The following is a 72,089-nucleotide window of genomic DNA, read 5'->3' as shown; positions in this document are numbered from 1 at the left end:
ATAGATTGCATTCTCCTTATAGTCTATGTACCCCTCCTCATGCCTCTTGTCTTGTAAACAAGAAGTATTCGTAAGGTTGGGCTCCCATTGATGGGGCTTTCTTAAAAAACTCACTAGGTGGTGTTAAGATGTTTTAAGAATACTTAAAAGTGGTGGTCTCATTAATTTACAAGTGAAATTCAACTTAAACTTTAAGCTTCAATTTTTTTTTTTGATGGAGGTCTAGACTTGCGAGCATGACAACCCAGCAAGGGCATGAAGCCCGCGAGTTGCCATCCCAGCGAGGGCCTTCACAAAGTGTTTTTTGCCAACCAATATGGGGGCACGAGCCAATAGGTTGAACCTCTTTGGCTAAGAGCCAAGGATTGAGGGGTATCCATTCCATCAAATTCATCCGGGGCACAATCCCAGCCTCATCCCTTATGATGTCGGAGCCTTGCATTTAGCAAGACTTGATCTCTGATGGACTCATTTGAAACCATTCAACTTCACCAATAGACCAAAAGCCCATTGACAAGCTTCAAAATTTAAAGAAATTAGTGAAATGAATTATAAATACATAAATAAAATATATAAATAATAAACGACCTGTTTTATCCTGGTACTAAGACGACCGAGGAGCCATCTAAGACGACCGAGGAGCCATCTAGAATAAAGACCTGTTTTATCCTATTGTCTGCCTATGAAGACGAATATGCTCATCCAGTAACGGGCAGCTTTTGAACTTGTTTGTCGTTAAAAACAAACAAACGATGGTCATATACATGGCGGTCGATTCTTCATCGGAAGATTCGGTTGTCCTAATCGTAAAAGAAGTTCCGGTCTAGCGTATTACCAAGAATCCGACCTTCATGGTGACAAAGAGCTTTGATTATGAAAAATATAATTATAAAAAATATTTAATTATGAATTTTTTTAAAACCTTTTATATTTAAATAAGTATTTTTGAATAGGAATTGTAATTCTTAAAAACATCAATAGACAATAAAAAAATATAATAATTTATTATAACCTTTAAATAATTTTATTTTTATAGCAAGTTTCTAAATTCATATAAAAAATATTTAAGACAATTTTGTTAACAATGTTTTAAAAATTAAATTGCCTTAAGTTTTCTAAATTCATATTAGAAACTATTATATAAATCCACATCAAAAATATTTTTTAAATTAGAAATCGTTATATTCTCTCTCTAAAAACATTTTATAATTTTATAAAAATATAAGTTGGTTTAATCTTTTTGGGTAAGTGGACATGGTTAAGTGTGTTCACCCAACATTCTGAATTCCTCACTGCACGGGAGTTGACCTTAAAGGTGTACAACAAAACATCTGAAGTGGAGGTAACTGGACATTGCTAGGTGTCTTCACCCAACATTCTAGATTCCTCACTGAACGGGAGTTGACCTTAAAGGTGTACGACAGATCTGAAGTGGAGGTAGAGAAAGGAATGGTTGTGGGGGGCGAAGAAAAGAGCGTGGTGGAGAGTTTCCGCAGCTTATTGGCCCTTCTAGAAATTTGATAGTCATTAAACAATGGCATTGCATTTTTGCTTGTTTTTAACATAAAGGAGGGGTAAAATTGTTGGATTGTCAATTTATTAATTGTTTATTTTAAGTTTTTCTGTAAATGAGTTTATATATTTATTTTTAAATGGAAATTTAAAAGCAGTTAATTTTATAAATAATTTATGGATAGTAGATAAAAATATGTAATGTATATAGATAAAAATATATAATTAAAAAATACATATTTTTATTTATTATTAATTGATTCATGTAACTCATGTGGATATAGGAAAATTGGATCTTATGATCTTATCTCTACCAAGTTGTCATCAATGAGTCAAACCCCAATCCAATTTACTTGTGTAAGCTATAGCATAAGAATTTTTTGATTTTATTGATAAATAATTATATATTTAGATCTTAGTTATTATAAATCATTAATTTTAATGTATAATTGTATTTGTTTAAAAGAGAGATTTTTTAAATTTAAATTCTATCAAAATATTTACATTTATTTAATTTATTTTATAATTTAGATATTGTATTGATATATGATTATTGATTGATTTTATAATTATTTTATAGGAGTTGATTTTTTTACAAAAATGTATTAGATTGTATATATTTGTTTCTTTTTATTTAAAAACTAAAAGAATAATAATATAAATGGTGCTATCTTGCTCAAAGTTGGACTCCTTTACCTACCCTTTATATAACTCTCTATATACACATTTCTACATTTACTGCTACTTTAGTTCTATATGTCCACACATCCTTATACATTCATCATGTCCATTTGATTAACACACCCAAGCACACTTTATGAAAACATGATTGTTACACACTCTAATTTGACTCATCATTTGTTCCAAGGTAGGTTTGTAATAAGGAGGATGCTTGTACATTTACATACTTATCTCTTTATAAATCAAATTAAAAAATTCAAATTTTTCGTTGACTATCTCTTCTAGCTTTTGTTCCTAGACCTGACCAAACCCATATTTGTGTAATTTAATGTTATGGGTTAATAGTTGAAGGAAGTTGTTATATTCAATTTAATAACAAAATATCATTAAACATTGAATTGTTATCTCTAGAAATTTTAAAGAGTTGAAGCACCGAAACAACAAAAAAAGTTGAGTTTTTAGGAAGGAATAACATATGTAGTCACATAAATCTGTCCATTTTAATTAAATGAATATTTGGTATTTATTTGATTAATAAACCCACTAGCCAACAGTTAATTAAATTAATATTTAATCAATTCCTCTTCAAATCATTCTCCTATTAATTAAATAAATTATTCAATTTATTTTAATTAATTCATTAAACCAAATTCACAATCAATTAAATGAATAAAACCTATTTATTTAATTTAATCCCCTTTCCTCTTTTAAATAAATAATAAAACATTTATTAAAATCATTAAATCTCCCCCACTTGTATTCTCCTAAAAATGCAAGTTGCACCTATTTGTTGAAATAAATAAATTTTATTTTAATAAAAATCCTATTTTCCCTCACCCACCAAATCCACTTGCAATCCTAAATCCCCTTCTAGACTCTTCTAACCCATTCCTAATTAGCCTAATCCATCCCCTAAATATTGTCACATTACTAAGCAACTTGGAGTCACTTCTCAAAGCCCTCAAAGTCTTTGAAAAGCATTTAAGGCTTTATGTCTTCAAATGGTTAACCTCTAAAGTCTTCCAAACCATTAAAGGCTCTTACATAACCATTTATGGTTAAATCCACTTGCACCCATGGTTAGGGACTTTGACCTCTAAGTCAACCCTCATGTAACCCATGTGTCTCCTCAAGCATTTATTGCTTTGACCATGGTTATCCTCACTAACTCTTGCACAAGAGTTTATCCATTGGATAAAAGCATTATTCCTTGAATAATGAATTTATTCACTCAACTCAACATTAACCCTACCTCCCAAGTTAACCCTTAGCTCATGTCAAACATTTAATGCTTCTTCCCTCTCCTCTCAACCCATCTCATGTTGACACTTGTCATCTTGAGATTGGGTTGAAAGCCCTCACATGGATCTTAAACCATTGAATCCTAACACTTGTTGAGATTACTCAATCTCAACCATCCATTGCTCCATTTTACCTATAAATAGAGCTCATTTCTTCATAATCCAGATCCTGAAAACTTGTATGCATTTAACTTATAGCCAATTTTAGAGAATAACATTTTAGCATAAATCACTCATTTATTGTCATTTTGGAGAAAAATAAATCTTAGTTCATTTCATAGCATGTCAGAATTAGTTTGTTTTACACTTGCATAGCATAGTTTAAAGCATTTCAATCTTAAATCTCCACAAGGCATCCATAGTGCAAAAAGCTGCTGAGAGCTACACTCATTTGGAAACTTGGAGAGGAGAGGAACAAGGGAGGAAGAGCTACAAGCATGGTGGAAGGCATTTGGAGATGCCTTGTTGTATTTTCTTTTATTGTCAAATGTTCTATTTTGTTTATAGTGTCTCTCTTGATATGCCTATTTACAATAATCTTTGGTTGATTATCACTAACTCCTTGTTTCGTGTGTGTTTCTCGTGTGTGTGTTGCCTCACCATAGGTTTTTCTAACATCCTTCTTTTGCAGAGCATCATTTGGTGAACTCGACGTGAATTGAACACAAAGATTTCTACACAAACTACTAACTTTTCTTGTTTAAATTTCCACACAGGTTGCGCTTTTGCGCTTTTGAACACGTTTTAGTGCTTGTGACAATTCATTACTTAGCGCTTTTGTTCACCAAAATAGCGGTATTGTCTGGAAAATAGTGCTATTTTCCATCATTTAGCGCTTTTTTATTTATAGTAGCGTTGTTGTTATTAGTTTAGCGCATTCGCGTGCTCTATTTGACAAAATTTTAATCTGTCTGACCGGGTATTTTTTGCGCTTTTGCTTCTAGTATAGCGTATTTGTCACTGTTTCAGTGCATCTGTTGGTTAAGTAGCGCTTTTGTGTTAAATAGCGCTTATGTGTTTACACAGAGTGACACTATTGTAACAGAGAGTCATAATTTTTTTTATTTGTAACCGAAAATAAAAAACTTAGGCTTGTAGAAGCCCACCCATACTTTTTATTATTATTTATTTTTGACTAACTGTTTGATTGTTTATGCAGGATTGGAGGAGTTAGATTAGAAAGCATTGAATTATTTCTTTCACTTTGTTTTTCAAAGTTGGATTAAAATAAATTCATTATTTCTTTTGGCTTAAAAATTGAACCTCACATTTTCCTTTTGGGTCATAAAAAGAATCACATCTTTAGTTTTGGATTTGTAAAAATAATCCCACTTGCAAGTTAAAAAGAACCACAAAATTCACATCAAAAGTTTATTTGCAAGTTAGGAACAATCTTTGTTTTGGTGCTTAAAATCAGCAACACAACTTTCATTTCTTGCATCAACTTAAGGAAATTTACAATCAACATTTCATTTTGGGCAATCTAAAAAGAATAAGCCACTTTTCCTTCAAGCTCATAAATGATTTTACTTCAAGCAAAACGTGTTTTTAATTCAGTTGACCAGGATTTCAAATTCCTAGTTTACCAAACATTTTGCCTTTGAAGTTAAAAAGAACACCATGATTGTTGGAGCAACATCTCCAAATAGTTAGATCACATTGCAATGAAAATCAATTAAAAAGAACAAGTGCTTTTTTTGATTGGCACACTTGTGCAAAGTTTGTCGAGTGGTCCTACTTCTAACACATACTATCCTCTGCCTTGGCTTTCGTGGTCCTAGGTGCAAGAGAAAAGTGTTTGTAACTCTCAAAGTTCATATTTTTAAGAGAGGTCTGCCAAGAGACACATCACTCTTGGGAACAACCTCGTGCGGTGAATCGTTCGAGCCGCTATAGATATCAGGTGTGAGAGAAAGTTGTAGCCTTGGGTATAGTTGTTCCTAAAGTGTAACTTGCCAAAAGGACAAATGGGCCGCACCACAAGTTACATGGCTCTTAAGTGAGTCACTGTACAATGAACTTATGTCCAAAAACATCAAAAATTACTAAACACCTTTTTATGTAGAAGCTCACCCGTTCTATTGATTGAGGATATTTGTGAGCAGTTCAGTGCAAGAGCATAGATGGTTTTGCTCCCAAGATACTCACCATACATATTTCCTTGAGTAGAAACATATCTTTTTGAACAGCTACTTGTAGCTTGATAAAAGTGGTGACTCCCCCATCATAAGGATCATCTATTTGTTATGCTCACAGAAGACTTAGTATATCACATCCTTACCTGCCACGATGAGATTCATAAGGTATGTAGTACCAAAGCTGAAGAAATATCAATATGTGGGTTGAAATTATCGCAACTGGCCATTTGACCTTAGGGATAAAGTGTGTTTGAAGTGTCTTCGTTTTGTGTCAAGACCAGTGATAAACTAAGCCGACTTCAGGCTTTTTGGAAAAACATACTCAAAAACATTTGAAAATGGGGTCATAAAAGTCCAAAGATTGGGTTGATTTAGACCCGCACCTATTTGTGCCTTTTGAGGCAACATTCTTGTGTTTGTGTGCTTGCTTTGTTTTCTTGTCAAAGGAAATCAAAACCAATTCCAAAACAAGTATTCATCCAACACAAAGTTTTCAAAACACCAACATTTGGCAAAAATTAAAAACAAAGTGCAAAAATAAAGTATCAAACTAGATGACCATTTTTCACATTTTGAGAAGGAAGAATCTTCATCAACATATCAATTTGAAGAAAATACAATTGTGCTCAAAGGCTTTCATCAAAAGAAGGAAATTTTTCTATCTCAATAGATAAATATTTGTCTCACATAGAACCTTCTTATGTCACATGTGTCTATATCTTCAAGGAAAATGCAACGAGTTTGATCAAGAGTCTTTAAACCACAGAGCTTTTACTCAATATAGAGCTTTGAGTAATGATAAAAACAAGGGAGGCAAAATCAATCCTGCCTTATTTCCAGACATTTGCATCACATATAACTTAGCGAGGGAAGAATCACCAACCCCTGAAAGAGAAGAGGAAGAATTTGTCCCATTTGTAACACAAAGTTTTTATTGAAGTTAGCATTTCATCCATTCTCACATTCATACATCATCAACCCATTCCAAACTCTCAAAACATAAAGAGGTCTTGTCCTAAGTTCTTTTTCAATATTTCTTGAATCAAACACAACACATAACTTTTTAGAGTGTCTCTACATCTAGGATAAGCTCATCCTAAGAGGCATTTCTACGTAGGTTAAAACTAGTCTATGAATGCATCTTCTCATTACTAGGTAGTTGGGTCTGTAACACATCTCAGGCCTCTCTAAACCTTGTTATATCAAACATTGTCAACAAACACAACAAACAATTCCCATAAGGACTTTGGTAACATCTACCTTTACTGTTAGAGATCCATATGCAAAAAACTTCACCAAACATTTATCTCTCATTCCATCACCAACTCATAATCATTTTCACCAAACTTCAACAACAACTTTCAAACAAAATGGCTCAAACAAGATCAATGTCTAAACAACTAGAGATAGAAGAGGAAGAGGAGGAAAATCTCAATGAATTCCAAGAAGCCCTTGGAGGAAACACAAATGATGAAAATCCAAGTACTCCCACTCCTGCAGAAATAGAAAGGGCACAACACAACCCTCTTTTCAATCAAATTTTTGATGAAATCCTCAGGAACAACGTTGATGCTCACTTTTTAAGACTTGCCCAAGAGGGAACCTAACTACCCTTTGATTTTGATACTGCACAATTAAGGCAAGCATCAGAACACCAGAGTTGTAATGAGGAGGGAAGAGGTCGAGATCACATCAGATACAACCTTCATCAAGGAAATCCTCCACCACCACCTCCTCCAAATGACATTGACATGTTGAGGCAACAAGTCGAGAACTTGGCCCAATAACTCCACAGTGGTGTGAAAACTACCCAGTTTTCACTTAATGATATTTATTCCTATCCCTTTGATAGGAATCTACATATGCCACCTTTTCCAGGAGGATTTGAATCATCTAAGTTTGAAAAATATTGGGGAAAAGGAGACCCTCGAGATCATGTTAGATAATTTCATTCAGCTTGCCTAGAAGTGGCATATGAAGACACATATCTAATGCAACTCTTTCCTCAAATTTTGGGAGGGACAACCACATCATGGTTTTCCCGACTAGCAAGCAACATTAGGACATTTGAAGAACTGGTCCAGAAATTCATTGCACATTATTCACACAACATAGAACGCGATGTCACCATGGCCGATCTATGTAACACCAAGCAAAAACTAGGGGAGCTATTTTTCAGCTTTCCTGCAACGATGGCAAAAAATGTCTAGCAGACATTCTCTTTAGTTACCTAAACGAGAACTAGGGGAAATATTTATTTCCAACTTGAACGAAGAAAATTCCATCTAGACATGAAAGGCACATAGTATTTTAATGACATTATCACCCAGGGTTTAAAATGTGAACGAGCCCTCATAAAAAAGGGGCTTATTAAGATATACAATGAACCAAAATACCGCCCTCGCCCGTGCTTCAACAATGATAAACCTGACTTCTTGAATAAAAATAAAAACATCATCAATGACAGGGTTGTAGATGAAAGGATTATCAAAAGTGCACAACCTGTAGTCCGATTTGCAGGGCAAAACCCCCCACCTAAGAATAACACGGTTTCTCCCCCAAATCAAGGATGCAATGTACCACAAGAGGAATCGAGACAACGCTAGCAAAATTATAAACCAAAACGTACATACACTCCCTTAGGGGAACCTATTGAAACAGTGTTATGTCAATTGGTTTCTTCAAATCTAGTGACCTTACCAAAGACATCTCATTACGAACCTCAGGTCAAACCTTCATGATGGAGGGATAATGAACATTGCGAATTTCATCAAGGGAAAGGGTATAAAACAAGTAATTGTCATAGATTGAAAGATCTTGTTCAGGATCTTATTGATCGAGGAGAGATTGAAATTGAAGGACACGACCCAAAAACCACAAATAATGATCATCTTATGTTTAAGAATCCACTTCCATCACAAGATCAAAGGGGTCTTTCCACTTCAGGGCGAAACACAGATACAACCAATTATACACGAGCCACCTATAATTACATTGTGAATCACCTATATGATGCCAATGAACAAATTACAACTATTACCATCAAAGATCCAAGCTCTACCTGCAATGTTGTTACATGTCGTGGTAAGATCACCATTAAAGCAACTCCACAATGCACAACTTCCATCCCAAAGTAGTATAACCTTGTGGAACAGTTAGATAAGACATCCACACTTATATCCATCTTATAGATTTTGTGCCTATCCCCATCTCATAAAAAAATCTTGGATCAAGCTCTCCAAGAGGCGTCAGTCCTTGCCAATTTAAATACAAATCAATTTCAAGCTATGGTTGGTAGTCTGAGGTCATCACCATGTCTCACTTTATCTGAAAGTGACAAAACATCCTTCCAACAACCTCATAATGCCTCACTCCATATTGAAGGATTTATCAACCGACATAGAATCAAGCGAGTCTTGATCGACAATTGAGCAGGCCTAAATATCTGTACATTATAATTGGTCACAACATTGGGATATGTAGTTGAATTAGTGGATCTCCGCAAAAAGATAACCATAAAAGCCTATGATGATGCAGAGCGTTCATCCAAAGGAGCAGTTGTGTTACCAATCTATGTGGGCCCAATGGTGAAACACATCATATGTCAAGTTTTGGACCTTCCTCTACCGCATAATTTATTGTTAGGAAGAACTTTGATACATGCCATGCAAGCCGTTCCATCCACCTACCACCAGTGTATCAAGTTTCCTCATAATGGTGTAGAAATTACAATCCTTGGTGATGCAAATCCATTTGCATATTGTCACAATATCAACCATCAACTAGAGATTAGCGTTCCCAACAACAAAGAAGCTATCCCATCCACATCATATGTTATTCCCGCCTCTCTTTCCAGTTCAAACACCACTATACCCAAGCAAGAGAAGATAAAAATGAAAATGACAGAGGAAGGTCCCGGGGAGTATAATATAAGCCAACTCTTTTGTGTTGGGAAACTACCCACTTCTCCTAGAACTCATGGTAAACCTCAATGGTTACTTCAAACACCACTGGTCAAGCCAGCATGCACTTTGACGCCTTTTATCCTTGGAAAGAGTCAAGAAGAAGAGACCAGAGATGAGGACTTAACAAAATGGATCTATATAGATCCTATCACCACGGAAATCCCACAAGCTAAGCTTCCCATAGATCAATATGGAAAATGCCTTCTTATTATGCAAAGAATGGGCTATGATGGTCAGAGTGCGTTGGGACCTTGCAAGCAAGAACGAAATTAGCCACTGCAGTCAGAATTAAAGCCTAAAGACAACATTGGATTAGGATTTCAAAAGGAGATTCTTCCTAAGCTCCGATTCAAAGGGAAACCCAACAAACCTCTATATCAACCTAATACTCTAAAGAGGTCACCCTTGATTATATCAGCAACACCAAAAACCACACCAATTGCCCCAATACGGTTGAAAATCCCAGCAATCACATCCACAACACCAATCATCCCACCAATCAAACCAACAACCCCATCAGTAGCAACAACTGCATCAATAGCACCATTAGCAGTATCAGAACCCCCAATATTATCAACAACACCGACAATTCTATCATAAATAGTAGATTCAACAATGCCGATACTCCCAGTATCAGATTCACTGATCCCAATAATCCTTCTTGCAGCACCAATCATTCCATCTACCAAGGTACATCAGTCAATCACACCTACAGTATTTAACTCAAAGGATATCTGGGTATGGTATAGTAATCAGATACTGGAAAGCGACTCAGAGACTGACTCACATGAGTGGGAAATTGATTTAGTACATCTCAATACTTCAGATGAGGAAGACGCATCACCACCTCCACCTCACAAACAAATCCCTGTTTACGGTGAAGTACATATTAAAACCTCTTGGGTTCCTGAACTGGAAACATCTTCCACAAACCCTATGTCACATCCTATGCCTGATTCTGACAGGGAGAGTACCATCAACGACCTTCACCACAATGTCTTGACCCTCACTGACACATCTTATGAACTTAACCTGATCGATGAGGAAATCCCCATTATCCATCCTGAACTCATTGAATGGAACCAACCAAATCCCCCATGCGTTGACCAATTCCAAAATGATGAGGCGATCATTGAATTTTTGGAACTACGGGATAACATACCAAGTGGGGATCACAGAGTTGGATTCACCATTGAACTTAATAGCATAGCATACTTCGAGGCGGATGCCAAACCTTTCAGCTGCAAAAATATTACAATAAAACATGGATCTTCCGCTGAAAACCACACTGTGGCACTGTTTGATCCCACAAAAGTAAAAAGAAAGAGCGTATCCAATGGTGAAAACCTCTTTGAGGTGCTGAGGATGAATGGTTTTGACATTATCCCTTTTAGTACACAGCAGGAACGATCAACAATCCTTATTGAAGAAATAAAAGAATTCATTGTGGGGACTCCTAAAACTCCTCATCACATACATCTCGCATCTCTTTTAACTCTAGAGGAACAACCTAAGTTTGTAGAATTCTTCTAGAAGTGTCAGATCAACTTTGCATGGTCATATGCGGACATGTTTGGTCTTGAACCTGATTTAGTCATGCATCATCTCACCGTAGCAGAAGGAGCTAAGCCTGTCAAGCAGAAGCTTCGCAAGATGCACCCCCAGATTGCTGTACTAGTCAAAGCAGAACTTAAGAAACTCATGGATGTTGGTTTTATTAGACCAATTGCTTATGCAGATTGGATATCCAATATTGTACCGGTCGGCAAACCAAATGGGGGCATCTGTATCTGTGCTAACTTCAGAGATCTAAATAAGGCATATCCTAAAGATGACTTCACCCTATCAAACATTGACATGATCGTGGACCTAACAGTAGGACATGCCATGCTTTCTCTCATGGATGGCTTTTCTGGGTACAACTAGATAAAGATTGCACTAGAGGATCAACATAATACAACATTCACATGTCCATGGGGAACATACTATTGGAATGTAATGCCTTTTGGTCTAAAGAATGTAGGGGCGACCTATCAAAGAGCAATGACCACCATTTTTCATGATATGATGCACACCATAATGGAAGATTATGTTGATGACTTACTAGCAAAATCATTAACATGAGAAGGTCATCTGGAAATACTAGAGAAAATCATTGACAGACTGGAACAATACCATGTTCGACTCAACCCAAAGAAATGTGTCTTTGGAGTAACTTCAGGGAAGTTGCTAGGATACATTGTCTCAAGAAAAGGCATTGAGGTCGACCCAACAAAGGTCAAAGCAATCATGGACATGCCACCTCAAAAGAATATCAGTTAGCTAAGGACATTACAAGGGCGGCTAAAATCCATACAAAGATTCACTACACAATTGGCAAATAAGTGTCACCCCTTTACACACCTATTACACAAAAACATCGACTTTCAATGGGATGCCTGATGCCAGCAAACATTCCAGATGCTTAAAGACTATCTCATGAATACACTGTTACTGATCCCACCAGATCCAAGTAGACCTCTATTGCTATATATTTCAGCAACAAATACAACATTGGGCGTGCTACTGGCTCAACACAATACAGAAGGAAAAGAGTGTGATGTATACTACATTTCTCGCACACTAGTCGGCTATGAACTCAATTACACACCTATTGAGCGAGCTTGCCTAGCAATAATCTTGGTAGCCACTAAACTGAGGCACTACTTGTTAACACATAAAGTACAACTCAATGCAAAGATCGATCCACTAAAGTACTTACTCAACAAAGCAACATTGGCTGGCCACTTGGCCAAATGGGTGATGATTCTAAGTGAATTTGACATCGAGTATGTGGACCGTAAGGCTATCAAGGGTCAAGTTATTGCAGATCAGTTAGCTGATGCACCCCTCACAGACAATCATCCTCTTATTTTCAATTTTCTAGATGAAGAGATATTCATGATCACAACAGCACAACCATGGAAATTATACTTTGATGGTTCCTACACTAGACATGGCTTGGGGGCAGACATTCTATTTATCACACCTCAAGGCGACAGCATGCCAAAGTCTTACAGGCTAACCTTTCCATGTACAAATAACATAGCAGAATATGAGGCCTTGATCACAGGACTCAGACTAGCCATACAATAGAAATTGAAAGAGTTATAGATATATGGCAACTCCCAACTGGTCATCCGACAAGTCACCGATGAATATCAAACCAAGGATGACAAACTCACACCGTACAAGAAAATTGTGGACAGTTTAAAAGCATCATTTACTGCTATCACCTTTGAGTAGATACCCAGAGATTAGAATCGAGCTGCTGATGCTATGGCTACCATTGCATCTCTCCTAGATCTTCCACATAATTCAACACTCTATGAGTTCTTGGTGGAATAGCTTTGGATTCCCACTTATGATATCCCCGAATCCGAGATGATATGTCACCTTTTCGGTTCCGAATCCCCATGGTATGGTGAGTTCTACACTTATCTAGGCAATCGCATGCTTCCTCCTAATCAATCGAATAACCAATGCAAAACCTTCATTCACCAAACCGCTCGATATACCATCATTACTGAAACCCTATATCGACACAGTCTTGATGGTACTCTCCTTCGATGTCTGGAATAGGATGAGATAACAAATGCCTTGGAAGAGGTACATGAAGGAATTTGTGGGACTCACTCAAGTGGTCCTTCCTTAGAAAATAAGATCATGCATGCTGGATACTATTGGCCTTCTGTGGAAAAAGACTCCTATTATTTTGTCATAGTTTATGGAGACCTAATAAATGCACCACCACAGGAATTGCAACCAATCACAACACCATGGCCTTTTTGTCAATGGGGACTTGACCTTGTGTGTAAAATCCATCCATCTTCATCCAACGACCAGAAATTCATTATTACCGCCACTGAATACTTCACAAAGTGGATCAAAGCTATTCCACTTACCCAAGTCACCGACAAGCAGATCGGCTCATTCATGCTTAATTACATCATCTGCGGGTATGGTGTACCCATGTCCATCATCAAAGATAACAATCTTCCTTTCAAAAATTAGGATGTCCATGAGCTCTGTGAGAAGTTTCACATCCAACACTGCTTTTCCACTCCCTATTACCCACAAGGAAATGGTCAGGCCGAAGCATCGAACAAGAACACATTAATAAACCTAAAGAAGACAGTCAATTATGTCGGCCATGATTGGTACATTCAATTAAATCCAGCACTATGAGCGTATCGAAGTAGCATTTGAACCACTACAGGTGCAACTCCCTACTCACTGGTCTATGGAGCAGAAGCCATCCTTCCTATTGAGGTCGAGATACCATCTCTACGGGTTTCCTTGCATAATCTCATAAATGATGAATCATACAGAGTATCACGTCTCCAAGACTTAGAGCTACTTGATGAAAAATGACAAGCTGCATACAATCACTTCAAAGCCTATCAACAACACATGAGCAAAAGCTATAATCATCGAGTTAGACCTCGTACATTTAAAGTAGGTGATCTTGTTCTAAGAGAGAATCCTCGTAACTAACCCAACAAAGAACATTAGAGAAAGTTTGAATCAAACTAGTTGGGTCCATATGTTATCATTGCTGTATTTGGGTCCGGGGCATATTAGTTGGCTACTTCAGAAGGAGAACTGCTGGCAGATCCGATCAACAACATGCACATCAAATGGTTTCATACATAGGTTGTATAGAGCATTAGGCTCCCATGCATATCATAAAAACAAAAACATTTAGATAAATGTCCTGAAGAAAATACAAAAAAATCAAAATAGTAAAGAAAATCATGCATCCAAATGGTGAACAAACCACTCTGGTGGCACCTTGGGTAAGTGCGATGGTGACAACCTAGCAAACAGGGGCCACTCGAAAAGGCTATGACTCCATTGTCTTTCAGGCTTGTTGCGATCACATTCATTGCATCCACACATCCATCAGTGAAAACCATGACTTATTGTTGATTTGCAATCAAGGATAGTACTTCATGTGTCTTGCATCCTGCTTTTTCATAGTCATGTCTAAACTGGGGGCAATTCTCTTAAACCTATTGATGGAAGTGGATTCTGCATTACTTGTGATTCATTGAGTTCTTTATTCAAAACTGTCTCACAAAATACCAAAAACATTTCAAAACACTCACAAAATACCAAAAACATTAAAAAAAAACTCTCACAAAATACCCAAAACATTAAAAAATACTTCCAAAATCCAAAAAACATCAGAAAACATAAAAAATCGATCAACAACATGGCAACGCTTTGTACATATGCATCCAAGAAGATACCAAACACACCTTCTGAAATAGTGAAATAATGACCACTTATGACATCGACCAAACAATCAACATCAACACGCACATTGTCTTAATAGGGATAAATCTTCCCTCACCAAAACTAAGAGAAGATAACATTTTTCTTTGACAAGAAAATTATGTTTAAACCTATCAAATACTTGGTTGATTTGTTAGTTATTTATTCATTTATATCAGGTTGCTACACTACTTTGAGATATCCAGAAGTGATTAGAGTGGCCCGGATGGTTCCTAAGTATAGTTTTTGTTTGCTTATCTTCTATGAATTATTCCAATGAAGTTCCGGGGCATGTACTAATGGTGTCTATGTGGGAAGTTCACTAAGCTACGTGATCTTATGCGAAATATAGTCATGGATGACTATGGCTTGGTGACTACATCGTATACCTCAAACATATGAGCATGAACCATTATGGAGGGTCCATATTCTTTATTTATTTATGTTGCTTGTTTGCAGGTACAATGCTCCAAACTTGGTTCCTACTACCTCGTCCAAGATTGATACTACTGTTGCTCAATGATGAAAATAAAGCACTATGGATCATCATTTCATCTCATATGTTTATATTGCTTTCCGTTGCGCATCACCCATCCATTTGATCATTCATTATTCATATTTATGGTTTTGTATGCAAGTGTGAACAAGTTTAAATATGAGAAATTATTTGAAAAATGAATTGGTCCTGGATACAATCACGACAGAGTTCTCTGATACATCATTAGTGCATCATGCAAAGTCTAACAACCTTACATTCATCTATCATGAACACATCATCATTTCATTACCTTTAGTTTCATCTAAATGAACCTAGTTCATTATCATGTATTTGTATAATGGTTTGTTACATTCATTTTTAGATCTTCATTTAAATACATTTATATCATTTAGTTGCATTTACATGCATCAACTTCATTATCATTTACTTGCATTAGCGTCATTACATAATGGCAAAATCAAGACATTTAGATTCATTTGTATAAATTTCTCATCATTGCATTTACTACCATTATTAGCCATTACTATACATTCATTTAGTCATCTAGGTACAGGTAGATGTCTTGTTAAAAGCATCATTCACCATCATTTTAGCTTATTTACCATACATTTTGTCTAGATTCCTTTAGTTGCACACATTTCTTTATCTATTCATTAATTAAGTGCATTCATCTATCCATCTAGTATATTCTTATACTCATTCATTTCATCTTACAATGATTTCATTTAGGATTCATTAAAATGCATTCATTATCCTTTTAATTGCATTAAGGTGCAATTCTTCATTACCCAGTAAGTTGCATTATCATCACATTATCATTTCACTTAATCATATTTTATAACATTTAGAATCATAACAAAACCATTTGTCTCAACATTCATTTATACATTTTACACATGCATTCATTTAGAAATCATCACATAAACATTTGTACTATACATTTGTTTATCCATATTGCATTCATTTTAACCATCTATACACATTTACATAAACCATTCAATTCATTGCATTTCAACATATCAAGCACAACTGCATATCATCATTTCATCCACATAAAAACATAAGTACTATCTATATCATCGTTAGCATCATTTCATTATGCATACATCATCATCATGGCATTACATACATAAAGTATTACACCAACACATCATGCATATATTAACCTGCATCCACACATTAGTATCACATTAATAAACATGCATATAGACATCATAAAATCATCATAAACACGCATATAGGAATCATCTCATAAACACATACATATAGCAAGTACAAGTATCCATCTAAACATAAATCATAAATCATCATCCTGCATAAACCCATACATATCATCAACATGCATATCATCACAAAAAATGGGATATCCTCATATATCACATCATATCATCTCGCCAAAACATACATGTATCAAAGTACAATGATGTCAAAAATATCGGCTACCAAGAGCCATCCAAGACACAATCCAAAATGACAATGTAATAAAATACATAAAGCTCTCTCAAATACCACTTTGGCTAGATGTTGCACCACCATCACCACCATCACCACCTTCTCCCCCACTACCCCTTGCACCACCTCCACTACCTCACCGTGTAGGACCCATCACACCACCACTACTTTGCATCCTCTAAGACCGCTCTGATCTCTCCTGACGTATTTGTGAATAGCTCAGTGCCCACCAACTAGATGGCACCACCTGCTCATATAGACCTCGCCAATAATCAACCTCTCCACCTGTCCTCCATAACTCCCTCGCCAATGAATCAGTCGATGACCCATGTCCCTGTACTTCCTCCAAGGCCCAAACTCTCTCCTGTAGCTGGATCACCCTATCAACTGTTTGATCTCTCTCCCGCAGCACTACAGTTAACTCTGACTCCTGTGTAAATAGCCGAACATCTCTAGCTGCAACCTCTGCCTCCATATCCTCCAGCCGACTCTGCAAAAATAATATCATCTGATCCCGAAGATCTCCTCCTCCCATCCCTATCAGATCCTCTCCGCCACCTGTAGCTCCCTCTCCTCCTCCAGTGGCTCCCTCTCTCCTATCCATAGGTGTCTCTACCTCCTCGATATCCCTATCACCTAATTTGACTCCTCCCTGCATCAAAGGCCCCTGTGACAGTTGCAATGGCTGGCTGCCTCTCCCTCTCCGCTGTAACTGTCCACCTCCAAATCCACCACTCCCTCCAAATCCACCACCCCCACCTCCTCCTCCTCCTCCTCCTCCTCCATCACCTTCTCCTCCATCACTGCCTCCTCCATCCCCTCCTCCATCACCTCTCCCTCGTCCCCCTACTACCAATCCTCGACCTCCTCTCCTTCTCCGTCTCTATTTCCTATCCTCCTCAAAAGTTGGAATTAGCTCTGCCAGATCCGATATGCATGGAATAGGATGTGCAGTAATGTACCGAGTATACTCATCTATAACCCCTACATCTACGACCCATGACCTCATCTGCCATGGTCTCGCCTGTAAAGTCCAAAACTCTGCTAAATCCTGATCATATGGTAACACTAGCCCCCACTGGAACCTCTCTCTTACCACCTTTGCATACTCTCCCGACCCACTCGATAATCCCTGCCTCTGTTCGAACTGCCTCAACACTCTACTCAGTACCTGTCTCTCCACATTGTAGGTTGTCCTACCAATCAAGTACTGTGTCATAAATACATAAGGCAAGGCCTCTACATCATCCTCCCAAGGCTCACACTCAATATTGGGCCTCTAGATCACTGCATCCAAATCATCCAATGCACGCTGCCACCACTCTAACTTCTCCAGGTGGGGCTGACTCATCATACCACCATACATATATACATAGGGCTGATCCACTGGCCTAAATATCAGACTCACACGTCGGGTCACAGGTAGGTGCTCCCATGCCCAGATATGCAGTAGAGTGATCCCCGCTCCCAGTGAGCTCGTCTCTTGGTATACCACCTCATGCAGCTCTCAATATAGGTACGATAGAACGAACGGTCCCCATGCAAAGCAGGTCATCTCAGTCATCATCTGCTCTATAACCTGGCCCTAACCCATGACCAGTCCATGAGATCGTCGATCCGAGCATAGTAGGCCCCCAACAATACCTGATAATATAGCTTGTAGTGGCTCATATAATGCAGCTATATTCTCCCACGCTACTGAGCCATCGTGAATAAACACATCCTCCTAAAAAATCCACTGCACCATTGCTGTCTCCCAGGCTTGGTCATATGTCACAAGATCCCCTCAGATAGGGATGTGCAAGATCTGCCACACATCCTTTAGTGTCACAGTCATCTCCCCCATAGCTAGGTGAAACGCACAAGTCTCACTGTGCCATTGCTCCGCCAATGTTGTCGTCAAACCATGATTCTTTTGAATCACGGGCATATACATCACATTGTATAAACATGTCACTGCAATGCAATCAATCTCGGCCTCTTTCAGCTGATATCTCAACTGCTGTGTGGCTGGATTCCTCTCCCGCATCTTTAAGACGAGAAGATCCTCCTACACCCACACATCAACCATCATCATTAGTTGTTTTGTTTCAAACTTTCTTAAGTTTAAACCTAGACTATCAACAGATACTTTGATCAGGCATCTTCGGGTCTCAATAGGTAAGCAATCATGGCACACCTAGACTACAACAGGCATTTATCCTAATGACCTAAGTCTCAACGGGGCTGCTATGGTTCAAAACAACTAACCTCTCCATCCATCCATGATTGGCATTAGAAGTTTCTTTTTCTACAAACACTGGGGCATCTATTTTTTTAGACAATAGTGCTACTCTGCTAAATAATCGTGCTACAACAACTACACACTAGCACTAAAAAAACAATAGTGCTAGAAAAACTACTCAAATACACCATTTCAAATCACTAGCGCTACAAGAAGGACTCGATAGCGCTCCAATTGGATTAGCGCTAAAACAACCACTCAACTATGCTACAATTACAAAAGCGCTAAAACCACTATGTGATAGTGCTATAGCGACACAATAGTGCTAGTTCAATTGACAACAACGCCAAAACACAATTTGAGCGCTATTGTTCTGACTCAACTTTGACGCTTGAAAAAAGACATAAAAAATGCATGAAAAACAAAAATTTAAATTTGCGTACCACTGGTCCGTAGTCATCTGGCCGCTGGAATCGATGAACCCGCTCTAGTTGATGATCTACTATTGGTACCAGCATCCTGACTGCTGCTCGCTCTTTCATAGAAGTCACTATCAGAGCTCTGAATCACTGTAGAGATGAATGCAAATGACCCTATTTTTACCTCTTCACCCCAATATATACCCTTCGCCCTAACCCCAATTTTACCTTGCTCATCGTCGTGGTCTCCGTGAACTTCTAGCACCTCCCATTTCTCCATTTTATCTCCGATTTCTTCTATTCTTTCAACAGTATTGCTAAATTCTTCTCTTCTACCTCCCCACCAATTTTCGTTCTTTTTCGAGAGATCGCCCGATTTTTTGAAATTTTCGGCTCATCTCTCGAGGGGGCATACCACTCATTAAATTAACATTTATGGGGCATATTTCTTCACACCTAATTTTCTTTCTTTGAAACGACGCGATAAACTACACCATCTCAAAGAAGGGCACATGTAGTCACATAAATTTGTCCATTTTAATTAAATGAATATTTGCTATTTATTTGATTAATAATCCCACTAGCCAATAATTAATTAAATTAACATTTAATTAATTCCTCTTCAAATCATTCTCCTATTAATTAAATAAACTATTCAGTTTATTTTAATTAATTCATTAAACCAAATTCACAATCAATTAAATGAATAAAACCTATTTATTTAATTTAATCCCCTTTACTCTTTTAAATAAATAATAAAACATTTATTTAAATCATTAATTCCCTCCAACTTGCATTCTCCTAAAAATGCAAGTTGCACCTATTTGTTGAAATAAATGAATTTTATTTTAATAAAAATCCTATTTTCCTTCACCCACCAAATCCACTTGCAATCCTAAATCCCCTTCTAGACTCTTCTAACCCCTCCCTAATTAGCTTAATCCATCCCCTAAATATTGTGACATTCCTGAGCAACTTGGAGTCACTTCTCAAAGCCCTCAAAGTCTTTGAAAAGCATTTAAGGCTTTATATCTTCAAATGGTTAACTTCTAAAGTCTTCCAAACCATTAAAGGCTCTTACATAACCATTTATGGTTAAATCCACTTGCACCCATGGTTAGAGACTTTGACCTCTAACTCAACCCTCATGTAACCCATGCGTCTCTTCAAACATTTATTGCTTTGACCACGGTTATCCTCACTAACTCTTGCACAAGAGTTTATCCATTGGATAAAAGTATTAATCCTTGAATAATGAATTTATTCACTCAACTCAACATTAACCCTACCTCCCAAGTTAATCCTCAGGTCATGTCAAGCATTTAATGCTTTTTCCCTCTGTTCTCAACCCATCCCATGTTGACACTTGTCTTCCTGGGATTGGGTTGAAAGCCCTCACATGGATCTTAAACCATTCAATCCTGACCCTTGTTGAGATTACTCAATCGTAACCATCCATTTCTCCATTTTACCTATAAATAGAGCTCATTTCTTCATAATCCAGATCCTGAAAACATGTATGCATTTAACTTATAGCCAATTTTAGAGAAGAGAATTTTAACATAAATCACTCATATATTGTCATTTTGGACTAAAATAAATCTTAGTTCATTTCATAGCATGTCATAATTAGTTTGTTTTACACTTGCATATCATAGTTTAAATCATTTCAATCTTAAATCTCCATAAGACATCCATAGTGCAAAAAGATGTTGCGAGCTACACTCATTTGGAAACTTGGAGAGGAGAGGAACAAGGGAGGAAAAACTACAAGCATGGTGGAAGACATTTGGAGATGCCTTGTTGTATTTGCTTTTATTGTCAAATGCTCTATTTTGTTTATAGTGTCTCTCTTGATATGCCTGTTTAGAATAATCTTTAGTTGATTAACACTAACTCCTTGTCTCTTGTGTGTTTCTCGTGTGTGTGTTGCCTCACCACAAGTTTTTCTAACATCCTTCTTTTGCAGAGCATCAACATATATTTCAAACGCCAAGGATCAGTATTACAATATATTATTTGATTTTTTTTTGTTCAAGACCATGTTCAACAATGAAACTGATGCAAGGAATTGCAGAGTAGTCCACAACATCAAAACTTGAGTACCGTAAGTTAGGCAAGAGCACCATGAGTTAACATTGAAGGTGAAAGGGAGGGCAAACGATAATTTGGTGAATTGCTCGATTTTTATGAAGGTCATCTAATGTTAGCAAGATAAGGGCTGATTACTAAGTAACCATTAAATTTTGTGATGTTTAGCGAAATGAAAGAACTTATGTGTTTGTTTGACAATAGAAGGATGAGGATCCTCAAATTTTCTTTGGTCATTGAGTGACTTCACCAATTGGGAGAGGAGTGAGAGATCAAAAACTATTATATTTTTGTTTCGTAAAATTAAAAGGCATTTAGTCATTTGATGTTAATTAAGAAGGTAGATGCCCTTGATTTTGCCTCCTTTCCCTTCAAGCTTGTGTAATTTTTATTTGTCAATTGACCAATAGGGAGATGGCTAAGAGATGGCAAACTGTAAATTTTTTTCCTTACAAAAAGTTAATGGCCTTTGGTCATCTAATGTTTTGAGGACAAGGGCCATTGATTTTACCTCCCTTCCTGATCCAGGAGGATTCACAAGACCTAACAAATTCACAGATTCAAAATCAGATGAAACCAACATTAGAGCGGAGAGCTCGTTGAGACAATTCTGATGCAATTTGAATCACGTCAATCATAGTCCATATTTTTCGAGATATGGCCAGTCAAAGTTTCCAAAAAGAAGGTTGACTATGTACAAATGATGACATCATCTTGCTGACGTGGAACCACCAGAGTGGGACACGTGGCAGGTCATACGATGATGTGGCACAATGATGAGACATGATGATATGGTAGTTGACTTGGTGTGTTATGACGTGGACTAATTATCTGGTGACATGTGTCAAAGTTGGTCAAATAATGGATGCCACGTGGCGCCTCTTTCTTCTCGGGTTGTGGGTTTCATTTTGGCAATTTGTTCAAAGTACACGTGGGAAAGGTTAGAATGCTTAACCTCCCCATTCCAACAAGAGTTTCTACCGTTAGACCCTCCTCCGTTTGCAGGTTAATTTTGGCTTAAACTGTATTCAAAACTACAATTAGAGGAACAAGGGACATGAGAGGTTGAGCAGGTTTGAACCAACGACCTCGGAGGAATCATTGGGCAAACAATGTTAATTTTCTTACAAGTTGAAAGGTGGGCTATAAGTATAGGGTTTGAGCCCCTCAAATGGCATTAAACCCTTTATTCATGCAAACTTAAAATTGTAATACAATAATGATATAAGGGGCTTCATTTAAGTGGAGCCATTAAAACTTATAACTCTAATTTTTAAAAGATTATAGGGGGCTTAATTTAGGAGATTGAGGAAATATTTTGTTAACTCTTATATAGAACGTAAAAGTGTATATAAAGGAGAAATTTTAACTTGTAAATGTAATCTATTTGATTTGGGAGGAATTAGAACTTCTCTTGGGAGGATATTGGAGGATAAATTAGAATTTCTCTTGGATGGAAATAAGAAATTTTAGGAGATTGATGTATGCATAAAGAGTTTGTAATTGTATACCTTTAAGTGTAAGTGGGCTTTAAAAGCATTTGAAGCCTATCCCTTGGATGTTAGTAAAGGAGAATGCAAAAGAGTCCCAAGTGTTGAGAGAGACTATGAGAGAAGTCGTATTGCAGGTCTGAAGCTATGATGATGCAATAAGGCGAATTATGCTTGGCATAATTAATTCCTTTATGCATCATTAAGTAGGATAAAGCATTCATTTATCACATATCCACACCATAGCACATATCCATATGCATTGCATAAATCATCATTTGCATACATAAGCATGTAATCAAAATCATCACATAGGCATATATCACCTTCAAAACATATAGATCACATCATCATATAATCATGTCATCACATACATCACATATATATCATCTGCACAAAATCATACATATAAACATCTAGATCATCAAAATAAATGCATCCATATCATGTATAAGCATATCTAGCCCCATATCATCATGCATGTGTGACCCATGTCAATCCAAAGGAAAACCACTGATACATGTCAGAATGAATCAAAAGAAAGAATAACTATCCAAAGTCCCTAGATATCATATCAACAATAAAAAGTACATCACAAGGAGACCATAATCATCACTATCAAAAATATATTAGTGTGTACATAGCATCATATCAAAATGCTCAAAAGAATATTAGTATGTACATCAATATCATGAGGTGATAAAAAATACAATCATAAAGGGGCAAATCTAGGAGTGGCTGCCTAGAAATCTCTTCCTGTATTTGTCATTTTGGAGATCTCTTCTTGTATTTGTCATTTTGCATGACGTGGTTCATAGAGATCAGCTAGAAGTTTTACTACTGGGAAAGAGTAGCCTTGTATCTGGGAGTTTGATCATTGTCACAACACGAGACAAGGAAGTTCTCAAGGTTTGGGGTATCTCTTGCATTTATGAAATGAAATCAATGAATTAGTTTCATGGCAAGTAGCTTTTTTGTTGGTATGCATTCTTACAACCTTCTCATCTATTAGGGTTTGAAAATCTTGTTGAAAAATTTATAAATCTTAGCAATAGGTTATCGTTATCTTTAAAGGTGCTTGGAGATCAGCTTTATGGGTGCTTTAATAAAAATTTATGGAAGGATCTAATCGATAAAATTTCTAGAATATTGCCCAATGATATTATAAATAGGTCGAGGGTGAGCTATGGTTCTTTAGATATAGAAGAGAAACAAATGTTCTTGGATGTAGCTTGTTTCTTCATTGGTGAAGATAAGATGACCGCTATTGCAGTATGGGAAGGATCAGGGTGGAGTGGTCTATGGGGTTGGGAGAGGCTTGCAAATAAGTGTCTTGTTGAACTTGTTCATGAGAATCAAATAAGAATACATGATCACCTAAGAGATTTAGGTAGGGAAATTGCAAGTACTCTTTTACCTCATTGTTTGTGGTCTCCTTGGTGATTAAAAAACAAGAGGAGGTGAGTTGAATAATTTATTTTCTATAATCCTGAAAATGACAATTCATGGCATTGAAACTTGTTTAGTTTGTCTGTTTATCAAATTTTATGTTTATCTCATTCAATTTTTGAGCTTTTTCCTTTTTCCTTTCTCTATCCAGATAAGAGGAATGATATTGGATGCAACAACTATTGACCTTCACAAGTTTCCTGATTCCCCTTTCAATTCAAGCATGTGGCTTTGTGGCTTCAAAATAAATAGAAGACCTTTCCTTTATAGATTAAAGGTTTTTGTGGTAGGAGAACACTTTGAGAACAATCTACACATTGCCAAATTATCAAGAGAGTTGGCATGGCTTAGGTGTACTGGAATTGCTTGTAGAAATCTTCCATCATGGATGCCATTGACAAATTTAAGAGTTTTAGAACTTTATGGATGCCATAATATGGTTGGCTTGTGGAAGGATGGAGTGGAAGGAAGTATCTTTCCTCTATAGTTATCTCCAATCTTTGTATTTTGAATAAAATATTCTTTGCAATCTTTATCTTCCCCTTAATTAAATTAAAAATTGCTAGAGAATGTTCCCACCTTAAAATTCTCAGACTCTATAATAATGACCATTTAATGGAGGTTGACACTCTACCAATAACAGTAGAGAATGTCTCAATCACGTTTTGTGGATTGCTAGGGAGCATAAGTGCTTAGATATATGAAAGTGATATGAACGGGAAATGTGAAGTGGAGAAAGGATGGTTATGAGGGGCGAAGAAGAGAGTGTGGTCGAGGGTTTCCGCCGCTTACTCGGGCTTCTAGCAAGTTGATAGTGACCAAATAATGCTATTATATTTTTCCTTTTTAAAGTGAATGATTTAATGGTAATTATTAGATTGCCAATTCATAAATTATTTATTTTTATTTTAAGTTTTCTATGTAAAGTAATTTTATTTATTTTCCTATGGATCAATGCATTTTTTTTTTTAGATTTTCTTTCTTTCTCCTTTGCACCACTTTCCACTCAAGGGAGGTGAAGAAGATTGATCAATTGTATTAGCCATTTGCTTCTCTATAGGATTATTTTGCTAGATCAACAACATCACTCAGCTGTGATTTATGGCATTGCTTAGGGGTCACAAACTCCTCAATAATTGAGAGTGGTTTCTTCAAGATAGCATAGGTTTTTTTGAGCGTCAAATTTTATCTGACTTAGGCTGAGATTCCTTTAGAAGAACATCCATGATATAATGTTGTAGCATGTCATCTCTAAACCAAGTGGCCTAGAGACCTGTGTTTAATTTGGAATGTGGGTAAACTATGGCAATATGTCATTTGGTGAAACAACGATGACTTTAAAACAACAGACCTTTATGGTCCAATGTTTGAGACCAACTGCATTCAACAACTTTGAATGTAATGTCTACAAGAAGAGCCTTGGAAGTATCAAGATCCACTAAAATGCGAGAAAAAGCCATGTGTGTGAAATTAGATGTGACATGATCAACCACCAAGATATAACCAAGCATAATGCCGATGGCCTCGAAGCATACATTAAACAAACATTGGAATGGAAGATTAGAAAGATAACCCAGACTGGTTTAACCATGAGAGAATCGGTTGCAGGATCAAAGCTGGGGTGCCATGTTTCAAGCATGACGACATCTTGTCCCCAGATCCAATATTTTACATGAAGTATTTCATCTTGATTTTTTCACATTCAAAAATTGCAATAAAAAGAACCACTGGCGCAGGGGTATATCTCTATGGATCCTATTATAAGAGGCTTCTAGGAAACAAAGATCCAACTGTGAAGTTCCAGAAGACTAGGCCATAAACAATTAAACCATTGAATGGAGATATGGTTAGGGCGCAGCAAGGGATACGAGCCAGATGAGCCACATGCCAAGCTAGAGCACGGGAGTGTCTCACCGTAGCGCAAGATTTGTGAGTGTTTGAATTTTTTTTTGCTTATGAAGCAATGCCAGGAGAGACGCCGTCATCAGCGGAAGTACCCAAGCAGAGGCAGCGGCTGTAAACATAGCAAATTTTTGCAGACCTGAAGGGCTCAACATTTCGGAAGCATGAACTTTTTTAATAAATTACTAATTTTAATATATTGTTCTATTTGTTTAATAGATAGATTTTCTTTATTTAAGATTTATCAAAATATTTATGTTTCTTTAATTGATTAGACAATTCAGATATTGTATAGATATTTGATTATTGATTGAGTTGATTAATTCATAAAAAAATGTATTAATTTTTTTTTTTTAATTTAAAAAATAAAAAATAAAATACAAAAACTTAGTAACATAATAAGAAGTTTTAGTAGTTATTGGTAGAATTATTGGAATGTGAAATATTTGCAATTGTAAAATTTAGATATCAATGTTATTATTTTAGTTTTTTTATGAGGAAATGCTTCGATACATATTCAATGGTGACAAAATAGTACTATCTTGCTCAAAGTTGGACTTTTAACGTATCCTTTATCTAACTCTCTATATACACATTTCTACACTTTGTACTATCTAATCCTAATGTCCTCACATCCTTATACATTTTTCATATTTGTTTGATTAACACGTCCATGCCCACTTTATGAAAACATAACTGTTATGCACTCTTATTTGACCTATCATTCGCTCCAAGGTAGGTTTGTAATCATGAGGATTTCCTTGCATTTGCAAAATTATTTCTCTCTAAATCAAATTTAAAAATTAATTATTTTACTAATTTCTTCTAAAATTCCATCTTAGACTGAAACCAAAGACATGTTTGTGTGATTTAATGTTATGTGCTAAAAGTTGAAGATATTTAAATCACATTTAATTTAAAAACCAAATATCCCCACATTGAAGTGTTATCTATAGAACATTTAAAGACAAATTTGTGCACTAAAAAGAGTAACAAAGGTTCATTTAAGAATTTGCTTTCTATTTTCAATCTTCATACACACTCAAAGGGGTTGATCTAGATAATGTTCTTTTTTGACATAATGAAAGATTGTGAGGTATTACATATTTCCTTTAATTACATGAGAGCTATGCTTGTTTTCTTTTATCACATTAGGCTATCACATTTTATACCTTTATTATAATTGGGAGTATGATATGTCATCCTCTTGATCTCATTAGGGGCAATTGAGTCTTCCCATTTGGATGCATCACTCTTCCTCTTTACATACCATGTCTTCATAAAACATATCTTTCTATTTGGGAGCATTGAGCTTCCCCTTTGTCATAATGTCATGTCATTGTATCTATTTAGGGCTTATTGGTTATTGAGGGTTACTTCACCATCACTCAACAATGCTAAGGGAAACATTCCTAAACTATCTATTATATCTAGCTCATATCCACTCATCTGGATTTATCATTCTATAGATACACATAATCTTTTTAGGGTTTATTCATTACTACTAATGTAATATGATTGCATGCTTATTTTTAGATTATGTTTACTTTCATGCATGCGTGTCAAAATATTTACTTTACATGAAGACTTATGAGTCCTACATATTTTGAGATGCATAATCATTCAAGACTCAAATGCACCTCAAAATAAGAGTAAAATGAAAGAGTTAAGTTTGCATACCCATACCTAGAAAAAAATAAGCTCCAAAACTTTCACATGTCAAAATCTTTTAGATAAAATTGGTACTACAATAATCTTTGTTTATTTTTTTTAATTTAAAAAAAGGCAATTTTTTGTGTTTATTGTAGATTTTACTTTGGAAGAAAGCCTATTGTATTGAGTAGATATAAAAAGCACTAATATGGATTTTTTTTTGGGTGGGTTTGTAGTAGAATAAAATTTACATTGGAAGAATACTATTTGCATGGGGAGGATGTCAAATTTTTGTGGGGTACTGTTGTAAAATTGGCATTTTTATGAATAAATGTAATTAAAATGGTTATTTTCTTTTTAATTTTTTTTTTAAGGGGTTCGCAATAGAATAAGTTTATATGGGAAGCATACCATTTGCATCAGTCCATTTTATATATTCTGTATTATAAAATTACCATTTTATGAAGTTTGGTAAAAAAATTGGTTGAGTTCACATATGAGATTTGAATCTTTAGGGTTTTGTACCAAGAAGAAAAAGAAGCTAAGAAGAGCCTAAAAGAAATATGCGTTAATGTATAATGCTTGGCATGCAAAATCTATTTCAAAACATTTGAAACTATGATCACCATTTTATTTGGTTGTTTTTTGTTTTTCCCTTGAGCTAAGATTACTTCTATTAGAACCCACTCTGGTTCTCTATATTTAATTTTTAGTTGACATCTTGTTTTATTTGATACTACCCTGAAAGATAATAAGTTTCATGGTTTGAAAAAATTTCGTAAGTTTCAGATGGCTATATGTCTAGACCGTTCCCAAGGCCTTGTCGAATTCTTGATAATATGTAAAGATATATTGGTGTGTAAATCATTAAACATATTTACATATGGCCTCCTTCATTGTACTTTTATTTTTCATGTTTTGAGTGCATTAATTGTTTAAAGATACGATACATGTAGTAAATGAAAAGCAAATCACGTTAAAGTTATGTGGATATAATCTAATATCAATTTAAATCAATAATCTATGAATGGTGTAATCAACTACATGTGGTCTTCCGGTTGGTGTGGAGGCATTAAAATTAAGTCCACAGAGTTTGGTTATTCTATCTAGGAATACTTTTCTTTAGATCTTGTATTGATGTAAACCTTAAATGCCTATAATTTTCATTAAATTTGCTAGAGAGTCTTGTCCAAGACTACATGAAATGGTGAGTATGAGAAGTATTTTTTAGGTATGGCAAAGTTTATGTGTAGTAAACGAGGGAGTATTTGGGCATGGTGGAATCTAGTAGGCTTGATATGAGAAATAGTTATATTTATACTCTTGTTATATGTATTTGCAAATTGGACAATTATCATGTCAAACATAGGTGAAATATAAACTCAACTTGTTCATGTCATATCACTATTTTTGTAAAATTATGTATATATTTAAAATAAAAATTAGATGTTGTGACAATCACCTGTATATGAAAAAGTGGAAATTTATTAGCAAAATATTGATTGGAACTTTACGTAAGTAAATAGGTACTTTTGTTTTAATCTGATAAACTATATCTTTTAAAAATGGTGGTTTTCATTGCTTAGCTTTAATGAATAGTTTATTAAAAACTGGGGTCCGAACTCTTATGCTTACAATAGGAGCTTGCACCACCACTAGGCTCTCTCCCCTACTATTAGGAAGGTATGTAAGATTTGGTGAATTAAATTTTAATTGTACCACTATTAGTCAATCGATGCATTTGTTTGGCATCCAAATTAAAGATTTTAGTGAGAGATTAAGATTTGGTTTAAGTCTAATCCTATTGCTACTTTCCTTCCCTGATGTTAATCTCATTAATGATGTTGTCCTTACTTCTAAATTCTTGAATAGATTGCATTCTCCTTATAGTCTATGTACCCCTCCTCATGCCTCTTGTCTTGTAAACAAGAAGTATTCGTAAGGTTGGGCTCCCATTGATGGGGCTTTCTTAAAAAACTCACTAGGTGGTGTTAAGATGTTTTAAGAATACTTAAAAGTGGTGGTCTCATTAATTTACAAGTGCAATTCAACTTAAACTTTAAGCTTCAATTTTTTTTTTTGATGGAGGTCTAGACTTGCGAGCACAACAGCCCAGCAAGGGCATGAAGCCCGTGAGTTGCCATCCCAGCGAGGGCCTTCACAAAGTATTTTTTTCCAACTGATATGGGGCCACGAGCCAATACGCTGAACCTCTTCGGCTAAGAGCCAAGGATTGAGGGCTATCCATTCCGTCAAATTCGTCTAGGGCACGTTCCCAGCCTCATCCCTTATGATGTCAGAGCCTTGCACTTAGCAAGACTTGATCCCTGGTGGACTCATTTGGAGCCATTCAACTTCACCAGTAGACCAAAAGCCCATTGACAAGCTTCAAAATTAAAAGAAATTAGTGAAATGAATTGTAAATGCATAAATAGAATATATAAATAATAAACATCATTTTCTCTTTAAATTTTTTTGAATAAAAATCTGAAACTTCAAAATGATTCATAAATGCAAGAAATATTATTTTTAAAACTGATACAACAATTTTTAACCTACCCCAATTTCAGCTGCTCGAATCTACAAACCTTTAAAAAAGAATTCTACTATGCAAAAAAAAAATTCAATTATAAACTTCATATAAGCCCCCTGCCTTGGATATTATCGAGACGAACGCTTTCACCCATACGCCATTGTCAGTCCCAATGTTTCCTTGCCAACGAGGTTTCCCTTAGAAAATATTCAACTGTCTCCCTAGTCCAAGTTAGACTGGTACTAAGACGACCGCGGAGCCATCTAGAATAAAGACCTGTTTTATCCTATTGTCTGCCTATGAAGAGGAATATGCTCATCCAGTAACGGGCAGCTTTTGAACTTGTTTGTCGTTAAAAACAAACAAACGATGGCCATATACATGGCGGTCGGAAGATTTTGTTGACCTAATCGTAAAAGAAGTTCCGGTCTAGCGTATTACGTGAAAAAAATCGAGATAAACTCATCTTATCAATAAACGACCTTCATGGTGACAAAGAGGTTTGAACAAAGTTCATTTGACAATGTCCAAAACTAAAGAATGTTTACAAGGAGTGAGAGTCGATTTTTTCTAAGCCATTTGAAATAGGTAAATCCGTCGTTGGGACGCCAGCTGTTCGATTCAATTTGGGCAATCTTCTTGTTTATGGGGATATTTCCTTTCACCCATTTAAATTTTTTTATATAACTCCTCTGTTTCTCTCTACACTACCAAGTTGAGCACTTTCACTTCCACAGCATCGCCCCTGCTTCAATTGCTTTCCTGTGTTGAATCCGATTCCATGGCTTCAACTTCTGTTCAACCAGAGATTGAGTTTGTAAATGCTTTTGTTGGCCTTGCTCCACTATACCCACCTGCATGTGCATCTACTTCTGCTACATCTGCATCACCATTGCAGAAGTCGCCCTATTATATTTTTATTAATCATCGCGGACCCGATGTAAAAGACAAGCTTGCCAGAGATATCCACAATGCCCTCCATGCTATGGGTCTCAAGATCTTTCTTGATTCCGACGATCTTCAGTTGGGGGATTTCTTCCCCACAGAACTACAACAAGCAATGTCCATGGCTTCTCTTCATATAGCTATATTTTCTGAGAAATAAACAAAATCGCCTTGGTGTCTTGCCGAGCTATCTTTTATGCTCAAGACTGGCACACCTATTATTCCTATTTTCTACCACGTTCAACGTGCTCATCTCCGCCATTTGAAAGGAAACTACGAATCTTCGTTTACGGAGTATCAAGAGAAGGGTAGATATGTAGACAAGTTTGAGGAGTGGAAGAAGGCACTCTACAATGTGTCATTTTATGAGGGCGAAATCGTCAATGATAATGAGTACGCAACACAACTCTCTTCTGTACGTTTCTTATTGTACTTTTCGCTTCCTGCATGCAATATTTCTCTTTTTTTTAAGATATACTTATCTTTGATTTAATCATTACTGTTTATTGATGTTTCTTGGCTTTTTTCTCATCCAAAAACCATGTTTCATCATTGTTTAGAGAGGAGCAAAAGCAAAAGCAAAGGGTGTTGAAGAATATTGTGAATCGTGTATTGAAAATAATGAAAAGAGGACCATTAGAGGTTGCAACACATCCTGTGGGTCTTAAAGAAGCCGTAGCAGAATTTGAAATGAAAAATAGCGAATCTGCAAAAAATCATTCTAATGTTCAGCTTGTAGGAATTTGGGGTATGGGTGGATCTGGGAAGACCACTTTGGCAAAAGAATTATATAATAAAAAATGTTCATCTATAGAAAAATCTAGTTTTGTTTTTGATGTTAGAACTGCTGCAAGCAAAAACGAATTGCACATAAAGCAGAGACAACTCCTTGAAGATTTTGGGTTTAAATTTAGTGATCAACCATTTGACAATATAGAGCAGGGTAAGATGATTCTCTCTAATTATTTGACATCTCTTCCTGTATTTATCATTTTGGATGACGTGGATCATAGGGATCAACTAGAAATTCTATTGCCGGGAAAGGCTAGCCTTGCTTCTGGGAGTTTGATCATTGTCACAACACGGGACAAGGAAGTTCTCAAGGTTTGTGGCATCTCTTGCATTTACGTAATGAAATCAATGAATCAGTCTCATGCCAAGCAGCGTTTTTGTTGGCATGCATTCCTGAAATCTTCTCCATTGTCGGGGTTTGAAGATTTGGTTGAAAAATTTGTATGTGCTAGCAATGGGTTACCCTTGTCTTTAAAGGTGCTTGGAGGTCAGCTTCATGGTTGGTCTAATAAAGATTTGTGGGAGGATGTATTACATAAGATTTCTAGAATATTGCCAGATGACATTATAAATAGGTTGAGAGTGAGGTATGATGCTTTAGATAAAGAAGAGCAACAAATGTTCTTAGATGTAGCTTGTTTTTTCATTGGCAAAAACAAGACAATTGCTATCTCAGTTTGGGAAGGATCAGGTTGGAGTGGTCTGTGGGGTTGGGAGAGGCTTGTGAATAAGTGTCTTGTTGAAGTTATTCATAAGAACGAGATAAGAATGCATGACCACCTAAGAGATTTAGGTAGGGAAATTGCAAGAACTCTTGTACCTCATCGTCTATGGTCTCCTAATCAACTTACATTGATTATCAAACAAGAGGAAGTAAGGTTAATAATTTATTTTCTATGCTGCTAGAAATAAGAAATCATGGCATTGAAACTTGTTTAAATTTTGTTTGTTTGTTAGATAATATGTTATACTTGGTTCCATTTTAAGTATGTTGCTTTTGTTTTTCTGAATCCAGATAAGAGGAATGATATTGAACCCAGCAAATAATGACGTTCACAACTTTCCTAATTCCTTTTTGAATACAAGCATATGGCTTCGTGGCTTCAAAATGATTAGAAGAGCTTTCCCTTACGGATTAAAAATTCTTGTGATAGAAGAAAACTCTGGGAACAATTTGCACATTGCCAAATTATCAAGAGAGTTGGCATGGCTAAGCTGCACCAGAATTACTCATAGAAATCATCCATCATGGCTCCGGTTGAAAAATTTAAGAGTTTTAGAACTTTATGATTGCCCTGAGATAGTTGGCTTGTGGAAGGATGGAGTGGAGGTAACTATCTTTTCTCTAGGGTTCTCTCCAATCCTCATAATCTGAATTAAATATTCTTTGCAGTCTCCACCTTCCCCTTATTTGAATACAAAATTGGTTGTAGGCTCCAGAACGGTTAAGAGTGTTGGTTGTATCTTCTTGCCCTAAATTAAAAGAAATTCCGAAGTCCATAGCATATCTCAGGAATCTCAAGAAGATATCCCTATCTAGGGGCAATGTGAAGAGTCTGCCAGAGGAATTTTGTTTTCAATCACTGGAGCACCTACAGTTGCAAAGCTGTGAAAGTCTATTATAACTGCCTAGTTGTTTTGGCCATTTAAGAGACCCGCGACATCTAGATTTGAGTGGTTGCATTGCATTAAAGATGTTGCCAGATTCTTGTAAGCAGCTCACACTTTTGCAACATTTTGATTTACAGAGATGTGAGCATCTCACCTTACAATCAGACATCTTGGAAAACATGACAAAGCTACAGTACTTGAATCTTAATCAGTGCACGCAATTGGAGGAGTTGCCTCGTCATATCACAAATCAGGTCTCTTTGAGTGAGCTCTATTTAGAGGGGACGAGGTTAAGGGGGCTCCCAATTAACATCGGTCAACTCAGCAAGTTGAGAGTGATGGAGATATGTCCAGATAAAGGGTGTTTCCACGTACAGTCATTTCCAGACTCTATGGGGAGCCTTACTCTTTTAGAGCAATTGTCATTAAGGAATTTAAAAGTTCTCTCTTTACCAAAATCATTGAAGCAGTTGATTAATCTTTGGACTCTGAAAATAGTTAATTGCCCAATGGGCGAATTGGATTTTGGGCAGACATTTTTGGGGAACAATCTCAAGAAAATAGAGCTGGGGGAGACAAGTGTGTCAAAGATTACAATTTCTAAAGACTGTTGTCCCCACCTTAAAATTCTCACACTCTATTGTAACAACTATTTAACGGAGGTCAACACTCTACCAACAACAGTGGAGGATATCTTGATCGAGAATTGTAGATTGCTAAGGAAAATAAGTGGTATTGGTGGCATAGTAAGCCTTCAATACCTGTGGCTAAGATACTGTCCAAATTTGGAAAAACTTCCAAGGTTTGATAAATTGGTTTCGCTGAAAGTTTTTAGACTAGGTGGTCGCAACAAAGTTGAGACAATACAAGGTTTACAACACTGCACATCATTGGAGAGGCTTGAGATAGATGGTGGTAAATGTTGGGAGGTGTCGGACATAGAAAGCTGGGAGAACGTGCAAAGACTGACAAGTGTTCAACTCATAGCAAAGAAGAAATCAGCTGTGTTGCCTTGCATTCAAACAATTCAGGTAATAAATCTTACCAAAAATATATAATTCTAATCTTTGTTCATTTCATTATCATGATGAATGTTTGCTTTCCGTTTTGGACAGAAATGGCCGGAAGATATAACAATATTTACAAAGGCGGTTGCTGGTGCGGGGTCATTTTTGAGCTCTCAAGCCTTTCCTAAACTCTCTGTCGTCCACTCCTTTGCTAATGAAGAAATTATCAGCTATAACAAGAATATTGAGTTTGAGCTCTTGAACCATCCCTCTGATGGCAATGCAATGATGCTATGTTTGGTAATAAAACGCAATTCATTTATGCGATTGAATATTAGTTGGCGCAATGATAGGAATATTAGTGCGTTCAGAGGTTGGGATATGGAAGAGGGTAAATGGACATGGATAGGTGTTTTCACCCAACATTCTGAATGCCTCGCTGCACGGAAATGGTGCATATATGGCAGCATTATGTACGGGGAATGTGAGGTGGAGAAAGGAATGGTGGTGAGGGGCGATGAAGAGAGCGTGGTCAAAGGTTTCCACCGCTTGCTCACACTTCTAGCCTGTTGATGCCCACCAAATAATGCCATAATATTTTTTCATCTTAAATTGAATGATTTAATGGTAATTGCTAGACTGATAGTTTATTAATTGTTTATTTTTATTCTAAGCTTTCCGTGTAAAGTATTTTTTTAATCTATCTTTCAAATATTTAAAGGCAATTAGTTTTTTATTAAATAATTTATAAATAATAGATAAATAATATTTAAAATTTATTAAGAAATGTTGTATATTTAATTATTAATTATCATAAATATTAATTTTAATAAATTATTATATTTGTTCAATAGATAGATTGTTTTTATATATATCAATATATATAATTTTGATATTTTATTGATATTTGGTTATTGATTGAGTTTATAATTATTGTATAGTGATCCATTTATTATAAAAATGTATTAGGTTGTATATTATTTTTTTTGTATTTAGAAAATTAAAAAAAGACAATACAATAAAGAACATGATAAGACTTTTTAGCTACCATTGGTAGAATTATTGGCATGTGAAGCATTTGCTATTATCCATTTAGTTTAGTCCTCGTTTCAAGGAAATATTTCAATACATATACATGGTGAGAAATAGTGTTGTGCTGCTCAAAGTTGGGGTTATTAACATATCCTTTATCTAACTCTTTATATAAACATTTATACACTTAGTACTACCTTATCAGAATGTCCAGACATCTTATATATTCACCATATCCATTTCATTAACACACCTATGCACACTTTACTAAAACATAATTCTTATGCACTTTAATATAACCTATCAATTTCTCAAAGGTAGGTTTGTAATCATGAAGATGTTCTTGCATTTGCAAGCTTATCCCTCTCTAACTTAAATTTAAAAAAATTAAATTTTTGTTGAGTAATCTCTTGTAATATTCCTTCGTAGACTTGACCAAACACATATTTATGTGTTTTTATGTTATGTGCTAATAGTTGAAGATTTATTATATTCAATTCTATAACCAAAAATACCCACACATTGAAGCGTTATCACAAGAACATTTAAAGAGAAATTTGTACATTAAAAAATGTAGCAAAATTGCACCTTAGGAATTTTCTTACTATCTTCAATCTTTGTGCACACTCAAAGGGGTTGATCTAGGTGAATGTTCCTTTTTGACCTATAATGAAAGCTTACGGGAGGCATTCTTGTCAATGCATATGTATGCATATTTCCCTTATTGCATGTCTCCATAAAAACATATTTTTGTTTGGGAGCATCGAGCTTCCCCTTTATCATAGTGCCATGTCATTGTACCTATTTAGGGGTTCTTGGCCATTAAAGATTACTTCACCATCAGTTGACAATGCTAAGGGAAACATTACTAAATAATCTACTATATCTAGCTCATATTCACCAATTTTGATTTATCATTTGTTATATACATATGATCTTTTCAAGTTACTACTCATTCAATATGATTGCATGCTTATTTTTAGATTACATTTACTTTCATACATGAGTGTCAAAAGTGAGTGCTACATAATTTGAAATGCAAGATCATTAAAGATTCACATGCACTTCAAAATGAAAGAAAAATGAAATGACGAAGTATGCATACCCATGATAGATTCCCTACAAAAATAATTACTCAATCAAATTAAAGTCGGTAAACTTTCACGCCTCAAAATGTATTAGATATAATTGGATTTTTAGTAATCTTTTGTTTATTTTTTAATTTAAAAAAATACATTTTTTTGTGGATTCATGGTGGAATTAAGTTTACATTGGAAAGAAGTCATTTGTATTAAGTAGATTTCAATTTTCTCTTGATTTTGCATTGTAAAAATAATCATTTTATGGAGTTCTAAATAAAAATGACAAATGCGAAAAAAAATAGTTTTGGTGGGTTTGTAATAGAATAAAGTTTTCATCAAAAAAATATTATTTACATTAGGAAGATGTAAGATTTTTGCAAGTATTGCATTGTAAAATTACCAAAATAGTTATTTTATTAAAAAAATAGTTTTTCAAGGGACAATTTACATTGGAAGAATATCATTTGTATTAAGTCAATTTTTTTATATAATTCTGTATTGTAAGATTTCCATTTTATAAAGTTTAGTAATAAAATTGTTTAGTTCACATGCGAGTTTGGGTCTCAAGGTTTAAATGTGGTTTACATGTGAGTTTGAGTCCTAAGGTTTGTTTGAATTAAAAGATTACTCTTTTGGACTCTTTGATTGTATTTTCGTAACACATAGATGGAGCATCTTTGAAGAGCCTGAAAAGAATCTGTGTCAATGCATAATGCTTGACATGAAAAATATATTCATAAAGTAACTAGGGTTTAGGGTTTACATTACCTTTAATGATTTGTATCTATCATGGGTCAAAGGTGCTAGTATCTTGAGATGGCCTCAATTTTACAAATTTTAATCACCATTTTATTTGGTTGTTTCCAGGTTTTTACTTGAGTTAAGATTACTTGTATCAGAGCTCGACCATCATTCTTAGTTGAGCCAAGATTGCTTGGGTTTTTGGGTTTTTACATGAGCTAAGATTACTTCGATTAGAGTTGGGCTAGGTCAATTCAAATCTTCTAACGAGATCTCCTTTTAATATTTGTCTTTAATGTCTTAATTTTGTTGACTAGAGGATACAGAGATGACAAGATCAGCTCCACAATTAATGTAGTGGTTGTTGTTACTATCTCCAATAGATTATAGGTATGTCCCAATGCAACCTTTACGGGAAACTTACCCTTCTAGAGCAACTGACAATAGATGGTTTACGAGTGCAATATTTACCAAAATCATTCAACCAACTGATCAGTCTTCAAGATCTAAAAAATATGAGCTTGCCCAATGGGCAAATTGGATTTCAGGCAGACTTTTTTGGGGATAAATCTCAAGGAAATAGAGCTGATGTGCACACAACTGTCAAAGTTAACAGTTTCTAACGGCTGTTGTCTCCATCTCAATATTATCAAACATGCACAATTTTAGTTTAACAGAGGTCGATGCTCTACCACCAGCAGTGGAGGACATCTTAATTGATTTTTGTGTAAAGTTAACGAACATAAGTGGTATTGGTGGTGTTGTAAGCCTTCAATACCTGAGGCTAAGTAATTGTCCAGAGTTGGAGACACTTCCAAGTTTTGATAGATTAGCTTCGCTGAAAGAATTTGTACTAGGTGGTAGCAAAAAAGTTGAGACAATACAAGGTTTACAACACTGCACATCATTGGAGACGCTTGAGATATATGGTGGTAAATGTTGGGAGGTGTCGAGCATAGAAAGCTGGGAGTACGTGCAAAGACCAAGAATTGTGCAACGTGCAGCAAAGAAGAGATCAACTATTTTGCCTTGCATTCAAACGATTTAGGTAATAATCTAGGGGTGATACAGGGGTTGGATAGAAAGTGGTGAATGATGCCATGGATGGACAAGCTAGTTTCTTCAAATGGGTGGTTGCAAAAAAATCGAGGGTTGAAATGCAAGATCAATGACCTTATTGTTGGACAAAACACTTTGAACACCCCATCCTCAGATAATACGAACAACCTATGAGACCTCAGCAAGAAGCTAGTGATAGATAAAATTATGAACCTAGAGGTGGCTTTGGATAAGGTTAATGAGAAGCTAAGAGTCGTTATTGCAATTAGCAGAACAACCATGAGTAATAGCACAAAGTCTCTTTAGAGAGTTAATGAAAAATCTTAATCCATTAATGTTTCCCCCTCGACTACTCATGCTTCCCCCTCCGTCTTGGTTTGCGGCAAGGGCAAGGAGAAGGTGTTTATTCCGTAAGGTGATACCGAGGCCAATTAGGGTTCATCAACTCGCACATGATGCAGGGATAAAGGTAAGCATGTGAATGCTAGTGATATGAAGGATCTTGTCGAGATTAATAGGATTTTTAATATTGACAGAAATGTTAATACTATTCAAATGTTGAACAATATTGTATAATCTCTGGGTTGTTTGACCCTATTTTGTGTTGTTTTGTTACTACTAGTCCGTTGTGGTTTGGCATTTGGTTTGTCCTTGGTGATTTTTTTTCCCGTTTGGGTTTTGAGTCCCTATAAAACCTTTTTTACTCTAATAAAAAATAATTTTGTTAAAAATGTCGTAAAAACTAAATCAATTAAATTTTCTAAATTCATGTTATAAGCTATTCTATAAATTCATATTAAAAATATTTTCAAAATTAGAAACAATTATATTCTCTCTCTAAATAAATTCTAAATCAATTAGTATTTATTTACTTATAATGCATTTTTATTATTTACTAATAGTTTAAAGTGTTATATATACGATTTTATAAAAATATAAGTGGGTTTAACCTTGGAAGAAACTTCATGGTTAAACATCTGGAGTTGGAGTAGTATAATGCTCAACCTTTGTGAGTATCACCTAGATGCAATAAGTGTTAAGTGTACCAATCATTCTCGTGAGGGATGGGTTCTTATGAACTATTACTCATGAAACATGGGTCAATGAATTCAAAACTACATAGTTGAATCCTGATAGCAATATGGTAAAATATAGCATCTCAATCTATACTCAATTTAATAAATTTTAGGAAAATAAAGGTTATATAGTCCATCAAATTACTGCTACGAAGACTCCTTCATTGGATGACTTAAATCACACATTAAGCTTTGACTTCTAGAGTTAAAAATGTGAAATAATATTCTCTAGACTTAATATGTTGCTTAATGTGTGTTATTTAATCTCTCATCTCCACTATTAACTGATTTATAATTTAAAGCTTTGGAGCGAAAGTTAATGAGTTGATCCAAGTCTGGTCTGATCACTTTTTTCTTTCCCTGACGTTAACGTCATTAATCATGGTATCCATAAATTCTTGCTGTATGCGCAGCACTTTGCCACCCTAGAAGATCATTTGCAATTTTCACTTTCTTCATGATCTGTGATGATATCAGCACGCCTTCCAATCAATATCCGCACATAGTCGAGGCAGAATGTTTTTCCTTTACGCCATGCAGATACGTCTAAATTTGAGTGTGACATAAATTGGGAGATATATATGGAAAAGTTAAATGAAAAAATATTTATAGAGAATTCAGAACGATCTAATATTCGATACTAGAGAATTCATGGCAATTATATGTAAATATTTTTTGTAAGTTTGTGTTTTTTCAGTTTGAAGGATTTATTTTAATGAATTAGGGGAGAAGGTTGTATAATTTAATTTTAATTAATTTTATTGAAAATAAGTTTTTGTTATAATTTTCTTGAATATTGTGATATTTTAAAAACATGACAATGGGATTTGACTTTGGATGATTTTTGAAGTGAGATAGATCTATAAATGTTTCTTTCTACTTTAAATCTTATTCTCCCTATTTATGACTCTATTCATGGTTGAAACTCGTGATGGTGACACTAAAATGAAATGAAAAAAATCATAGTATATATATTTGTATGATGATATTGCAAAAGGAACTCTTCAATCCTTAACTTTTTAATTTAAAAATAGTTATTGATGCAACTTTAGTTTTTACTCTTAATACCAAATAATTAAATAATAATATTCATGAAACTTCTCAAATTTGGCCAATGAATTGATCAAAAGAAAGGACGTAAAAATTTGATATTAAAAATGGTAACATATAAAGGAGGTCCTTTGGGAGATAATTAGATTAATATAAGTCAATTTTTAAGGATACATTTCATCACATGATACATTGCACGATTATTCCTTAGACTGTGGTAAGGTATATACCTTTAAGACACTTCCAAATAGAACAATTGTGTGATGAAAAATAATCCCTACAATTAGCTCATTATATATTTTTTAACATATTTATTTTAAAAAATGGAGATGTTATATTAGAAGTTATTAGTTTCAATTATTTATTTTAAAATTTTAATTTTCAAGTACATATTTATAGTTTAATTTTCATCTATATAATTAAAATATGATGATTTGTAAGTGTTTGTGTAGTATTCATACTTCATCTTGAGTATGCTTTGATTTAAAGTGTGATATTGTACATAATAGTGATACCTAGTTATCAAGAGAATATAATTATTCTCACATAAGAACATAAATCCTACGATTGCCTCATCAATTCTTGATTAACAAAATTTGGTTGCCACCATTTTTCAATCAAGGATACCTTTATTTTAGTCACATTGAATTAACTATTCTACTAATTACCAATTAAATTCATGACCACTTTGACTATTAACTCATTGAATCATGCATCCAAGAGGCTCATTGTATGTGCTTGATCCATTTATTTGATAGGTTGATTTGATTATTAATTTACTCAATCTTCAAATAGATTTTTATATTGCATATTGCAACCCTCATTTCCTCTATGTTTTCTACTATTATAATATTCCTTATTCACCTAAATCCACTAAGGAGTAAGAAACTTATTTCAAGTTTCACCTCAAAGGATTCATTTTGGTAGTTCTTGTGTCCAAAAAAATTCCAATGTTGCATCCAATGTAGTTAAGAAACTAAAGTCTTTTGTTTCATCCAATTTGGACACCAAAAAATCTTTTATTTTTTTATAAAAGAATATTTTGGTTGTATCTTCTCTTTTGCCTTTTGCATATGATGCATTTTTAAAAATAAGTATAAGACGGTGATAGCCTCGTTCGGACTTCAGGGGTATTATTTTTTATCCACTCACATTTTTTTATGAATATGTATAATATTATTTTTTATAAAAACCAAATCAAATATGTATTAAACAAAAAATAATTTAGAGCAAAATAAATGATATATTAAATTGGAACAACACCAAAATTTATAAATTAGTATAAATTTCTTTGTTTTGAAGGAATTGCAAGAAAACATTTTTTTTGAGTAGGGAAGTCATGTAGCCTATCTATGCATTTATTGCACATAATTTTGCATATATATATATATATATATATATATATATATTTTAAAATTTTAAAATTGATAATAGACAAAATACTTTTTAAATTAGATTTTTTTAATTTTTCTTATGGTATTGGGAAAAGCATGAGGTATTTGGGTGTTAAGCCCCCTACTAATAGTAACTAGTGTTAAGAGTAGTTAGCTTCATTGAACCTTCTTAACACTTTAGTAGACCTTATGGAAATCAATTACCCCTACATTTTGATAGTAAAATTTTGGGAAATCTTTACCCATGACTAGTACTTCACCACCCAAGCTTGTCTAATCTATTTTACCCCATAGTTAATTGTTTCCATAGAAACCTCACCACTAAACCTTCATGCTACCACTAGATTTCCACATGTGTGACTCTATTGTGTCATTGCTATACTAACACTGGGGCACCACCTCTACTACTTGTATGTTGAAATATGTATTAATCATATGCTTATGTGGATAGATTATGTGGCAATACATAGGTAGTTAGTGAGGCTAGTAGGTTTACCTACTTTTCCCTCCAAAATTGAGAATTAAAATTCTCTCATTCTCTTTATATATGTACCTCAATTCCCAATGCATGATCATCTCTCCATTTACCAACAATTTACATTTTGTTTGTTGTTTGTATGTTCTCATGTTTCCTTAACAAATCTCAAACAATGCCCCTCATTTATTGTTCACTAGCACTAGGTTACCACTCAAGAAAATTTACCTCCTACATCTACATTTTCAATTCAAGAGGCAAACTTTAGAGGGAAACATTTAAACCATGTAGAGGTATTTTTTGGTGTAATTTTTTAAAAAACTGGTTATTTTTGTGTCATTTATATTGATGTAATTGATTTCTATTAACAATATTTAATTTGTTTATAAACATAATTTTTCATATATTTTAGTGTATAATCTTAGTACATAGGTTTTCTACGTGGATCACTTATGTGCTCTTGCATGTTTCGTAAGTATAAACTTTGACTTGCCTATGTTTGAGTATATTTCACTATTGTGATGTCCTTGTCTTTAGATATATACTACCTTAAAAACTTGCTCCCATTTCAAATACACAATTACTTTAAGATGGGAGCATACACTATGTTACATGTTTCACTTTGTGCACACACCATGAGATTATTTTGTATGTATTTTGATCACACACCATGAATTTTCTTATGCATGAGTCACCTAGCATAACACAACTTTCTATTCATCATGACTCCTTATGGACATGCCTCTTAGTAAGTATCTAAGTATCTTGCTAGGAATAGAAGCCATATTTTGTGTGTTCAATACATGATCTTAGTAACTATTTGAGGATTCTTACTATCCCTAGAGGCCATTCATTATGTTTTGCTAAGATATCTCTATGGCCTTTCTCAAACATATCTTTTTTTATGTTGTCATGAGGACCTTTAATATTTGTATTTGGTTATTTATATATTTTCATGCATTCTTTTCTTTGAGGGGCTTCTATAGGAAATGGATTGATCATCATGGTCAGTTTTTATAATAATAAAATATGAGCAATATACCATAACATAGTGATTTACATGGGAAAATCTCTTCCAAGAGGAAAAAACCACATTATGAAGAAAACCAATGTATTATTTAGTAAAAAATGGGCACAAAACACTTGTAGATTTAAAGTCTTAAGAAGAGCACCAACAAGATATTTGGAGAAAATTTGGAAGCATAATAGTACCTAAAAAAATCATTATGAAACCTCCATCTTAAGAAAAAAATAAAATGAAGAATAAATAAATGAAACCATCAAATGATATATAAGAAAACCATCAGCTAAAAATACCCAAAATGTAGCATCAAAATCCCTAGGTAAAAATTTAATGCTCAATTCCCAAGATAAATCCACAAAATAAAAATAACACATTCCTTCTAGTTGTTATTATCCACTTACTATCTTAAGTGTTCCATTTTTGCTTCATTATTTGCATACACAGATGCTTTATGATGTCTCATAACATGCATCATAAGTTGCTCAACAAGTGTAATTCCCTTGTTAAACTCATAATGTGTTTTAAATCTTCTTCCATTTTTGAAGTGGGAGACCAACTTGTAGACCTATAGTTCTTTTGATCTAAGTATTCAATTGAACCCTTTTTTTGAAATTATAGATATTGAAGATATCTACATCCATGTAACAAGCTTACCGATTATGCCCATTTTGATTATTGTTTGGGCATAAATTACCTTTATAGCCCACAAATACATTTTTTCTATGTTGAACACTATCAAAGGCTAGGAGATGGGGGGCTTGAATCAAGATATACTAAAACTTGATTAGGTTAAGTCATTCATTCCATTAAGTTTTCAAAACAATATTCATCACACATGCATAAAATTAAATAACTAAAACAACAAGTACATCCACCCAAGAACACTAGGATTTTTAATGAAAAACCCAAACTAGGAAAAGCCACAATGATAATAACACTCACAACATATGTAATAAATTTGTTTACAAAGATTTAGGCCATAAGCTAGGGAGATCATTGCTCCGTACTTGCAGGCTAAGGCGCACAACCTTAGAGAAAGAAAAAAAATAATTGCACAATTGAAGATCACTTCTGCAGAGAAAAATACAAAATATTTGTCCAGATATAATACATATAATAGATTGAATTGCAAGGTAAGGGCATCTACCAATATGTGGATAACAATTGACAACTTAATACTCATTTTATCCAAACTTCATTTCTACACTATACCACATCGAAACCTCTGTATAACTTCGCATCACCTTATACTCACACCATACTCACAAATACATATCCATCATCCTTGTAATCCTTTTCATTACTCAATTAATCCGTCAATATATCAATATGATCTTCAATATCCTCTATAAGGTCAGCCTATAAAATGTAGCGTGTATATGCACTATCGACCATAAAATGATCCATAAAACACATGCACAAGGCATAGGAGATGGTGAAGATTCACACCATTGTTGACATACCTTCCAAATATCCCCAAAAAGGATCTACACTATACCACATGCAACCACTAGAACCAAAACACATAAGTAAGCTCATACTAATCTATCTTACCCAATCTTTTAATCTAGACAAAAAATTATAAGACTTGCCGACCATCATAGAAGAAACATAAGATAATTTACATGATTATTCCTCAATTATTTCAAAGCAATGATACCATTGGTGGATTCACACATTTCCTCACGAAGAAAAATCTCTGAGGTGGGGAAATTTTTTTAAGGCGGGTTCCTATGAACTAACTTTGCGGGTTCGCTTGAACCCCCTTATGGGTCATTTTTCGAGTGAACACCAATTTAAAATTGGGTTTTCTTGAACCATATAAAATGTTATATTTTAAAAAGGGGTTTGCTCATACCCCCCCTTCGAGCGAACCCCTTTAAAACCAAAATTTTTAACTATTGCTATATAAACCCAAAATGACAGTTGAGATGTCATTCTCAATTGTCAGTCTGGGCTCCACTAAAATGAGTAGAGTGAACCCCCCTATGATTTTTTCATCAAGGGCTCTTGTCAGTAGTCATCAGCGCTCCTCAACATTTTTCGTTCGACCTACATTGTTTCTGGTGCACAAAATTACCCATTTTCTTATTTAATTATGTTTTTTTTTTTTCATTTATTGTTTAATTTATTTAAAAAAATAGTGAATAAAAGAACACTCTTTTTTATTTTTTCAAATAAATAATTGTATATTTAATATTTATATTAAATATTTTAGAAAAAATGTTAGAAAATTTTTAGGAAAACTTAAATAACAATTTTTTTTAAAGAATTTTTTGTTTTTTTAGGAAAACTTAGCTTACATTACAAAACAATAGAAAATTTTAAACTGTGTCCACTTAAGTCAACTTAATCTCAATTTAAATTAAAACCTATATAGCCCCTTTTAACATCCTAGTACACAACAAGACCCCTTAGAACGCCATAGGACATATGGTGTCGTAAAGGGTCATATGGTGTTCTAACACCATGTGTGACCCCTTAGGATCTCTAATGACACCAAATTACCCCTTAAGATAACATATGAATGAATAGGACCATATGTTGTCCTAAAGGGTCATGTGGTGTCCTAACACCATGTGTGACCCCTTAGGACATCATATGACACCTAACAACACCACATGACCCCTTAGGATAACATATGAACCATTAGGACCTATGATGTCCTATCAGTTCATATGTTGTCCTAAGCGGTCAAGTGGTGCCTTCAATCATTTCTTGCTCCGGTGCGGCTTCCTCCATTACATCTTCATCAATTTGTATTGTGTCAACCGGGTCTGGACCTTGCTCGGTGACATTTGGGTCTTGCTCGGTGACATCAACAATTTCAATTTGAGATTGTTCATCGACATCCTTTTGTTTGAAGATCTCCTGCCACTTGGCCTTATTCTCATTCTCCACGTCAATATATAGCCCATTCATCAATTTTAAGGCTCTCTGTTTCACAAGAAATTTTGAATTGTATGTGGACAAATGCTCCTTGATTTCAGCTACGGACATGTCAGGAAAAAAGTGGACAAGACTTCTTTCTCTTATTTGTCTCTCTGAATCCATTGCATATTTCCATCTGTTATCAATATGTGAGTAGAGTTCACTTGGAAGTGACTTTGCTAGTTCCAATGGTGCTAACTGAAACTTCAGAAGTGTACATATGACAACTTCTTCAATCTGTAGTTTCTCATCATTGTTCCTAGACTCATACTTAACATATCTGAATCCTGCAAATCCACCGTATTCCTTGAGATTGGCACAAAATTTTTCAACACTGTGAATGTTTGTCTTTTTTCTCTTCACAATCTGGAATTTGTTAGCTTCATCAGACTCTGTATCACTCAACTCTTTTGCCAAAATGAGTCTCCGAGTAGATTTCTTGTAAGTCTTTGTTACCTTAGGAGTGGTAACAGTCTTTTGTTTCTTGCTCGGTGATGCAGCTGATGCTCTAGTGTTGGGTCTCTTTGTTGGTGGAGTCGGTAGGGCCTTTGTAATGTCCCGTTTCTTTCTTTTTAGAACTTTTCCCTTTGGCAACTCTGTGATCAATATTATTGCAACCTCCCGTGCTTTTGATTCTTCCTCAAAAAAAATGTTTGTTTTCATGCAACTGACCTTCAAAATGCCTCACGAACCTTAAACATACCTCTGGAATGGATCGAAACCTTTCTCGGATCATCAAACTGAGTTTTGCAACTTTCAAGCACTTGCGCCACATTTTCGCATTTAATCACGAAGATGTAATTTTCAAACTAGTCAAAACACCTTTCTAGACCTCACCATCTGATAGGCGTGTACTCTGATATACAAACATGAAAACTACCAAGTGGTTTCTCAAGATGAATCCCGAGTGAAGAGATATTAATGGTCAAAGATGACCAACTGGCTTTGTCGGCACTGCAGACCTAATGAAGTCAATGTGCAGGCAACTCATGATGCCTTTCTTAAAAATATCAAATGATCTCCGCAGACCCTCAAATCTGAGGCATAGGCACCTTGAAGTACATATCAAAACTTAGAATACTCAGTTTGACTAAAAGGCTGACTGGGTGCAAATGGTGCGCTCATGAAAATAGCAACTTTAACTGATATAGCAATGAAAGTATGGAACACTGAAACAGATGGCTCAAGAAACCCTTTTGAAAACCGATTAAACGGATTGGGAGGAGCTTGAAACTGGAAACATAGCCTATCATTTATACCAAAAATAGCCCAGAACAAACATTCTAACATGACACTCACTGAGGCAACTTTTACACTTATTCAAAACAGGGCTCCGACTAGCAGCTGAAACAGGGACTTGTCCAACAACACAGACTGCAAATGGATTGATCTTACCAAATTGAGCAAATGGATTCACAGGGACTTGAAATTTTGCATGCTGACTCACATTTATGCATAGAATTCAATGCACTTTAAATTTCAATATGAAAATCATCTAGGCAAAAGGTATAAGCACTCAAAGTAGGCTACTTGGTAAAATCTGCATTTGCACCTAACATGCACTTTTAGCTCACCCCTTGAAATGGGTACCTGATCATCTGATCCAAACTAAAATCTGAAAGTTGTAGCACACTTCATAGGTCAAATGAAAGGTGTAGTACATGCTTCCCAACCCTTACGCTTTGAAAATCAACTGGCTCCATTTTACCCTCTAACTAGGCCACCAGAATGAGATTAGGTGCCTTTCTGAAAATGCGAAAGCAAAATTTTGAAATGGGCCTCAAAACTTGACTCAAATTTAATGAGTCCCAACAGTGGCTCTGACTGGGGATGGTTGATTGCAAGATCAACACATGAATCCAGGATCTATGGTAGAGCAGACCATCCAAAAATGGATCATTCTCTTCTCTTCTCTTCTCAAATACAAAGGTTCCTTATTCTGCCCAAACAGTAGGGCACTTTATTGAAAACCACATGACTGAACCAAAGAAATTGTATAAAAATATAACTTATTTATAAAATGTTTCTTCACCACTAAAGTTGAAACCAACTCTTTCCCTTATCAAAAATTTGATTGTCATCACTTAATAATATAAACAATCTGAAGCAAACATTGATCATCAGAGAAATGTCTCTATTATGACACACATCTTTAAGCATGCTTTTTCAATTAGCATTATATGCATACTCATCATGAACATAATTTTGAACCTTACTTTCATGATCAACCACTGAAACGTATACATTCTTTTCATCATCTACTAAGTGCAATAAATCAACATCTTTAACATCCCACTCTTGAAAAAAAGAACATACCTCTGGCTCAAGCATATAATCTGAAATAAGATTTGAACATTCACTCATCTTCGCATGAAAAACTTCAAGATGGGGTTCAAACACACTAGCAAGCAACCCATTACAAAAATCTCCATCTTGACACATGTCACTGTTGCATGGAATGGTATCAACATCATAGACTGGTTCATCATTTACAACATCTGGCTGATCAATTATTTCTTCATACAAAGGGTTAGAAACCAAATGAAGAATCCCCTTATGAACATTGCGACAATGAAGTGGTTGGTCCATATCTATATCAACATTTAATAAAACATTATCAAATTTTCTAAAGATACCATCTGCCCTATCATCATAATCATCTTCATCAGACAAAGAAGAAATTGAAACTAGGCTGGAACTATCCTCAGTATTCCATGTTTCATAGTGACAAAATTTCATCCTATGACCATCATTCTGAGAATCAAGATAGTCATACTTATCTTGCCACAATTGATCTTTTTAACCAATAGAACACTCATCATCACTCAAAGAATAAAAATGAATATCACTGCCATTTACTTCATCTGATGAATATCCAGCATGTTCGCTTAAATTTTCTGTCATAAAACTGTCTGTTAGATCAACATGTTGTTCATCAATTGTATAAGCATACAGTTCGTAGTCCTTTTCTGAAAAATCCTCTTCACCATATTGCAGAAGGTCTTCAATAATAACTCTAAGGCTCTCCAAAATTTGAACTTTCTTATCCACAAATTCAAGAGCTTTTCTAAGTTTTGCAATCCTCTATAATTGCGCTGCACTTTGTTGTTCAATGTGACATTTTCAAAAAAATATTTCATCAATGCATGCCATATTTTCATTGCAATCATGTGTACCATTAAGATTTTCTGAATTACCTTTGTGCACAACTTTCATATTAGAAATATCATCCACATGATTAGAAGAAGTGAAATCTGAAAATACTCTTACTTCATCTTCAACACAATTGACATTATCAATATCTAAGTGAGGATCAACCATTGTTTGCACCGAATAACTTTTATTTTTATAGGGAATTAAATTATCATGGTTGCCAACACAAGTATGAACACCAAAACTCGAAACATTACTTCTCACTTCACACTTAGTTGCAGCATTACAAACATTATGACAATAGACACCGGCAAATACAAGTCTTTTAGGAATGCCATATTTTAAATTTTTCTCTATGTCCATGGTTGTCACAAATGCCTGATGTAATGTCTTTGGCTCTTTATCCGTCAACCTGTAACTCATCTTACTTCCAAAGGCATCCAAATAAATTACTAAAGACACTTCATCATTTAGTTTATACCCTTGTGGGATCTCAGCCAGTGCTTTGGAAAATTTGATATTGAAGGTTGGCACTAACTCACCTTCCTCAATTCTGATCTAACTTCCTTAGTGTATCATTAAAGTTTATTCTCTCAGAAATTTGCTTAAGAAAAGATGTAACTAATTCTTCCCATGAGGGAATAGAAGCTTCCTGCAAAAATGAGAACCAAATCCGGGCATCCCCTTTCAAGCTCTGCACAAACAACTTCATGCAAACATCCTCATGACAGATTTCATAGTCATTCATTAAATCAACAAAGTTTTGCACATGCATTCTTGCTGATTGTAACTGGTCCCCATTAAACAATGGTAAATGCTTCCTAATGTCACTTGGAATCTAATTCAGGTAACCAGGTATGCCATCAAAACAAAATGACACATAACCTTTAATAGAGAAATTTCTACAACAATCCATTACTAGCTGCAACCTTGCTTGAATACATTCACTATTTTCAACCAATAAAATTTATTTGCAACTAGAGTTTATCTTCTCTATTATTCAAAATACTTCACCCATGCTTTAACTGAAACTTATCAAAATAGGAAGTATGTAAACTGCAAACTTCTTTCCCTTTCTATGGTGACTTTTTCACCTTATAAGGAACATGAATTGTCTCATAAAAACTTTGAGGAATACCTAGTAAAATAGTTCCGCTATTGTTGCTGCTCTGATATCTAGTAAGATCTTTCTGAGATGTTCTAACATTGTACACTAATCTTGATATAGAGTTGCCACCTCCTTCATGGAGGAAAATATCTTCAATAAATTATTTGGGATCTACAATCATAAAACCCCAAGCAGCTGCTAAATCTTTGATGCAAGTTCACCAAATATTTTAAATTTTTTACCACAATGCACACTGGTGCAGAGATCTTTCAGAGTCGCCACTCACTGCTATGAGAATTTATGAAATCACTTATGAAACATGAATAGATCTAGACTTACACAAAGATAAAAGTATAGCAAATCTTCAACACTTGGATAGGAATTGACTCTCATGACAGAAAGAAAACATTCCTGACTTCATATAACACTACCAGGGAGATAACAATAGATCTGAAAACACTTTTAGATTTACAACACTTTTATGACTCTTTCCTCAAATGGATATGGCCAGACTCATGGATTTGATTTGACAAAATTTTACATCTCTCCACTCCCCAGCAGAGTCACCTTTTTATTGTTCACCATAAATGATTAACCCAAGTACACATGCAACTAATCTATGAAATAGCCAATTTCAACCTATGAAAACTTTAGGGCTTGGACAACATAACAAGGCTAAATCCTTCTACTCTTCAGGATCTACAAAACCTAGGTGGGTATACCTTTGATGCATTTAATTAGACCTATTACACACAAAAGCAGATGGATCTCAAAAGGTTCAAAAACTAGGAGGTTACTGCAGATGGGCGAGATCCACACTTGCAACCCAACAATGTTTGAATCATGAGATGGATGGAACAAACTAACATTACAAACATAAAATTAAACGAGGATATTGATTTAAAATCTCTGAGAATCTCCCCAACCTGCAAGACTAGTGCCTTATCCAAGGGCAACAGAGTCATACATCAATCTGCAAATGAAAAATTCTATTGCAAATCCAAATTATTTGAAGAAAGATATCCTTGCATTAATGCCTTGCAAAATGCATTCTAAGCTCAGACAGAGGATCATACATATCCAAACAGTAATTCAGATTCACAATTTCTGCTCATAGAATTTAAATCCCTTCTATAAAGGATGCCTAAGAATAGGATTTACACTCTCACTTAGGAGGATAGACCCAAACTCCCTTGAAGACTGGATTTATTGAAAATGAAGAATGCCTAGATACAATCCAATAAACCATATATATGCCTTACATACATGTGACTACAATATAAAATATTTATAGCAAGAAGAGACTCTATTACTTGGAAGAAGTCATTTTACTACATATTTGGAACAAAGCCAGAATTGGAAACCAAGAAAATCTAGAGCATTTCTCTCAGAATTCTAGAACCTTTACAATTGAGAAGAAATGGGAATAAGAAGAGGAGGGAAAAAGATTAGGTCTGCATAACACACTGTGAAGTGTCCCCTTTCTCCAACTGAATATTTTCCTTTCTCATTCCCATGGAAACTGCTCTCGAAATATCCCACATTTGTTGAAACTAACTTTATGAATGGATTCCCAATTCTGAGATCTTTCCGGTGATATATAATACTTGCTATTTCGGGCAAAAATAACCTCTCAGGCGAATTAATTCTGAATATGTGCACCATCATTTAAATTTTTGGATTTCTTATATAGTTGAAACTATATATTTAATTTTAATTTTTCACCTGACTTTTGGCCTGACGCCCTGCAACATGGCGGCTTATGATTCATTGATGGGGTCCACTAGGTGCCACCTGGGATGACACATCATCTTTTCGCCACTTGTCCACCTTGTCACCGCCACTGGACTGCCACTGGACTGCCACATGTCCACCATGTCATCGCCACCTCAGCGGCACCCATGAGCTCACTTGCCATTTGGACCGACCACGTCACCTTTTCCCATTTCTCGAAGGGTAACGATGTGCATCTTTACCTCGCAAAACCACGTCAATCGTCGATCTACTACAAACCTGTGTGATCTTTAACCTTTGCCTAACCTTCATTTTTTTCCACATGCTTTTCGCCATTTCACGAATTGTAAGTTTCGATCGTCTTCCCTTCATGAATCAATGCGCACCGTAGATCTTCAACGAACTTGCTCACCAGTTAATCCATTCTTTCTTTGCGAAACTCGCCTACCTCGAGATTTGTGTCTGCATGGGGTCCGCCTGGTCGCCGCTTGGCCTCCTTGGTCACCTCGAGAAATGTGCCTACGTGCGTGGGGTCCACCTTGTTGTCCAGCTAGCACCTTGTGTCAAAAGCCCTTGAGGATTTGACACTATGAATGGGTGAAGCCTTAGTTAAAAATATCAAAAATGACCCCCACCCAGCCAATTCGGGACTAAAGCATTTTGCTTGGTACTGTGTATTTTGAAGGTTTTGCCTGAGTTTTAATGGCTACCTTTCTAAATATTTGCATTCATTTAAGGATTTCCAAGCTTCCTCACACACCATTGCGCAGGAAATGAGAGTTTGGCCATTCAATGACATTTGCTTGAAAGTTTATTTGCCCTTTCCACTCCTTCAATGCCATATTCACAACAGACTAGAGGACTTCAACATTTACACCTGCAACAATGCATTATGCTTGAAGAATTTTCTGCATTCTAAATCATGCGTGGGAAATTTGGGCTCCACACCTACAGATTACATTGTTTTCAAAATTCATATTTCCCACTCCATTTGTTGAAAGTTCAAAAGCCACGTTCTGCATTTCCAATTTGCATTTGCATAAACTTCTGAGTGGCCTCCAAACTCCATGGCAAAGGGGGGAATTTGGCTTTACCATTACCAATTTCATTTAATTTAAAAGTTTTAAATGCTACTCAAAAACCATGTAGAGGGGGAGGTTGAGTGGTAGAGGGGGAAAACACTTGCCACATTGCATTTTCTTGGAAGTTTATACACTTCCCCAACTCCACTTCATGTAGGAGGAAAAGACCACGTAGAGGGGAAGATTGGCATTGGAGTTTTATTTGCTGAAGTTTAACGCTTCAATCTGCATTTGTTTAGAAACTTCTCTACTTCTCCTTCCAAATACCACTCCAATTCAACGTGTTGTGCTGAATGCTCATGAATTGCATTTGCTTGAAGAATTTTCTGCAGCCTCTTCAACGCCACAGGGAGGATTTGGCATTTGTTGAAGTTTAATGCCTCTCCAAACTCCACGTAGGAGGGGAATTTACTCCTGCTGATTGCATTCGCAGAAAGTTTATAGCCCATCACCCCCCTCCTCTTAAATTTGATGCAAAATCTTTCTTTTGGCTTTACCTTGATGTAAATACTCAACAAATTTTCCCCACCTTCCATGATTGTTTTTAGTTTTTGAAATATCTTTGCAAGTTTTATCAATGTTGATACCTTCTCTCCTTCACAAGGGTTTTATTTTGTTACTTGTGCTCTCCTTGAATTTCTTTCCCTCTCTGATGTCTGCATCATTTCCCATTCTACATGCTTCACTCATTTCCTGAGCAATTATCTCTACAATTTCCTTAGTAATCTCATAAGTATCATCAACACTTATATTAACTTCTGGAAAGGAATTTGATAAGCAACAATGATAATATCCATTCTTATCACATTTAAATCGTTGAGATAAATGAGCTTCATGAATGACATATTGACCCCAATTTTTAAAACCATAAAGTTCCATAAAAGCCTCTCAGTTATATACCCACATAATGAAACGAAATCATCTCTTAATAAACCAATTTGCCAACAAAATCAATGCACGAGCATGAGCAAGGTCGAGCCCCAAAGTGGGTCCGACTAAAAAAAAAATCATTTTCATGCAACTAACCTTCGAAATGCCTCATGAACCTTAAACATACCTCTAGAATCGATCAATACCATTTTCGGATCATCAAACTGACTTTTGCAACTTTCAGGCACTTGTGCCACATTTTCACATTTAATCATGAAGATGTAATTTTTAAACTGGTCAAAACACCTTTTTGGACCTCGCCATCAAACAGGCATGTACTCTGATATACAAACTGTTGGCAAATGCACACTCCAATGAGAAATTGTACTTGATTGAAGGTATTGTCATTGATGGCAACCTTACAATCATGTGATACCGGTAGGCACTAGCACCGACAGACTCTACACTGACACACAGAACATCGGAACCAAAAAGGAAGATTACTGGCACCCTGGCTGACAGCAATTTTATATTAATGTATTTTGTAATTAATTGTAAAATCTTTTGTAAGCTGACATGGTCAATTGTAATATGACTCAAATATGTATGAGATCATCGTAGATCATTTTGTAGAAGAGATAGGATGTGAAATAGGAATAGAAGGTAGCAGACCTAATATGTGAATTATAGGTTAAGGGTTTATGTATGTAGCAGAGCTTAAACCGGTATTGAATCTAGCATAGGAGATGCTAATCTAAAGCAGTAGAAGAAATTGGATTTGTATAATCCATTTTTGTAAGTCAGTGTGACTTCCTTTGTAATTGAGTAGTGAGCTCTAGGCACTTGGCCTTCCTGCATGTGTAGGCCCCTATTGTAAGAGTAATATTCCCTTATTGGCCAGTAAGCGAATATTGTGGGTCACAAATCCCACCGAGGTTTTTCCCACACTGGGTTTCCTCATTTAAATACTGTGTTATGGTGTGCTTTTCATGTTGTGGTTATTGTTCTTATTTGTTGCATTATTTCTGGTTTACCAGTACACTGTTTTAATAGGCTTTTCATGTTATAAGTTAAGAAAATTGATACACAGGTTAGATACTGATTCACCCCCCCTCTCAGTATCTTTGGGAATCCTAACAATTGGTATCAGAGCTTGGTCCTCTATTTTCAAAAGCCTAATATCTTGAGGAAGATCTTGACATCGGTAGAGATGGAAAACTTGAGAAAGCAATTGGAAACAACTCTTTCAGACCATGATGCAGAAAAAGTGAAGAATATCAAACTTGAAGATGATCTGAAAGTTGCTCAAGATATTATTCAAGCACTTCAAGAGAATCTTACTATTGCAAGGATCAAGAGAAGAGAACTTTGTGAAAAGATGCAGAATGAGAATGATGAAAAGGAAACTCTTAATGATTTGGCAAACAAGCTAAGACAAGAAAGCAGTACAGCAAAGAATGAGATGCAGGATATGACTATGATATTTTTTAAAGAAATTGAAGATAGAAAGAAAAATGAAGATGACTTGACTAGAAGACCAAATGATGCTGCAAATGAAAATCTAAGACTCATTCATGAGAATGATATGTTAAAGACAGATCTAATTCACTTAGAGCATGATAAAACTGAATTGGCTACTGCAAATCAACACAAGGAGAAATTCAAGAAAATTTCAGAGGAGCTTGATGACATACTGAAGAATCAGAAACCTAATGGTGATACAAATGGCCTTGGCTTTGAAATTGGTGAAAGCTCTGGTACTACAAACAATCATGATCATAGCAAACCGGTAAGGCAACCTACTGATTACAAATTTAATGGTAAATACTTTAACTGTAACAAGTATGATCATAGAGAAAATCAGTGTAGATCTAGAAATTATTAGAACACTAATACACCCACCGATCAATGTTCTAAATGCAACAAAGCTAGTCATAATTCAGAAAATTGCAGAATGAATGTAAGATGTTATGTTTGTAGAAGATTTGGACACTTATCTAATAATGCATAACACATACCAGCATAGGATATGGGAAAGCTATTCAGAAGAACAATGTTACTTGTTATGCCTGTAACAAGATTAGACATATTGTTAAATTTTGTAGAAGTAAGGCATCACCGACAAATAACAAAGGTCCTAGTTTGAAAGGTAAAGAAAAGTTTGAAGAGGTAAAGCAAGAATTCTCAAAATAATGGATCAGAAAGTCAGATCAAAATGTTGATGGGAATACTCCACTGGCAGAACAGAGTAACACTCCACCGATAGGAGACTCTTCATCTAACTGAAGGAAAATCTTTTGGGGGATTAGCAACAAAATGAAAAACATGCTATTATTCCCTCAGTTGATGGTGAGAAGTTGAAATTACTTCTATACCGGTAGATGAGTTAAGTTGTGACTTAACCGGTGAGCATTAAATGTGGTAGTTGGAGAAAACAACATTATAAAGCAAGTGTTTTGGCTCCTTTTTCATTCACCGAGCATTCAAATCTTTGAGAGCGCGAAAATTCCTGAGCGAAGGCATTCTTAACGAAGAAGTGAAGCAATCCATCAAAGCATTCATCCTTAAGGTAGATTGAGGTATTTATAATCATGGCTTCTTCATCCACTCCTAAATTTATTGCAAACCCTATTATTGTTGAGGTTGTTAAGCACCCTAGACCCGTCTTCCAGCTTGTCCCCGAAATTGCAAAGAAAGATGATAGCATAGGTGCATTTTCTCAAATTCCTAAGGGAGTAGAATATGTTGAAGACCCTAGGATGTATATACATTATCATATTGAGGAATTAGGTGATGATGAGATCAAGAATATGTATAGGACTATGATTTGTGATGAGTCTAGAAATATCAAGCCGAAACATAAGATAGTGGAAACCCTAGGTTTTACTGAAATCCTTAGTGTCCCAGATTTTCCCAAGGATATTATAAGGATTGTGCTAAGCAGAGTTCATGGTGAATTCTTCTAGCTAGATTCAATTCATAAAATCACAAAAGAAGCGGTAAAAGTTGTAACAGGGTTACCTTCCACCGGTAACAGACCTGACAAAACAAAGAAGGTCTCAAATGACACAGTGATAAACCTAACCAGTGCAACATTCGACAAAAGGTCTCTAAGGGTAAACGATGTAAAAGACATCAATGTCAGATTTATTTGTATGATCTTAGGTTATAAATCTACACATGCAAATTGGTTGAACTCAGTTTCTAGCCTATGTATCAAAAGTGCCTATGACATGGTTAATGATAATGCAAGAATAGATGCATGTGAATGGCTCAAAGATGAATTGATAGACAATCTAGGAAAGATTAAAAGAGGTAAGAAAGGAACATTCAGATTTGGAAATTTGCTTGTTTGTCTGATGTTGTACATAACAAAACAAGTATCCAGTATTGGTGCAAGAGATTTTGGTTTTGATATACCGATAGGAAAACAACTGTTGGACCTGTTGAGCAATATGGGAGAAAACCGGGAGAAAATTTTAAATGAACATTTTCAAGCATTGAAGACTCGAATGAAAACTAGAGTGAGATTGTCACAAGCTATTCTAGATAAATATCAGAAAGAAATTTGTTTTGTAATCAAGAAAGGTGAAATCTGGATGGAGGTAGTTATCCCTAGAACTATCTGGGTAACTGAAATGGGCTATGAAACAGATGACAATATTATTGAAACTTATGCAAAATCCCTCCTTGAAGCACCCAAGGAACCCACTGAGAAAGTTTTTGGAAATGCTGAAAACAATAGAAAGTGGAATTCAGTCTAGGAAAAGGGTTAAAAAAGTTGAAGAAAAATTAAGGAAAGGAACCCGATAGGGAAAGGAAATTAAGGAAGATGTTTTGAGACAAACTAATATAAATGAAAGTGAGTTGGAAGCACTTAAACCAGAAACTCATCTTTCATCGGTTGGAACTTCCTCTAAGAGTGATATACCGACAGTATTTAAAAGGGTAGAAAGGAAAAGAAAACCCACACCAACACCCTCTCCTACACCAAAGAGAACTAGACAAAAAGAACAGGCAGTAAGGCCTCCAGTAAGTAAAATGACTCCAAAGAAGAAGAAGATGAAACAAGATATTGCTCCACTAGACAAACTTCTTAGTGAAATTACAGAGGATGGTAAGCTGAAGAACACCAACAAAATATACAACACACTATCTGCAGATGACAAGGAAAGCATAGAGAATAGTGTAATTTTACACTTAGATATATACAAGAAATTATTGATGGAAGTTGTTGATGAAATACCAAATGATTTGTATAGGAGATTAGAAGCTAGAAGGTTAGCCATCATTGAGCTGCACAAGAAAATTAAGATTGAAAAATTACTTGCAGTACATCCAGTTAACTCAATTGATGAAATAGATAAACCAATTAGTGAAGAAAACCAAACAGTATTCTCCATTGATCATCGACATGTAGCACTGATGGCAGGAAGAGTAAAGGAAGTCTCTGAGGAAACAAAAGATGCATGGGATATATTCTTTGTGGAAAAAGAAAAATAGGAAGAATTACTTAGACCAAAGACTATTAAAGTATATAAAAAAGATAGGGATAAAGGGAAAGGTAAGGTAGGTGGACCTCCAAGCCTTAAAATAACTGATAATGTGCCCCCACCTCTTTCAAATACTCCACCGGTAGATACTACTGATAGTCAACCGGCCACAGAGAGTATGGAGACTCCACTAGGGGATACAAATCCTAAGTCTGGAATTTTGTATATTGTAAATGTAGACACATAGGAAGAAAATATTGTGGTTGATAGAGAAACCACTGAGGATAATGAGAAAGATGTGACTACTGAGTCACTAGTTGCAGAGGTTGAGATAAGCATACAAAAACCTACACAGACAGAGAAACCGACAGAGGATAGCACTGAGAAACTGGTAGATACAAGTGAAAAACCATCTGAAGAACCAGCAAAGGAAAGTTTAGAGGTACAAATTGAGACTACATCTGAGAAACCAACAGTTGAAATCTCAGAGAAACCTTCTAAGACAAATATGGAGAAAACAGAACAGGTACAGGTTGAGGCACAAGTTTAGACAGAAACAGTACCACCAGCACAAACTGAAAAGCCCAAACCTTTATTTATAGAAATGAAAACATAGACTGACCTACCAGAAGTCGAATCAAGCAAGGTAATTACCACAACCGGTAGCATGGCTATTGGGAGGACAGTTGGACAAACATCTGGTACTTCTATATCAGAATTCCAACCTACAAATGTAACTGAGGTCTTGTTAGATTCAATAAAGAAGATCAAAGAGTGTAATGCACAAGCCTATAAGGTATTGATGATACAATTCCAATTCTTAAATTGATAGCACCAAAGTGCATTGTTGATAATAAGGATCCTTTAGGTCAACTAGACACATTGTTTAAGTTCATCACTGATAACATATTGACTATTGATCAAATAAATGAGGATACATTTGAGGAAAGAATGAAAGGAAAAAGATAAATTCTTTGAGGATATTATGAAGAAGAACAAGGAGAAAATGGATACCCTATTACCGGAACTTGGAGAGATAATTTTACACTTCAAGAAACTGTACAAGGACACTTGTAAAACAAATGTCTTAATAGAAGACCTAGACAAGGAAATCAACAAAACACAAGATGAGATCAACAATATTGCTGACAATTTGACAGGTACATCAGATTCATTTTGGGAGATAGAAAAGAAGATTGTAGAGCTAGAAGAGAAAATCAAGAAGTTAGAGAACGACAAAGAGAGAATAAAGGATAAAGCAAAGGACTTGAAATGTAGACTTAGTCTAAAACTAGATTACCTCATTTCTTTGAGAAAAGAAATATCTAAGGCTCTAGTTCCCGGACTGAAGACACCGGAAGAGAAAATGCACATACTCACCGGTACAGTGCAGAGAACACAAGAGGCAATAAAAGACAACAAAATATTCAGTAATGGTATAAATTTGATTTTGATAGATATTTTTCAGATTGTAACCCACAAGTTACAAGAATCTAGGCAGGACTCCAATGACAGTGAATGACAACCTTTATCATTGATGTCAAAGGGGGAGTAGTGTGATGAGAAAAATGGTCAGAAGGAAGTAGAGATTATCTCCTTAGGGGGAGCATACATTTTTGGACATACAGTTTTTGGCAAAGATTTAATTTGGGCTTCAAATTTTTGGATACATTCTTGAATTTTTCTCATGAGTGTTGCCATCAATGCCAAATGGGGAGATTATTGGCAAATGCACACTCCAATGAGAAATTGTAGTTGATTGAAGGTATTTTCATTGATGGCAACCTTACAATCATGTGATACCGATAGGCACCAACACTGATAGACTCTACACCGACACCGAAAAGGAAGATTACCGACACCCTGGCCGACAACAATTTTGTATTAATGTATTGTGTAATTAATTGTAAAATCATTTGTAAGACGACATGGTGGATTTTAATATGACTCATATATGTATGAGATCATTGTAGATCATTTTGTAGAAGAGATAGGATGCGAAATAGGAATAGAAGGTAGTAGACCTAATATGTGAATTATAGGTTAAGGGTTTATGTATGTAGCAGAGCTTAAACCAGTACTGAATCTGGTATAGCAGATGCTAATCTAAAGTAGTACAAGACATTGGGTTTGTATAATCCATTTTTGTAAGTAAGTGTGACTTCCTTTGTAATTGAGCAGTGAGCTCTAGGTACTTGGCCTTCTTGCATGTGCAGGCCCGTATTGTAAGAGTAATATTCCCTTATTGGCCAGTAAGCAAATATTGTGGGTCACAAATCCCACCAAGGTTTTTCCCACATTAGGTTTCCTCATTAAAATACTGTGTTACGGTGTGCTTTTCATGTTGTGGTTATTGTTCTTATTTGCTACATTATTTCTGGTTTACCGACACACTATTTTAATATGCTTTTCATGTTATAGGTTAAGAAAATTGGTATACCGGTTAGATACTGATTCATCCCCCCCTCTCAATATCTTTGGGAATCCTAACACAAACATGAACTCTACCAAGCGGTTTCTCAAGACGAATCTCGAGTGAAGAGATATTAATGGTCAAAGATGACCAACTGGCTTTGTCAGCATTGCGGACCTGATGAAGTCAATGTGCAGGCAACTCATGATGCCTTTCTTAAAAATATCAACCAATCTCCATAGAGCCTCAAATCTAAGGCATAGGTACCTTGAAGTACATATCAAAACTTAGAATAGTCAGTTCTACCAAAAGGCTGACTGGGTGCAAATGGTGCGATCACGAAAATAGCAACTTTAACTAATAGAGCAATGAAAGTATGGAACACTGAAATAGATGGCTCAAGAAACCCTTTTTAAAACCGATTAAACGGATTGGAAGGAGCTTGAAACTAGAAACATAGCTTGTAATTTATACCAAAAATATCCTAGAACAAACATTCTGACATGACACTCACTGAGGCAACTTTTACACTTATGCAAAATAGGGCCCCGACTAGCAGCTGAAACAGGGACTTGTCAAACAACACAAACTGCAAATGGATTCACAGGGACTTGAAATTTTGCATGTTGACTCACATTTATGCATAGAATTCAATGCAATTTTAATTTCAATATGATAATTATCTGGGAAAAAGATATAAGCACTCAAAGTAGGCTACTTGGTAAAATCTGCATTTGCACCTAACATGCACTTTTAGCTCACCCCTTGAAATGGGTACCTGATCAACTGATCCAAACTGAAATCTGAAAGTTGCAACACAGTTCATAGGTAAAATGAAAGGTGTAGGACATGCTTCCCAAGCCTTACCCTTTGAAAATCAACTGGCTCCATTTTACCCTCTCTCTAACTAGGCCACCTGAATGAGATTAGGTGCCTTCTGAAAATGCGAAAGCAAAATTTTGAAATGGGCCTCACAATTTGACTCAAATTTAATGAGTCCCAACAATTATGATATGCTGAGAGGATTCATGCACATACAAATCAAGGAAGATGAATTGGTACCGATATTTCATATTAGATTTTCACAAATATTTTCTAATATTTCCAGCAAGTATAAGTTTAATGATGGAGCATGCTTGGAGATTTATATGAGTGCTTTTGATGAGAAGATGGGTTTCTTATTAAGAGACAATGAACCCAAAATATTGCATGAAGCTTTTGACATAGCTAGGGACATTGAAAACAATTAAAAATTTGGGATATCAAAGAAATTTTTGTCTGCTGCTGCTTCTTGTCAAAACATCTTCAATGGTGAAAGTAAATGTGAAACCAAACAAAACATTATTTGTCAAGGTGTGTCAAGATTTGTTGTTCCAAATGGCTTTGCTGATATATGTGATTCAAAGTTAAATGAGTGTCAAGAATCTCTGTTGTCAATGTTGTTTGTCTCTTATAGTAGTGATGGAAAGATCAGTGAGAAATTTTGTGATAACATTGTTACAAAGATTGATATATATATAATAGATATACACCATTGGATTTGTATGCTAGTTATGTTGATTATGTAGTTAAAAATGATGAAGTTAATAATGCATCTTCTAAGGATAATTATAATGAAAACAATGATCGTGATGACCATCGGTCTTTGCATGTTGCTAATGTATTTGATTTTGAAATATTAAACATTGAGGTATCACCAAGTGTTGTTGATTATGCAAGAAAGGATGATAATGATACAATGTGTTCAAACAAAGGAGTTACTGATCAACCTATGATTTTGTCACACAAGGATTTGATTAATTCTAGTAAAATAGAAAATGAAATTGTGGATGATGTTGATGGTGTTCTCCATACAAGTATACTCAGTGATGCATGTGTTTCAGAATGGAGTGGTGTTGCTGATTACGAGGACATTGAGTTTGATTTTTAGCACTTTGAAGGTATACAAATGAATAGCGATAATCAATTTTAGAACAAGAGTGATTTTGACATAAGTTATTCATCTTCTTATGATCATCAAATGAATGCCAATTATGTAGTTGAGGATGCTTATGAGAGTTCTTATTATTCATCTTGTGAAGATGATATAAGAGGAGATCAAGTTATATATCTCAGTCATGAATCTGAAAATGAAATTATTTTTGAAGAATAAAACATATGTGAAAGTGTGGATAATGTTTTATTTTAAAATTTAAATGAACCTATATTTGAAACTTTTCAAAGTTTGACATACCATGAAGAGGATGTGAATGTCGATGATATGCTTGAACCATATATGGAGTTCTTTACCTTTGATACAAATGTTCATAGTGTTGATGTCATTAAGGAAAATGTTGAATTTTCCCGTTGTGTTGAACAAGTTTGTTATGCTCATGAAGTTCCAAATAGTAGTAGCATGTGTTGTAAAAATTTGCTTCATGATGAAGATAAGAGGCTTGGGCTATGTGATGATTATTTCAGACCAAAAATGGAAGTTTTTTAGGTGGATGTAAGTTTGAATGAGAAAGACTTAGCTATGGATTTGCTTCAGCCAGAGGTATGCATTCTTTTCCATGAATGGGATATTCAGAATGCGGATGTATTGCGTTTGATAAACAAGGATAAAATAAAGTGTGATCACTGTAGTGAAGTACCACATCTGGACCAAAATGTTTATGCTCCTTGTTTATATCAATCGGTTATTGAAGTCCCTCATTCTATGAATTTAAATTATAACAAGGCATGTGTTGATGAGAACTATAGTGGTGAGAATCAATGTTTTATTTTTGAAATTCAGCATGATGATGCCCTTGCAAATGATAGAGTTGATTGGGATAGTAAAATGTATGGTAGCTTGTGGGAAGGCCTCTATAGTGATTTGTCTCATGATTTTACTTTAGTTGAAATAGTGTGTAGCTATAAAGTTCAAAATCAGGCAAAAGGTGTGCATACCAACTGTTGTAGTAATGAGATGAAAGAGGTTGACTCTAAGGATTATGCTCAATTGTTATTGAAAGGTGCCTTTCTTTGGATCATGATATCAGGTGATGAGAATAAGATTTTTGACAGAGGTAAATGCTGAGGAAAGTGGGGAAGTTTATAATCAGTTGTAAGTATGTTTGTATATTTTTCATAGTTGCTTTGCTTTCAGTTGTGTGGTTTTCAATAAAGTGCCCTATTGTTTGGGCAGAATAAGGAGCCTTGTTTTTTAGAAGAGAAGAGAAGTTTTCCATTTTTGGGTGGTCTGCTCTACCATAGATTCTTGATTCTTGTGTTGATCTTGCAATAAACCATCCCTAATCAGAGCCATTGTTGGGACTCATAAATTTGAGTCAAATTTTTTAGGCCCACTATGAAATTTTTCGATTCCATTCTTAGAAAGGCCACCTAATCTCATCCGGAGTGGTCTAGTTAGAGAGAGGGTAAAATGAAGCTAGTTAATTATCAAAGAGTAAGGCTTTGAAACTTGTTGTACACCTTTCATTTGGCATATGAAGTGTTTTTAAACTCTCAGAATTCAGTTTGGATCAATTTATCAGGTACCCATTTCAAGGGGTGAGCTGAAAGTCCATCATAGGTACAATTTCAGATTTTATTAAGTGGCCTACTTTGAGTGCCTATAAATTTTTATTAGTAGATCATCATGTTGAAATTAAAAGTGCATTGAATTCTATGCATATAGGTGAGTCTCCATGCCAAGTTTCAAGTCATGGCCAATCCATTTGATCAGTTTTCCAATCTGATTTCTTGAGCCACTTCATTCAGTTTTCTGCATTTTCATTGCTACATCTTTTTAAGTGGCCATTTTCATGAGCTCTCCATTTTCACCCTATCAACTTCCTGGTCAAACTAAGCATTCCAAGGTCTTATTTTTACTTCAAGGTACCTATGCCCCAGATTTGGGGGTCTATAAAGATCATTTGATATTTTTAAGAAAGACATTTTGAGGTCCCTGCGCATTGATTTTATTAGGTTCATAGTGCTGATAGAGCCAAATGGTCATCTTTGAATGTTAATATTTCTTCACCCGGGATTCATCTTGAGAAATGGTTTGGTAGAGTGAATGATTATATATCAAACAATACGCATGTTAGTTTGCAAAGTCCAGAAAGGTGTATTGACCAGTTTTAAAATTGCATCTTTGGGTTTAAATGCAAAAATGTGGTGCAAGCGCTTGAAAGTTGCAAAACTCGGTTCAGTGATTAGAAAATGGTGCCGATCAATTCCAGAGGTATGTTCAAGGTTCCTAAGGCATTTTAAAGGTCAGTTGCATGAAAACGAAATTTTTTTTAGTCGGACCCACTTTGGGGCCCGACCTGGCTCATGCCTGTGCATTAATTTTATGGCGAAAATAGTTTTAAATTAATGGTAATGTATACCAATTTCAGCTCGAGTTCCATTGGCAACTTGGTTTGAGTGAATATTTAAAATTCTTGATGCATGTCATCAAGTGCAAAAAGTGAAAAGCATGTCTAAGACATGGAAACTTCCCAACAAGGATTTGGCCTGTGTAATGTATTTTTTGCTTTGGCAACAAAGAAGGGCATTAAAAGAAACTTCAAACAAATTACAATTGGCAGGCATTAAGACAAATACAATAGAGTTTGGCATGATGTGTTAGGCCCAATATGGAAAGATAATGTACTAAGAGGGGAGGGGTGAATCGGTACTTCAAATCCTTTCTTCAACAATAACTTTATTTTTATGCATAAACCAAAAACTGTTGTAACATAACATAAAGCTAATACAAATAAATAACAATCATACATGATTCACTCCATAACACATATATTTTGGTTACGTAGAAACTCTTGGTTAGAGAGAAAAACTGTGGTGGGGATGGCACCCACAACTTCACTACTGCAATAATAAAAGTTGCTTGGTTAGAGCTACATGTTTAGCAATTTCTGATAGCTTACCCTATTAGGAGTATCAAGATCTACCTTGCTAAAGGATTTTACAACACTTATTCTAAATGTTGCACCTGGTTAAAGGCTTTACAGTTTATAGACTTTGTTAGAGTCTTTTACCCTGTTAAAGGTTTCTCTTACAACTCAAAATATTACAATAAAATCTTTACAAATATCTGCAACTTCACATCTGAAATGTTATAGCAGATTCTATGTTCTCAAAATGAGATTACCTTGCTTATAGCATACCTCAGTAATCCATAAAGTAACTCAGTAAACCCTTATGTTTACTCTATTCCTTGACTGTTCTCTGAAATCCTTCTCGGTGACCTCTGTGTCTCTAACAATCATACTACTCAGTGCTTCCTTATCTATCACTCATGTCTTGCTTCATATATCCCTTTTTTATCCCAATTCATGTTGTATAAATATATCTCTTATATCGGTGATCTGGTTCATTGCTTCGATCTTACAAACATGATTTATCAAATGAATAACCATACAAAATATTTCATTGGATAGATGACCTCAAAATCATACAAAATCTTTAAGTGCAATTTCCAATGTGATAACGTTTCTTTGTTCCTCGATCTTGTAACATGTTTCCCATGTGTGTCTAGGTTCAATGAATCTGGTAACACGTTTCACTCGGTGTGTGTTAACTTGGTATATCATTTTTTCTGCTCGGTAGACACATTAGTGATACTCGGTAGACAGCTCGGTGTATACTAGGCTCTGTGACTACTTTCTTCTATAACCAACTGCTCTGTGCTTACCGATTGACTATTTCGGTAGTAGTAGCTGACTAGAGTATATAGAATGACTTTGGACATAAAACTAATGGCAACTTAGTGTAGCGTCCTAAAATTGTGACACTTGCAATTTCGACTGCATTTCGGTCTTCATGATGGCGACGCAACATGCAACCTGAATGGAGACCCCGAAACCTGATTATGACACCAAAAACTGCATTTTCAAGCACCCTGGCCTGAACCTCCCTTGCACCCTGCTGTCCTGGGAGGTGGGACCAAAGCGCCCAGCGCCCTGGTCCCTGGGTCCTATTTTGGGCCCGGTCTCCTAAGGGGTCTCGGGTCTTTTTGTTTGCAAATTGGAAAATTAACTTTCCTGGTCAGCCTAAGGTCGGAAAAATCAGTCTATTAGCCCTAATTGACAAGTATATAAACTACATTTTCCTCTCCCATTGGGTAAGATGGTAGATGGAAAAAAGGCGAAAGCAAGATTCAAACATTCAAGCATTCAAGCATTCAAGCATTCCTTCTAAGTCTCCATTCAAGGCTAAGTGTTGCATTCAAGACAAGGATTCAACCATTGAAGAGGAGATCACATATTACTACATACTACATGCTACAATACAACAAACAACAACATCTAAACCTTCGCACATAAGGATACAAACATCCTTAGAACAAGGTATTAGTACTTGTTTTACATTACAGTCATTTACATTTACAGCACTTGCTCATTTCTTGGTTAATTCCAAAACCGGGGTTTGACCTAAAGGCAAACCCCTAATCCCTAACCCCCCAATCGTCTTCACTTTTCTGTGTGTAGGTTGCAGGTACGCGGCTGAAATTGAAGATCTGGAATCCTTGTGCAGAGACGAACAGATCCCCCTTCGTTTCGCGGATTTTTCGGAGGACCGTGTTGGTCGGGCGCCATCGTCCCGATGACTTTTGCTCAAATTTGTAGGACAACGCCGTATCGACGTTTTACTGCTAATTCCAGGTCCGCAGCTTCATCCTATATCCCTATCTCAGTTTATAAGCAAATCTTTATCACTTTCTATGCATTCCTAGCTTAATTCTCCTATGCACATTCTTTACAAAAGAGGGTAGCCTTGCTGTCTTAACCCTTGAAACTCATTTAGCATCCAATCTTGCATCGTGTGGGATTGGATCTTGTGGGTTTCAACCCCTCTTTTGAATGTAAAGTCTCTCCCTTAAGTGAAAAACCATCAACCCTAGTGAACCTCCCTTCTCTCTCCTCGGAGTTGGAAGAGGGGAGAGCAACTAGGGTTCGATCGCGATTTTTCCGCTTTACACTTAGTAAGTAGTAACATGATGAATGGAGGAAAGGCAAATGAAAGAGGGCAATAAAAACTTTCAGCAAGTTCTATTGGCAGATTAAGTTTAGTACCCAAAACCTTTGTCAGCATCCTCCCTGTTGTGCGTATGGAGTGGCAGTGTGGCATGTGAAAGACTTTGAAACCTTCAAACAAATGCATTATGATTTTTAAAACATGGTGTAATCTCTCCCTACCATGAGTTAGATGGTGTTGAAAAAGGCATCATAAACTTTCAGGCAGATGCTATTGGTAGGTGTTCGACAAAACTCTCCGTTGGTGCATGGCCTTAAAGAAAATTTGAAATAAATGCAGTGGCTGGTGTAAAGCCCTTCACTCCATGTGCCTTTTCCAACATCCTTCCTGCGTGGTTAACAAAGGAGCCATTATAAACCTCAGCAAATGCATTAGAAGGCATTAAACTCATTTCAATGGTGTGGAAAAGGCGTTTTAATCTTTCTACAAATGCAAATTGACAACTACAAAACCAATCTCCATCGATTCTACCAGCATTTCCCCTGTCGTGAGCTATGGTATGGGTGAAAGGGTTTTATAACGTAAAACAAATGCACATTGGCAAGTGTAAGGTGTAGTTTCCATGACCCTTGCCAACATCCTGCATGGTTTTTGAAAGGAGGAGCTTTTAAACTCCAAGCAAGTGCATTACCAGGCATTGCCAAGAATCCTTCTCTGTGTGGCATTAAAAAAGGTGATGAAACCCCTTCAAGAAAATGCAATTGCTAGGTGTATTTCTATTTCCTCCATGTGTAGCTATTAAAACCTTCAAAAAATGCAGTTCTAGGAAAAAGCTATTATCCCAAATTGGCTGGGCAAAGAGATATTTTGGTATTTAAATGTAAGCCTACATACTTCTATAGTGTCAAAGCCTTGAGGATTTTGACACAAGTGCAAGGTTGACACCCAGGTGGACCCCACGTGTGCGTGCATGAACCCCGAGGTGGTTGCCGAGGTAAGCGAGTTTTGCAGTAAAAAGGAGAATTAAAGAACATGCGAGTTTGAGGTGATTGGACGTCTGTCGCTGTTTTGTGAAGCGAAGGTGCACAAAGATTACCCTTCACAAAATAGTGAAAAGGTGGTGGGCTCGGAAGGTAAGCAGCTCTCGAGGTAATGATCGAGCATCTTAAAGACGATCTGACGGTGGTCGTTGTTTCACAAAGTGAAGATGCATGAAAGTTACCCTTCGTGAAACAGCGAAAGATGAGCTGGTAGGTTTGGGTGGCAGGTGAGTTGGTGGATCTCGATGAGGTGGCAGTCCAATGGTGTACAGGTGGTGGTTCGCAAGGCAGGTGAAGTGGCAGACAAGTGGTAGATAGGTGAGGTGTCATCCCAGGTGGTGAACAGTGGACCTGGCTAGTGAATCACAAGGTGCCACATGGCAGGGCACAGGTCAAAAAACAGGCAAAAAATCAAAGTAAAATCAAATTTAAATGCATAGTTCAAACTATAGAGAAAAATGAAAAATTTAAATGATGGGCTCACATTGAGTGATTAATTCATCTGAGAGGTATTTTTTTCCAAACATAGAAGTATTATATACTATCGGAAAGCATTTGAGATGAGGAATTTAGTGATGTAGTTAGTTTTACACAAACATGAGATATTTTGAGAGCAGTTTCGATGGGAAAGATGAAGGAAATATTTTTCAGTTGGGGAAAGAGGGCACTTGGAAATTGTTGATGAAATCTGGTCTTTTACCTCCTCATTATATTCTCAAATTCTTCTCATTTGTAAGGGATCACAAGAATTTGTAAAGAAACTCTAGCAAAATATATTGAGGGTTTTCTGGTATTCTGGAAATTATTTCTGAGTTATGTAAGATTTTGATGAAGGATATTAATATACAAATCAGAACATTTTGAGCCCTGACTCATGTTGTCTTCTTGTATGTGTGATTGATCTACTGGTTTGATTAGATAATCTAGGATTGTTTAATTAAATGAGTTGCAAGGCAATTTATGAAAATGTTTTAGGTTGTTCTCTCAAGGAGGGAAATTAAATACACTTAAAATCTTCTCGTTGGTAATCAATAATTCTGCTTGAATTTGATGGTTGGGTCTAGCATAAGGTAAAATTTTATATATGTAAGGCATATATAGATTTAGTGAAGTCGATGGGATGATGTGTATATGAGTTTCCCACTGAGAATTCTTATATAGTTCCAGGTGACTCTGAAGCCTGAATAAGGCACTGATATAGCTTGTTGAGTTTTATGACCTTCTTGGAGATCAATAAAAAATTAATATGAATCTTTCCTTTATGTTCAGTTATGTTTAAGGTGATAAGGGTTTGCAGAAGTTGACACTGGTTTTCTGTGAAATGTCTGTCATAATTATGAAAAGTATTCACAAAAGGTATACCCACCTAAGCTTAGTATAAGCTTGAAGTGTAGAAGGTTTTTGTATAAACCTTGTTAAATGTTGTTCTGGACTTCTATTTTCTTGTTGTTCTCTCCATATGTGATAGAGGCTTGAAAATTCTTATAGAGAAGATAAGAAGATCAGAAATCAAGAACACTTTCTCCATGTTCAAATCCAAGTCCAACTATTTCTCCATTAGGTTTCTAACTTTTTAGCATATCATCAAGCTTATTTGAACTCTTCTTGAATTTGTCTTTGTATTCATTTGGAGCGACCAACTCACTTTCCAAAGTACTACTTGTCTCATAAGTTCCTCTTTGTCATGTTGCATGTGAATCAAATCTTTTTTAAGCATATCATTTTCATAACTAAGCCTTAGAGATTCATTTGATCTTTCATTAAGTCTTCTGGCCAAATATTCTTCATTTCTCTTTCTATCTTCAATATTCTTACATAGTCTCATGGCTAAATCTTGCATCTCATTCCTCATGTTACTGTTCTCTTGGCTCATTTTTTCTACAATATCTCTAAGAGTTTCCTTTTCTTCATCATCTTGGTTTTGTAGTTGCACATGTAATTCTTTTCTCTTATTCTTTGCTATAACCAGGTTATCTTGAAGTGCTTTTATGAATTCCCGAGTAGTTCTGAGTTCATCTTCTAGTGTGATATTCTTCAAATTTTCTGCATCAAAATCTTCAAGAGCTCCTAACTTTTATCTCAAACTTTCCATCGGTACTGGTTTCAGAATCTTCCTCAAGCTGTTAGGCTTCTGCAAATAGAGGACCAGGCTTTGATACCAATTGTTACATATTTGGTTAGTCCCAAAGACACTGAGAGGGGGGGGTGAATCAGTGTCTAACCAGTTTGTGAAAGATTTAAACTTATTTGCAACTTTATTACCCAAATTAATATACCGGTAAACAAATAATAATGTAGTAAAGAGAAATAAAAGAATAAGCATCAATGCATACCATAACATAGATATTTTTGGCAAGGAAACCCAGTAAGGGAAAAACGTCGGTGGGATTTGTGACCCATA

The 72,089-nt window shown here is 35.5% G+C and overlaps 1 protein-coding gene and 1 long non-coding RNA gene across 2 annotated transcripts; both read left to right on the top strand.

Annotated features, from left to right (window-relative positions):
* The first annotated feature begins 1,241 nt into the window (after window positions 1-1,241).
* Window positions 1,242-1,616, top strand: LOC131875616 (uncharacterized). Its single transcript, XR_009372436.1, has 2 exons — window positions 1,242-1,342; window positions 1,438-1,616. It is a non-coding gene; the product is annotated as an uncharacterized LOC131875616 (long non-coding RNA).
* Window positions 1,617-31,769: 30,153 nt separating this feature from the next.
* LOC131028824 (disease resistance protein RPV1-like) lies at window positions 31,770-35,556 on the top strand. Its single transcript, XM_057959172.2, has 5 exons — window positions 31,770-32,002; window positions 32,134-33,238; window positions 33,381-33,695; window positions 34,114-35,007; window positions 35,092-35,556. Exons 1-5 carry the CDS (start codon window positions 31,770-31,772, stop codon window positions 35,554-35,556), a joined length of 3,012 nt encoding a protein of 1,003 aa, XP_057815155.2.
* The last annotated feature ends 36,533 nt before the right edge of the window (window positions 35,557-72,089 follow it).

The sequence above is a fragment of the Cryptomeria japonica genome, chromosome 5, assembly GCF_030272615.1.
Source record: "Cryptomeria japonica chromosome 5, Sugi_1.0, whole genome shotgun sequence".
Classification (NCBI taxonomy): Eukaryota; Viridiplantae; Streptophyta; class Pinopsida; order Cupressales; family Cupressaceae; genus Cryptomeria; species Cryptomeria japonica.
The sequence above is the reverse complement of the archived record's forward strand: the minus strand, read 5'-3'. Positions and strand labels throughout refer to the sequence as shown.

Coding starts and splice junctions, on each gene's coding strand:
- LOC131028824 (XM_057959172.2), top strand. CDS start 31,770: ATGCTCAAGACTGGCACACCTATTATTCCTATTTTCTACCACGTTCAA. Junction 32,003..32,133: donor TCTTCTGTACGTTTCTTATT/GTACTTTTCGCT, acceptor ATCATTGTTTAG/AGAGGAGCAAAAGCAAAAGC. Junction 33,239..33,380: donor TGATTATCAAACAAGAGGAA/GTAAGGTTAATA, acceptor TTCTGAATCCAG/ATAAGAGGAATGATATTGAA.